The sequence below is a fragment of the Amblyraja radiata genome, chromosome 3 (genome assembly GCF_010909765.2).
Source record: "Amblyraja radiata isolate CabotCenter1 chromosome 3, sAmbRad1.1.pri, whole genome shotgun sequence".
Classification (NCBI taxonomy): domain Eukaryota; kingdom Metazoa; phylum Chordata; class Chondrichthyes; order Rajiformes; family Rajidae; genus Amblyraja; species Amblyraja radiata.
Genome location: NC_045958.1, coordinates 22725455 through 22797543, shown reverse-complemented (window position 1 = coordinate 22797543; position 72089 = coordinate 22725455). Strand labels below are relative to the sequence as shown.

The following is a 72089-nucleotide window of genomic DNA, read 5'->3' as shown; positions in this document are numbered from 1 at the left end:
CCTTATGATGAATGCCAGCATGTTATTTGCTTTCCAGCTACAGTAAATCCTCGTTACAATAGAACATAGGGGGGAATAGGGGAAATTATTGCCGATTGTCCGCTATTACCGAGTAAGGTACTATCATTGTATAATGAGTAGAAACAAACAATTGCAGTTGCTGGTTAATACACAAAAGGACACAAAATGCTGGAGCAGGTCAGCAGGTTTGGCAGCATTTCTATAGAACATGGATAGGTGATGTATAGTCAAGACACTTCTTCAGACTCTAGGGGCAGCCAGCGCTCACTGTAAGTAGCCGGGCAGGCTGTGCAAACCTGGGTCGGTGTGGGGGCAGCCTGAGCTTGCTCAGAGCAAGCGGCTGGAGGGGGAGGGGTGGGGGCAGCCTTCTTCTCTCAGTGCAAGCGGCTGGGGGGGGGGGTCGCATATTTGGTAAGCCTGCATGTAACATTTTGAATTTCTTGCAAAGGAGTATCTAGATCCTCCTGTACTTTGTTTGCCATCTCTCCTTTTTATTTTGCTCACTGAGTACATGGCCTCACTCTTTCCTGCATTAAACTCCTTTTCTCAAATTTTCAGCTGCTCACACTTACACCTATTTTCATGTCATCAGTAAATTGTATAAATTGCACACTGCCCAAGTTTTTACTATAAATAGTATTCTTGTTCAAACCAAAACCAAAGATCTTTGGATCTTTCCAATGTTTACAGCCTCCTATTCTTTAGTTCATTCTACTCACGCATCTCCCAACACCATTAATTATTTTAGGCTGCTGGCCCTTCATAATATTTGCTTCATGTGAATAACATTACCTCTGTTATAACATCAATTCTAAATGTGTGGTTCTTCAGTAAAACATTTTGTAGCTATAAATAAAGCCTTACCTTTCCTCAATATCTTGTGGTATTTCTTTGAAATGTCCCATTCTGAATTTAAATTTTAAGATTGGATCCAGGAATTCTTTACTATTGCTCCATGTAGAGTAACTGTTTGGCTGCTTTATTGTCTGCTATATTGTACAAATATCTTACCACACTAATGCATACAACAGTAAACTAGGCGTGATTTGACAAAGTGCGAAGTTTCCGAAAATACTCTTTTTTTGCCCAAAATTAGCATTGCGGGACAGACAATTGATTCAAATCTATTCTATAGAAACATAGAAAATAGGTGCAGGAGGAGGCTATTCATTTCTTTGTCTTAAATGGCCTCCCCTTTATTCTAAGACTGTGGCCCCTGGTTCTGGACTCGCCCAACATTGGGAATATTTTTCCTGCATCTAGCTTGTCCAGTCCTTTTATAATTGTATATATTTCTATAAGATACCCCCTCATCCTTCTAAACTCTAGTGAATACACGCCTAGTCTTTTCAATCTTTCCTCATATGACAGTCCCGCCATCCCAGGGATCAATCTCGTGAATCTATGCTGCACTGCCTCAATCACAAGGATGTCCTTCCTCAAATTAGGAGACAGAAACTGTACACAATACTCCATATGTGGTCTTACCAGAGCCCTATACAACTGCAGAAGAACCTCTTTAGTCCTATACTGAAATCCTCTTGTTATGAAGGCCAACATTCCATTAGCTTTCTTCACTGCCTGCTGTGCCTGCACGCCAACTTTCAGTGACTGGTGTACAAGGACAACCAGGTCTCGCTGCACCTCCCCCTTGCCTAACCTAACCCCATTGAGATAATAATCTGCCCCCTTGTTTTTGCCGCCAAAGTGGATAACCTCACATTTATCTATATCATACTGCATCTTCCATGCATCGGCCCACTCACTCAACCTGTCCAGGTCACCCTGCAACCTCCTAACATCCTCTTCACAGTTCACACTGCCACCCAGCTTTGTGTCATCCGCAAACCTGCTAGTGTTGCTCCTAATTCCCTCTTCCAAATCATTAATATATATGGTAAACAGTTGCGGTCACAACACCGACCTTGCGGCGCTCCAATCGCCACTGCCTGCCAGTCTGAAAAGGACCCGTTCACTCCTACTCTTTGCTTTCTGTCTGCCAACCAATTTTCTATCCATGTCAACACCCTACCCCAAATACCATGTGCTCTAATTTTAGTCACCAGTCTCCCATGCGGGACCTTATCAAAGGCTTTCTGAAAGTCTAGATACACTACTAGATACACTGGCACCCCTTCATCCATTTTACTTGTCACATCCTCAAAAAATTCCAGAAGATTAGTCAAGCATGATTTCCCTTTCATAAATCCATGTTGACTTGGGCTAATCCTTTTACTGCTATCCAAATGCCCCATTATTACCTCTTTCATAATTGACTCCAGCATCCTTCCCACCACCGAAGTCAGGCTACTATCTAAATGGTGTCAAGTTGGGAAAAGGGGAAGTACAACAGGATCTGGAGGTCCTTGTACATCAATCTATGAAAGTAAGCATGCAGGTACAGCAGGCAGTGAAGAAAGTGAATGGCATGATGGCCTTTATAACAAGAGGAATCGAATATAGGAGCAAAGAGGTCCTTCTGCAGTTGTCTAGAGCCCTAGTGAGACCACACCTGGAGTAGTGTATGCAGTTTTGGTCCACTAATTTGAGGAAGGACATTCTTGCTATTGAGGGAGTGCAGCGTAGGTTTACAAGGTTAATTCTCGGGATGGCGGGATTGTCATATGCTGAGAGAATGGAGCAGCTGGGCTTGTACACTCTGGAGTTTAGAAGGATGGGAGGGGATCTCATTGAAACATAAAACATTGTTAAGGGCTTGGACACGCTAGAGGCAGGAAACATGTTCCCGATGTTGGGGGAGTCCAGAACCAGGGGCCACAGTTTAAGAATAAGGAGTAAGCCATTTAGAACGGAGACGAGGAAACACTTTTTCTCACAGAGAGTGGTGAGTCTGTGGAATTCTCTGCCTCAGAGGGCGGTGGAGGCAGGTTCTTTGGATGCTTTCAAGAGAGAGCTAGATAGGGCTCTTATAAATAGCGGAGTCAGGGGATATGGGGAGAAGGCAGGAACGGGGTACTGATTGGGGATGATCAGCCATGATCACATTGAAAGGCTGAGCTGGCTCGAAGGACCAAATGGCCTACTCCTGCACCTATTGTCTATTGTCTATTGGTCTGTAATTCCCTGTTTTCTCCCTCGCTCCTTTCTTGAAAAGTGGTATAACATTAGCTATCCTCCAATCCACAGGAACTGATCCTGAATCGATTGAACATGAGAAAATTATCACCAATGCGTCCACTATTTCTAGAGCCACCTCCTTGAGGACCCTGAGATGCAGACCATCCGGCCCAGGGGGTTTATCATCCTTCTGTCCCATTAGCCTACCCAATACTATTTCTTGCCAAATGAAAATTTATTTCAGTTACTCTACCCCCTTAGATCCTCTGTCCTCCAGTACATCTGGAAGATTGTTTGTGTCTTCCTTAGTGAAGACAGATCCGAAATACCTGTTCAACTCTTCTGCCATTTCCTTGTTGCCCATAATAATTTCAACCGTGTCTGCCTTCAAGGGACCCACATTTGACTTTGCTACTCTTCTTCCCTTAACATATCTAAAGAAGCTTTTACTGTCCTTCTTTATCTTCCTGGCTAGCTTCTCCTCGTACTTTATCTTTTCAGCCCGTATTGCCCATTTTGTTTCCTTCTGTTGTCCTCTGAAAGTTTCCCAATCCTCTGACTTCCGGCTACTCTTTGCTGTGTTATACATCTTTTCTTTTAATTTTATTCTATCCCTAACTTCTCTTGTCAGCCATGATTGCCTCCTACTCCCCTTATAATCTTTCTGCCTTTTTGGAATGAAATGATCCTGCGTCTTCCGGATTATGCCCAGAAATTCCTGCTATTGCTGGTCCACCGTCATTCCTGCTAGGATCCCTTTCCAGTCTACCTTGACCAGCTCCTGTCTCATGCCTTCATAGTCCGCTTTGTTCAACTGCATAACTGACACTTCCGATTTAGCCTTCTCCTTCTCAAATTGCAGATTAAAATTAATCATATAATCACTACCTCCAAGCAGTTACTTTACCTCGAGTTCTCTTATCAAATCTGGTTCATCAGACACTAAATCCAGAATTGCCTTTTCTCTGGTCGGTTCCATTAGAAGCTGCTCTAAGAATCCATCTAGAAGGCACTCTACAAACTCTCTTTCTTGGGGTCCTGAACCAACCTGATTTTCTCAGTCTACCTGCATGTTGAAATTCCCCATCACCATAGTGGCATTACCTTTGTTACATGCCAGTTTTAACTCCTGCTGCAACTATCTGATGCAAGTGATCAGTTGGACAATATTAACAAACTTTAGAGCTTTTGGATGTAGAGGATAATGAATAACTAGTTTGGACACTTCAATCAACATGGAAGAGGCCCAGGAGCCATTGGTGAGGGAGGAGCGACGTCCGAGCGGTGAGTGTAAAAACCCATCGCGGGGCTTGTTTCAGCAGAGGGGCAGGAGCCGTTGGTGAGGGAGGAGCGACGTCCGAGCGGTGAGTGTAAAAACCCATCGCGGGGCTTGTTTCAACAGAGGCCCAGGAGCCGTTGGTGAGGGACGAGCGACGTCCGAGCGATGAGTGTAAAAACCCATCGCGAGGCTTGTTTCAACAGAGGCCCAGGAGCCGTTGGTGAGGGAGGAGCCAAAAGCTGCAACGTTCCATTCGCAGATCACACTTCAAATTAAGTGGGCTTGAGGAAGCCGCTGATTGGTTGAACGGACTAGAGAAAGCAGCTGATTGGCTTGTATCCCGGGTAAGGCTTTGTATTGTATCCAGGATAGGGGGGGGGGAGAATGAGGGCCAGGGCAGTTTACTGTTCTGGATGTCAGATGTGGGAGGTCATAGAGTCTGAGTGCCCTACAGACGTCCACATCTGCGCCAGGTGCGTCGAGATGGGGCTCCTAAGGGACCGTGTTAGGAACCTGGAGCAGCAGCTCGATGACCTCTGTCTGGTCAGGGAGAGCGAGGAAGTCATTGAGAGGAGTTACAGAGAGGTAGTCACTCCAAGACCACGGGAGGCAGACAACTGGGTCACAGTTAGGAAGGGCAATGGGCAGTGGTAGGGACTAGTGAGTACCCCGGTGGCTGTACACCTTGAAAATAAGTACTCATGTTTGAGTACGGTTGGGGAGACAGCCTACCTGGGGGTAGCGACAGCGGCTGGGCCTCCGGCACAAAGACCGGTCCTGTTGCTCAGAAGGGTAAGGAAAAGAAGAGGAGAAGTTTTTAGCTGCTCTTGACAGGGCAACCCTTTCGACCCAGGAATTAATTCAAATAATCTATTCGGGTCTGCTGCTGATGTTAGTATTTCCTTTTTTTAAGTAAGGGAAACACATAGAAATTGTCTAATTATGACAGCCAGCATGGCTTTGTATGGGGCAGCTTGTGTCTTCCAAACTTGACTGAGTAATTTGAGGAGGTGACAACGTTAATTTATGATTGTAGGACAGTGGATATTGTCCAGATGGACTTTAGTGAGGAATTTAACAAGGTCCCACATAGTAGACTGATCTAGAAGTTTAAGTTGCATGGGATGGACAGTGTCTCGGCAGTTTGGATTCAAGGTTACCTTAACCATTGCAGACGAGGGTGGTGGTGGAAGGGTGATAATCTGGCTGGAAGTCTGTAACCACTGCTTTTGCGCAGGCAAGTGAGCTGGGATCTTTGTTCTTTGTGATATATATAAATGATTTCTAGATGGGTTGGCTAGTAAGTTTGTAGATGGTATCAACATTTATAGAGCTGTGAACAGTGAAGCCTGTCAAAGGGTGCAGCAAGATATAGATCAGCTACAGATATGGATGAAGAAATGGCAGATGGAGTTCAATCTGGGCAAGTGTGAGATGTTGCACTTTGGGAGGTCAAATGTAGGATCAAAGTACACAGTTAAGGAGAGGTTGCTTGAGAGCATTGATGTACAGAGGGATCTTGGAGTCCTAGTCAAACAAAAGTAGAGTGGTAAAGAAGGCATATGGCATATCTTCATCGGTTAGCTGCTCTTGTATGTGTTAGAAAGTCATGTTGCAGCTTTTTAAAACATTGAGTTAAGTCACATTTAGAGCATTGGAAACAGTTCTGGTCACCCCATTACAGGATGTGGAAGCTTTAAAGAGTGTGCATAAGAGGTTTACCAGGATACTGCCTTGATTAAGGGGTATTAGCCATATGGAGAGGTTGAACAAACTTGGATTGTTTTCTTTGAAGCATCAGTGGCTGAGGGAAGATCTGAGAGATGTTGAAAAAAATTATGAGAGGCATAGATAGGATAGACAGAATATTTTTCCCAGAATGCTGGAGCAGGTCAGCAGGTTCGGCAGCATTTCTATAGAACATGGATAGGTGATGTATAGTCAAGACACTTCTTCAGACTCTAGGGGCAGCCAGCGCTCACTGTAAGTAGCCGGGCAGGCTGTGCAAACCAGGGGTGGTGTGGGGGCAGCCTGAGCTTGCTCAGAGCAAGCGGCTGGGGGGGAGGGGTGGGGGCAGCCTTCTTCTCTCAGTGCAAGCGGCTGGGGGGGGGGGGGGGGGGGGGGGGCGCATATTTGGTAAGCCTGCATGTAACATTTTGAATTTCTTGCAAATGAATATCTAGATCCTCCTGTACTTTGTTTGCCATCTCTCCTTTTTATTTTGCTCACTGAGTACATGGCCTCACTCTTTCCTGCATTAAACTCCTTTTCTCAAATTTTCAGCTGCTCACACTTACACCTATTTTCATGTCATCAGTAAATTGTATAAATTGCACACTGCCCAAGTTTTTACTATAAATAGTATTCTTGTTCAAACCAAAACCAAAGATCTTTGGATCTTTCCAATGTTTACAGCCTCCTATTCTTTAGTTCATTCTACTCACGCATCTCCCAACACCATTAATTATTTTAGGCTGCTGGCCCTTCATAATATTTGCTTCATGTGAATAACATTACCTCTGTTATAACATCAATTCTAAATGTGTGGTTCTTCAGTAAAACATTTTGTAGCTATAAATAAAGCCTTACCTTTCCTCAATATCTTGTGGTATTTCTTTGAAATGTCCCATTCTGAATTTAAATTTTAAGATTGGATCCAGGAATTCTTTACTATTGCTCCATGTAGAGTAACTGTTTGGCTGCTTTATTGTCTGCTATATTGTACAAATATCTTACCACACTAATGCATACAACAGTAAACTAGGCGTGATTTGACAAAGTGCGAAGCTTCCGAAAATACTCTTTTTTTGCCCAAAATTAGCATTGCGGGACAGACAATTGATTCAAATCTATTCTATAGAAACATAGAAAATAGGTGCAGGAGGAGGCTATTCATTTCTTTGTCTTAAATGGCCTCCCCTTTATTCTAAGACTGTGGCCCCTGGTTCTGGACTCGCCCAACATTGGGAATATTTTTCCTGCATCTAGCTTGTCCAGTCCTTTTATAATTGTATATGTTTCTATAAGATTCCCCCTCATCCTTCTAAACTCTAGTGAATACACGCCTAGTCTTTTCAATCTTTCCTCATATGACAGTCCCGCCATCCCAGGGATCAATCTCGTGAATCTATGCTGCACTGCCTCAATCACAAGGATGTCCTTCCTCAAATTAGGAGACAGAAACTGTACACAATACTCCATATGTGGTCTTACCAGAGCCCTATACAACTGCAGAAGAACCTCTTTAGTCCTATACTGAAATCCTCTTGTTATGAAGGCCAACATTCCATTAGCTTTCTTCACTGCCTGCTGTGCCTGCACGCCAACTTTCAGTGACTGGTGTACAAGGACAACCAGGTCTCGCTGCACCTCCCCCTTGCCTAACCTAACCCCATTGAGATAATAATCTGCCCCCTTGTTTTTGCCGCCAAAGTGGATAACCTCACATTTATCTATATCATACTGCATCTTCCATGCATCGGCCCACTCACTCAACCTGTCCAGGTCACCCTGCAACCTCCTAACATCCTCTTCACAGTTCACACTGCCACCCAGCTTTGTGTCATCCGCAAACCTGCTAGTGTTGCTCCTAATTCCCTCTTCCAAATCATTAATATATATGGTAAACAGTTGCGGTCACAACACCGAGCCTTGCGGCGCTCCAATCGCCACTGCCTGCCAGTCTGAAAAGGACCCGTTCACTCCTACTCTTTGCTTTCTGTCTGCCAACCAATTTTCTATCCATGTCAACACCCTACCCCCAATACCATGTGCTCTAATTTTAGTCACCAGTCTCCCATGCGGGACCTTATCAAAGGCTTTCTGAAAGTCTAGATACACTACTAGATACACTGGCACCCCTTCATCCATTTTACTTGTCACATCCTCAAAAAATTCCAGAAGATTAGTCAAGCATGATTTCCCTTTCATAAATCCATGTTGACTTGGGCTAATCCTTTTACTGCTATCCAAATGCCCCATTATTACCTCTTTCATAATTGACTCCAGCATCCTTCCCACCACCGAAGTCAGGCTACTATCTAAATGGTGTCAAGTTGGGGAAAAGGGGAAGTACAACAGGATCTGGAGGTCCTTGTACATCAATCTATGAAAGTAAGCATGCAGGTACAGCATGCAGTGAAGAAAGTGAATGGCATGATGGCCTTTATAACAAGAGGAATCGAATATAGGAGCAAAGAGGTCCTTCTGCAGTTGTCTAGAGCCCTAGTGAGACCACACCTGGAGTAGTGTATGCAGTTTTGGTCCACTAATTTGAGGAAGGACATTCTTGCTATTGAGGGAGTGCAGCGTAGGTTTACAAGGTTAATTCCCGGGATGGCGGGATTGTCATATGCTGAGAGAACGGAGCAGCTGGGCTTGTACACTCTGGAGTTTAGAAGGATGGGAGGGCATCTCATTGAAACATAAATCATTGTTAAGGGCTTGGACACGCTAGAGGCAGGAAACATGTTCCTGATGTTGGGGGAGTCCAGAACCAGGGGCCACAGTTTAAGAATAAGGAGTAAGCCATTTAGAACGGAGACGAGGAAACACTTTTTCTCACAGAGAGTGGTGAGTCTGTGGAATTCTCTGCCTCAGAGGGCGGTGGAGGCAGGTTCTTTGGATGCTTTCAAGAGAGAGCTAGATAGGGCTCTTATAAATAGCGGAGTCAGGGGATATGGGGAGAAGGCAGGAACGGGGTACTGATTGGGGATGATCAGCCATGATCTCATTGAAAGGCTGAGCTGGCTCGAAGGACCAAATGGCCTACTCCTGCACCTATTGTCTATTGTCTATTGGTCTGTAATTCCCTGTTTTCTCCCTCGCTCCTTTATTGAAAAGTGGGATAACATTAGCTATCCTCCAATCCACAGGAACTGATCCTGAATCGATTGAACATGAGAAAATTATCACCAATGCGTCCACTATTTCTAGAGCCACCTCCTTGAGGACCCTGAGATGCAGACCATCCGGCCCAGGGGGTTTATCATCCTTCTGTCCCATTAGCCTACCCAATACTATTTCTTGCCAAATGAAAATTTATTTCAGTTACTCTACCCCCTTAGATCCTCTGTCCTCCAGTACATCTGGAAGATTGTTTGTGTCTTCCTTAGTGAAGACAGATCCGAAATACCTGTTCAACTCTTCTGCCATTTCCTTGTTGCCCATAATAATTTCAACCGTGTCTGCCTTCAAGGGACCCACATTTGACTTTGCTACTCTTCTTCCCTTAACATATCTAAAGAAGCTTTTACTGTCCTTCTTTATATTCCTGGCTAGCTTCTCCTCGTACTTTATCTTTTCAGCCCGTATTGCCCATTTTGTTTCCTTCTGTTGTCCTCTGAAAGTTTCCCAATCCTCTGACTTCCGGCTACTCTTTGCTGTGTTATACATCTTTTCTTTTAATTTTATTCTATCCCTAACTTCTCTTGTCAGCCATGATTGCCTCCTACTCCCCTTATAATCTTTCTGCCTTTTTGGAATGAAATGATCCTGCGTCTTCCGGATTATGCCCAGAAATTCCTGCTATTGCTGGTCCACCGTCATTCCTGCTAGGATCCCTTTCCAGTCTACCTTGACCAGCTCCTGTCTCATGCCTTCATAGTCCGCTTTGTTCAACTGCATCACTGACACTTCCGATTTAGCCTTCTCCTTCTCAAATTGCAGATTAAAATTAATCATATAATCACTACCTCCAAGCAGTTACTTTACCTCGAGTTCTCTTATCAAATCTGGTTCATCAGACACTAAATCCAGAATTGCCTTTTCTCTGGTCGGTTCCATTAGAAGCTGCTCTAAGAATCCATCTAGAAGGCACTCTACAAACTCTCTTTCTTGGGGTCCTGAACCAACCTGATTTTCTCAGTCTACCTGCATGTTGAAATTCCCCATCACCATAGTGGCATTACCTTTGTTACATGCCAGTTTTAACTCCTGCTGCAACTATCTGATGCAAGTGATCAGTTGGACAATATTAACAAACTTTAGAGCTTTTGGATGTAGAGGATAATGAATAACTAGTTTGGACACTTCAATCAACATGGAAGAGGCCCAGGAGCCGTTGGTGAGGGAGGAGCGACGTCCGAGCGGTGAGTGTAAAAACCCATCGCGGGGCTTGTTTCAGCAGAGGCCCAGGAGCCGTTGGTGAGGGAGGAGCGACGTCCGAGCGATGAGTGTAAAAACCCATCGCGGGGCTTGTTTCAGCAGAGGCCCAGGAGCCGTTGGTGAGGGAGGAGCGACGTCCGAGCGATGAGTGTAAAAACCCATCGCGGGGCTTGTTTCAGCAGAGGCCCAGGAGCCGTTGGTGAGGGAGGAGCGACGTCCGAGCGATGAGTGTAAAAACCCATCGCGGGGCTTGTTTCAACAGAGGGGCAGGAGCCGTTGGTGAGGGAGGAGCGACGTCCGAGTGATGAGTGTAAAAACCCAACGCGGGGCTTGTTTCAACAGAGGGGCAGGAGCCGTTGGTGAGGGAGGAGCGACGTCCGAGCGATGAGTGTAAAAACCCATCGCGGGGCTTGTTTCAACAGAGGGGCAGGAGCCGTTGGTGAGGGAGGAGCCAAAATCTGCAACGTTCCATTCGCAGATCACACTTCAAATTAAGTGGGCTTGAGGAAGCCGCTGATTGGTCGAACGGACTAGAGAAAGCAGCTGATTGGCTTGTATCCTGGGTAAGGCTTTGTATTGTATCCAGGATAAGGGGGGGGGAGAATGAGGGCCAGGGCAGTTTACTGTTCTGGATGTCAGATGTGGGAGGTCATGGAGTCTGAGTGCCCTCCAGACGTCCACATCTGCGCCAGGTGCGTCGAGATGGTGGCTCCTAAGGGACCGTGTTAGGAACCTGGAGCAGCAGCTCGATGACCTCTGTCTGGTCAGGGAGAGCGAGGAAGTCATTGAGAGGAGTTACAGAGAGGTGGTCACTCCAAGACCACGGGAGGCAGACAACTGGGTCACAGTTAGGAAGGGCAATGGGCAGTGGCAGGGACTAGTGAGTACCCCGGTGGCTGTACACCTTGAAAATAAGTACTCATGTTTGAGTACGGTTGGGGAGACAGCCTACCTGGGAGTAGCGACAGCGGCTGGGCCTCCGGCACAAAGACCGGTCCTGTTGCTCAGAAGGGTAAGGAAAAGAAGAGGAGGACAATAGTAATAGGGGACTCTATAGTCAGGGGGTCGGATAGGCGATTCTGTGGACGCAGTCAGGAGAACCGGATGGTAGTTTGCCTCCTTGGTGCCAGGGTCAGGGATGTGTCTGAACGTGTTCAAGATATCCTGAAATGGGAGGGAGAGGAGCCTGAGGTCGTGGTACATATAGGTACCAACGACATAGGTAGAAAAAGAGAAGAGGTCCTGAAAGGAGAATTTAGGGAGTTAGGAAGAGAGTTAAGGAGAAGGACCGCAAAGGTAACAATCTCAGGATTACTGCCTGTGCCACGCGACAGTGAGAGTAGGAATGGAGTGAGGTGGAGGATAAATGCGTGGCTGAGGGACTGGTGCAGTGGGCATGGATTCAAGTTTCTGGATCATTGGGACCTCATTTGGGGAAGGTGTGACCTGTACAGAAAGGACGGGTTGCACTTCAACCCGAGGGGGACCAATATCCTGGCGGGGAGATTTGCAAAGGCTACTGGGGAGACTTTAAACTAGAACGGTTGGGGGGAGGGACTCAAAAAGGGAAAGCTAGTAGTCGGCGTGTGAGGCAGGAGGCAGAGAAGGGAAGCACTCGGACCCAAAATCTAGGGAGAAAGAAGAAAAAGATAATAAACAGAGAATAAGAGGTTGTGGGTTTCTTAAATGTGTATATTTTAATGCTTAGGAGCATTGTAAGAAAGGTGGATGAGCTTAGAGCCTGGATTGACACCTGGAAGTATGATGTTGTGGCGATCAGTGAAACATGGTTGCAGGAGGGCTGTGATTGGAAACTAAATATTCCAGCATTTTGTTGCTTCAGGTGTGATAGAATTGGAGGGGCAAGAGGTGGAGGTGTTGCATTGCTTGTCAGGGAAGATATTACAGCAGTGCTTTGGCAGGATAGATTAGAGGGCTCGTCTAGGGAGGCTATTTGGGTGGAACTGAGAAGTGGGAAAGGTGTAGCAACACTTATAGGGGTGTATTATAGACCGCCAAATGGGGAGTGAGAATTGGAAGAGCAAATATGTAAGGAAATCGCAGATATTAGTAGTAAGCACAAGGTTGTGATTGTGGGAGATTTCAATTTTCCACACATAGACTGGGAAACACATTCTGTAAATGGGCTGGATGGTTTGGAGTTTGTAAATTGTGTGCAGGATAGTTTTTTGCAGCAATACATAGAGGTACCTATTAGAGAAGGGGTGGTGCTGGAAATGAGACTGTCAGGTGGCAGAGGTATGTGTTGGGGAACAGTTCAGGTCCAGTGATCACAATGCCATTAGTTTCAATATAATTATGGAGAGGGTCAGAACTGGACCTAGGGTTGAGATTTTGGATTGGAGAAAGGTTAACTTTGAGGAGATGCGAAAGGATTTAAAAGGAGTGAATTGGGACATTTTGTTTTATGGGAAAGATATGGAAGAGAAATGAAGGACATTTAAAGGTGAAATTTTAAGAGTACAGAATCTTTATGTCCCTGTTCGGTTGAAAGGAAATAGTAAAAATTGGAAAGAGCCATGGTTTTCAAGGGAAATTGGACACTTGGTTCGGAAAAAGAGAGAGATCTACAATAATTATAGGCAGCATGGAGTAAATTAGGTGCTTGAGGAGTATAAAGAATGTAAAAAGAATCTTAAGAAATAAATTAGAAAAGCTAAAAGCAGATATGAGGTTGCTTTGGCAAGTAAGGTGAAAGTAAATCCAAAGGGTTTCGACAGCTATATTAATAGCAAAAGGATAACGAGGGATAAAATTGGTCCATTAGAGAGTGGACAGCTATCTGCAGAGCCAAAAGAGATGGGGGAGATATTGAACAATTTCTTTTCTTCGGTATTCACCAAGGAGAAGGATATTGAATTATGTGAGGTAAGGGAAACAAGTAGAGTAGCTATGGAAACTATGAGATTCAAAGAAGAGGAAGTACTGACACTTTTGAAAAATATAAAAGTGGATAAGTCTCCAGGTCCGGACAGGATATTCCCTAGGACATTGAGGGAAGTTAGTGTAGAAATAGCAGGGGCTATGACAGAAATATTTCAAATGTCATTAGAAATGGGAATAGTGCCGGAGGATTGGCGTACTGCGCATGTTGTTCTATTGTTTAAAAAGGGTTCTAAGAGTAAACCTAGCAATTATAGACCTGTTAGTTTGACGTCAGTGGTGGGCAAATTAATGGAAAGGATACTTAGAGATAATATATTTAAGCATCTGGATAAACAGGGTCTGATTAGGAACAGTCAACATGGATTTGTGCCTGGAAAGTCATGTTTGACTAATCTTCTTGAATTTTTTGAAGAGGTTACTCGGGAAGTTGATGAGGGTAAAGCAGTGGATGTTGTATATATGGACTTCAGTAAGGCCTGTGACAAGGTTTCTCATGGAAGGTTGGTTAAGAAGGTTCGATTGTTGGGTATTAATGGTGGTAGCAAGATGGATTCAACAGTGGCTGAATGGGAGATGCCAGAGAGTAATGGTGGATGGCTGTTTGTCAGGTTGGAGACCAGTGACTAGTGGGGTGCCACAGGGATCTGTGTTGGGTCCACTGTTGTTTGTCATGTACATCAATGATCTGGATGATGGTGTGGTAAATTGGATTAGTAAGTATGCAGATGATACTAAGATAGGTGGTGTTGTGGATAATGAAGTAGATTTTCAAAGTCTACAGAGAGATTTAGGCCATTTGGAAGAGTGGGCTGAAAGATGGCAGATGGAGTTTAATGCTGATAAGTGTGAGGTACTACATCTTGGCAGGACAAATCAAAATAGGACGTTCATGGTAAATGGTAGGGAATTGAGGAATGCGGTTGAACAGAGGGATCTCGGAATAACTGTGCACAGTTCCCTGAAGGTGGAATCTCAAGTCGATAGGGTGGTAAAGAAAGCTTTTGGTGCACTGGCCTTTATAAATCAGAGCATTGAGTATAGAAGTTGGGATGTAATGTTAAAATTGTACAAGGCATTGGTGAGGCCAATTCTGGAGTATGGTGTACAATTTTGGTCGCCTAATTATAGGAAGGATGTCAACAAAATAGAGTGAGTACAGAGGAGTTTTACTAGAATGTTGCCTGGGTTTCAGCAACTATGTTACAGAGAAAGGTTGAACAAGTTAGGTCTGTATTCTTTGGAGCGCAGAAGGTTAAGGGGGGACTTGATAGAGGTCTTTAAAATGATGAGAGGGATAGACAGAGTTGACGTGGATAAGCTTTTCCCACTGAGAGTAGGGAAGATTCAAACAAGAGGACATGACTTGAGAATTAAGGGACAGAACTTTAGGGGTAACATGAGGGGGAACTTCTTTACTCAGAGAGTGGTAGCTGTGTGGAATGAGCTTCCAGTGAAGGTGGTGGAGGCAGGTTCGATTTTATCATTTAAAAATAAATTGGATAGTTATATGGACGGGAAAGGAATGGAGGGTTATGGTCTGAGTGCAGGTAGATGGGACTAGGGGAGAATAAGTGTTCTGCACGGACTAGAAGGGCCGAGATGGCCTGTTTCCGTGCTGTAATTGTTATATGGTTATATGATTATATGGAATGCTAAATTTATTCAAGTCATGTCAAGAGAATTTATTGTCATGTGTCCCAGATAGGACAATGAAATTCTTGCTTGATGCAGCACAACAGAGTATTGTAAGCATAAATACAGAACAGTTCAGTGTGTCTATATAGCATAGACCATATATACACAATAAATAAATAGATAAAGTGCAATAGACTGTTATAGTTCAAAGTTTGTTTGATGGCAAGTTTAATAGCCTGATGGCTGTGGGGAAGAAGCTGTTCCTGAACCTGGATGTACCAGATTTCAGGCTCCTGTACCTTCTACCTGATGGCAGCGGAGAGATGAGTTTGTGGCCAGGATGGTGTGGGTCCTTGATGATGTTGGCAGCCTTTTTGAGGCAGCGACTGCGATAGATCCCTTCGATGGTGGGGAGGTCAGAACCGATGATGGACTGCGTAGTGGTCACAACTTTCTGCATTCTTTTCTGCTCCTGGACATACAAGTTGCCGAACCAAGCCACGATGCAATCAGTCAGCATGCTCTCTTCTGTGCACCTGTAGAAGTTCGAGAGAGTCCTCTTTGACATACCGACTCTCCGTAATCTTTTCAGGAAGTAGAGACGCTGATGAGCTTTCTTTATAATTGGATCAGTGTGCTGGGACCAGGAAAGATCTTCGGAAATATGCACGCCCAGGAATTTGAAGTTTTTGACCCTTTCCACCTTCGTCCCATTGATATAAAGGGGATTGTTTCCTTTGGCACCTCAACTCCGCTCAATTCAATTGGCACCTCAACTCCATTTAAAAAATGTACGTAACATATACATGCAGCATATTTTTCCTCCAGTACCTCCTCAACAAATACAATGCAGCAAACTTGTGTGGTATATTGACTTTGTTATTCAGCTATTAACAAATCAAACTTACCAAGCAAAAATAAACAAAACACTTTGTCTCTCTGCATTGGCCCATCATTTTTTCTGGCGGTGATCAAACATTTGGAAGCAATAATCAGGGAAGATGTTAATAGAATAAGTTTTAGTTCAGAAAGGAGAGCCTGCACAGATTAGTTAAACAGAAATGATATTCGACTAAACGTACTTTTTTGGATGAGGTAGCTGAGAATGATGATTAAGGGAAAGCAGTAGAGGCTGCCAATATCAATTTTAGAGGCCATTTGACACAGCTCCACACAAGAGGCTGGATAACAAAACTAAACATCATGAAACAAAGACGTCTCTGTGTCAGAATGGATAAAAATTAGTTCAAGGACAGAAAATAGAAAATTATGTTTTTTTAGACTGGAGGCCACTTTAGATGATAAGCTTCTTAAGGTTTAATGCTTGAACCACATTTTCTTTCCATCTATCTATGACTTTGATAGGACCATGCAGGATAACATTTCAACATTTGCAGATAGCATCAAATCTGGAGGTGCTGTAAACAGTAATGTGGTGAAAACTTAAATGAACTGTCAGATTGTGCAGGTAAATGGCAAACTAAATTTAATACAGAAACATGCAAAACGATACATTGTCAAAGAGGAGAAATAATATTGGCTATATAGCACAGCACTGAAGGCCGTGTAGGTACACAGGAACTGGGGTGTTTGTATGTTTAATCATTAAAAGAGTTAGGATGTGTTGATGGTGCAATTAGTAATGCACACGGGGTCATGGGCTTAATTCATGGAGACACTGAGTTCAAGTTCTTAAGATCATAAATTATAGGAGCAGAAGTAGGCCATTCGTCCCATCAAGTCTACTCCGCCATTCAATCATGGCTGATCTATCCCTCCCAACCCAATTCTGCTTTCTCCCCATAACCTCTGACACCCGTACTAATCAAGAATCTATCTCTGCCTTAAAAATATCCACTAACATGTCCCCCACAGCCTTCTGTGGCAAAGACTAGAGTCTATGACCTCCAGTGCTAGACTCTCCCACTAGTGGAAACATCCTCTACACATCCACTCTATCCACTCTATTGTTATTCAAGTTGAATCTTTATAACACATTGGTCAGGACCTGAAGTGTTTCATTCAATTTGACAATGCACTTTATGAAGACGTAAAGGATCAAAGGAGAATATTTCAGGAAGAAGGGAGCAAAAATCCAACTGCTGGGGTTTTCGGTGGAAACCTTTTTCTGAACTTCTTTGAAAATTGTCTATTTCCCTCCACAGATGCTGCCTGGCCCACTGATTCTGTCCAGCAGTTTAAAATAAAACCTGATTCTAGCATTTGTAGTCTCTTGAGTCTCTTGGAGGAAGGGAGCTTGTCTGCACAGTTACATTGGAGTAACTGGAGCCACATAACAATGTGAGGACAAAGGAATTACGCTATTTTATTACTCATGTTTTATGTCTTTTAATTTATTGTTGTATTTCATATGTAATTTTTGCGCCTTATGTGAGCTGTTATGTTATGTTCTGTTATGTTGTCTGTTTATGATGTCTTGTTTATTCTTCTGTGCAGCACTTTGGTCAACATTGGTTGTTTTAAAGTGCTTAACAAATAAAGTTGGATTGGATTGGATATTTGCTCTCTCATACCTCCTCTGCCATTCAACAAGACATAGTAGATCTTTTACTTCATATCTCTTCTACTATTTTTCTTCCCTATCCCCATTTCCCTTGATTCCTGTAATATCCAAAAATATCTTCCTCTTTTTTGTGTTCTTTTCTTGATCTTTATTTTGAGGAGAATCATTGACTGGCTGTCCACAGCCCTCAGAAGGGGAGAATTTAAAATATTCTCCGCTTCTGAATGAAGATATTTTTCATTTTGACTTAAATTACCCTTATTTTGAGAATGTGACATCGAGTACGAGACTTATAAGCCTGGGATTAGATGCCTCCAAATCTACTCTGTTAAATCTTGTTTTATTCAGTAAGGTTAGCACATTCTATAAACTCTGAAGGACAGAGAATTAACCCATGTAATAAACCTCCCTTTATATGATACATCCATTAATCCAAATTTGGTGGAGTTGCAGACAGTGACAGAGGCTATAAAAAAAATACAGTGAATATAGGTCAGTTACAGAAATAGGTGGAGAAATGGCAGATGGAGTTTAACCACAGCAAGTATGAGGTGTTGCACTTTGAGAAATTGAATATAAAGGGAAAATATACAATTCATGTCAAAACCCTCAACAGTATTGATGTACAGTGGAATCTTGTGGTTCAAGTCCATAACTCCCTCAAAGCGGCAACATGAGTAGATAGAATGGTAAAGAATGTGAATTGTACACTTGCCTTTATTGGTCAGGGAATTGAGTATAAGAGTCAGGAAGTCATGTTACAGCTTTATAGGACTTTGGTTAGGCTGTATTTGGAATATTATGTGCAGTTCCAATTGCCCGATTACAGGAAGGATCTTTGGAGAGAGTGCAGAAGATGTTTACCAAAATGCTATGTGGTTAGAAGGAGAAAGTGAACCTTTTTGGATTGTTTTGTCTGGAACATTAGAGACTGAGGGAAGATCTGCAGGGAATGGAGGGATATGGGTCATGTGCAGGCAGAGAGGATTAATTTACCTTGACATTATGTTCCGCACAGACATTGTGGGTCAAATGACCTGTTCTTGCATTATATTGTTCAATGTTAATTGTTTACAGCATTTTTATTTTTATTTCCATTTCATTCTGACTGTTCCAAATAAAATATTTTCACACAGGTCAGGAAATTGTAGTGAGCACATGGTGTCCTCGTCTGCTGCACTGAATTAAAAGTGTATATTTTTTTATTTAAGTCTTGGTTCCTGGACTCTACTAATTAAAACTTACATCGGCAGAGTCCACTAAAACCCCTGTCTCACGGTGCGAGTTGACCCACGAGGTACCCCGAGTTTAAAACAAATTGAACTCGTGGTAACTACATACAATTAACGTAACGGGAACGTCGGAACTCGTGGATGCAACTTAGCGACTCGTGGCGCTAACGGCAAGTACCCGTGAAACTTGTTAACTCTTGGAAAAATGTTTAAAGTTTTCCACGAGTAAAATGTACTGCTGAAGTAAAAAATTGAAACATTTAAACTCGTTTTAAGAACGTAGTGGCCCGTGCGTTTACCTTAGTGTCTCGTGAGTCTACCGTGGGAACTCTTTAACTCAGCGGGCAGGCAGCATCTCTGGAGAGAAGGAATGGGTGACGGGATGACATTTCCAAATTTCTGTTGCGTCTTTATGTAACTACAGCACTGTGTGTACACTTTTTGTCAACCAGCATCTGCCCTTTCTTGTGTATTATATTATTTGTATCCGTGGCAGTTGATTGTCGCTCCCTTCAGTTTCCCAGGGGGTCGGGACGGGACTGGAGTTGGAGGGAAAGTTTGGGGGGGGGGGGGGGGAGGGAGGGGGGTGGAGGAGAGAGGGTGGAGAGTGGAGGGAGAGGAGGGGGAGACAGATGGGGGTGGCTTCATTCACTGGCAGCGGGTGCCTGTCACTGAAACAGGCAGGTGAGATTTCACATCCACCTTGTGTGTGTGTCTCTCTCTCTCCCTCCCTCTCACACAGGCTGAGAGACTTTTCCTCTGTGAGCGTACGTCTCTTTCGCCCCCTCTCCCACACACAGTAAGACCAAGGTATTGTGCTCAGTCCATCTGTGCCTCTCACATACACAGTAAAACTGCTTTGTCTCCCCCCTCTCTCTTTCTCCCCCCACCTCTCTCTTTCTCCCCCCCTCTCTCTTTCTCCCCCCCACCTCTCTCTTTCTCCCCCCCTCTCTCTTTCTCCCCCCCCACCTCTCTCTTTCCCCCCCCTCTCTCTTTCTCCCCCCCACCTCTCTCTTTCTCCCCCCCACCTCTCTCTTTCTCCCCCCCCACCTCTCTCTTTCTCCCCCCACACACAATAAGACCGATGTATTCTGCTTAGTCTCTCTTCCCTCCCACACACACAGTGATAGACCGAGGTCCTGTGCGCTCTTTCTCTCCCCCACAGTCACGCCGAAGTACACCACACTGCCTCTGTGCCTCTCTCTCTCTCTGTCTCTCCCCCTCTCTCCTTCCTACACAGTCAGAGATCCACACTGTCTCTGTGTCTCTCTCTCCCCTACACACACACACAGACTGAGGTACACACTGCCCGTTGTGTGTGTGTGTCTGCCTCTGCCTCTCGCTCCCACACACAGAGTTAAAGGTGCTCCACGCTGCCTGTGTGTGAGTGTGTGTCTCTCTCTCTCTGTCCCCCCCCCCCCACACCCACACACAGACAATCAGTCAGTCAGAGGAACTCCACACTGTGTGTGTGTGTGTGTGTGCGCGCCTCTGCCTAACCAGTGGGATTGAAATGTTTTGTATTTTTCCATTCTAAAGATGCAGTGTATTTTGGTGACTATTGCACACTGCAGACCAGAAGCGCCTTCAATACCCCGAGAGAAGGGATGGGCGGGTTAGGTGAGTAGAAGAGTGGGGTTGTTTGCAGTTGCAGAGGGTGGGGGCAAGGGCAGTACAGTTCCCAGTCTCAGCTCCTGTTCTACCGAGCGTGTGGACGTGGACGGATGGCTTGGTTGGCGGCGGCCCATGGTGTGGCAGAGCCGGCGTGCCTGCTGACTCCCATCCCCCCCCTGCCCCCCCCCCCGGTCCGGGGCCACTCTGGGAGAGAGCCCCCGAGCATCTGCCCCGGGGCGACTGGCACTGACCTGCTGGCATCACCAACGTGAGGACAGTGCAAAGCCCCCGTGCCCGGTGCAATGGGCGGGGAGCTGGAGAGGGGAGGGAAGGGGTCACACACATGGCCGGGAAGCAGAGGGGTGTAGGTGGGGGTGGTGACAGACAGGGCCAACAATGAGTGGAGAAAGACAGAAACACCGGCGTGCAAAGGAGACCTACAATAGTACATGATCTCTCTCGCGTTATGGCAGGTGATTGTCGCCTGCCCGCTGTTTCTGACGCTAAAGCATTGGGATCGTTGCCCTTCGTGTTGGCGTGGAGGGGGAAGGGGAGGGGGGTATTGTGCTGTTTGATCGCCCACTGCTATCCCAGGGACAGGGAGACACAGCAGCTTTTGAGACTTGTGGGCAATCACTACCAAAGTGTCTGCCCACACAGTCAGTACACCTTTCCTACACTTGTCTCCCACACTAAGATCATCCCGCAGAGAATGATCCCAGCCTAACCCAAGAGCCATGTCACCCCAGACAGATTAATGACACCCGCGCATCCCCCCCCCACCTCAACTCACGCCTGGGCACCAAAGCAGCACAGGAGGCGAACCCTGAGCTCCGTCTCCCAACAATCTGATGTGCACATCTGTCCACATTCAAAGATTTCATCTCCCGTCTCCCCGCAGTGTGTAGACATGGCAGTAAATTCAATTAAAGTATATCAAACCTGTGTGTTTCAAACAAATCATAAGTATAACTGCTCTGACACTGGACGGCGCGCATTTTCCCTTTATAGGTCACATCAATAGATGCGGCCGCCCTGAATTCTATCTTTAAATCAAAGCCGCAGGATGGAGATGTCTTCTTTAACACTGTTGCTTATTAAAACAGACTTTCATTCAAGGTTGGCTCAAGAGTAACTCAGGAGACGAACTTGGAACATCGCAGAAATGACAATTAAACGGCAAACTTGTCATACCCGTGGGAACTCGGTTAAACTCTTGATCATACACTTGGAATCTCGTACACAACCACGAGTCTTTCACTCGGGGTACCTCGTGGGTCAGCTCGCACCGTGAGACAGGGCTATTAGCAGCCCATAAAAGGAAACAATGTATTTGTAAATAATAATATTTATTACTTCTGTAAACTCTGTTGCTATGGGAATGTGATAATGCATTTGTTCCTACTTATCTAGAATCTTCTAGATACCCCTATCATCTAGAAATAAAATGATATCCTTATTCGGAGTGTTAAATAGGAGTTGTGATTTGCAGTAACCTCTAATTGAGGCTGTGCAGGAAAGTATTGCAGATGGTGGTTTAAACCGAAGATAGACTTCAAAAAGTTGGAGTAAAACCCCTGTCTCACGGTGCGAGCCGACCCACGAGGTACCCCGAGTTTAAAACAAATTTAACTTGTGGTAATCACGTACAATTAACGCAGCGGGAACGTCGGATCTCGTGGACGCAACTTAGCGACTCATGGCGCTAATGGCAGGTACCCGTGAAACTTGTTAACTCTTGAAAAAATTCAAACATGTTTAAAGTTTTCCACGAGTAAAATGTACTCTTGAAGTTAAAAATTGAAACATTTAAACACGTTGTAAGAACGTAGTGGCCCGTGCATTTACCTTAGTGACTCGTGAGTCGACAACTATCATGATTTCATTTGGACTCTTCTCTGCCTTCAGGATTTTTCCAAACATTTGTCACTCTTTGGGTAAAGCAATTATTTTTCTGGGTTTATGTTCTAAATATACTTTCCATTTGTTTCCACTTACAGCCCCAGGTTAATAAATTATCTGACAATATTTAAGATTGTTTAACTAATCTGCCTGTTGTAACTAAACACTGAAATTAGGTCGACCTGCAATGGTAATGTGTGGCGGTGTGAATTTCCTCAAATAATTGGTCAATGGTAGGATGGAATAGATAAGTGCCTGGTGTAATCCCTGTCAGGGCACAGGTTGGTTTACATCACTCAAACAGAAGACTGTCGTTCACTAACCTACTGTATGTCGACATTATCATAAACTCTCTACATGTTTCTCGTCTGTTTTTACTACCATATTAAAATGGTGACAGTGAACATTTGTGTCAAATCCATTTTATGTTGATGTTTGAATTAAATATACAGACATATACTACTGAAGTGTATGTAGCAAACATTATTAACTCTTTGCAGTCCCCTTAAGGCACGTTTTCTTTAAAAATCAACTGTGGAGTGATTTTCTTTTGGATTGGGGGTGAGATGAATTGGAAATTAAGCGGTAAACCTGATATGGGTCTTTAAACCGTGTATACAGAAGAACTAATTCCATGTGCGTAAGACCGGGGGGGGGGGGGGTTGGGGGGGGGGCGGTTAATTCATAATTATTGTGACCAGCAGAACGGAGGAACAAACCTCCAAAGACGTACAGGTTTGTGGGTTCATTGACTTCTGTAAATTGCCACTAGTGTGTGGGATGCGAAAGTGGGATAAACGAGAAATTGGTTACGGGTGATCGATGGTTGGCGTGGACTCGGTGGGCGAAAGGTCCTGTTCCCATGCTGTAAATTCTAAACAATTACATAATGTGGGAGCAAATCCCTGCGGTAGAGAGCGATCAAGTGGAGTGTTTCAGTTAAAGGGAGACCTCGTAAATAGAGGAAGAATGTAGGGGAAAAAAATACTCTGAGAGGCGAGGGGGTGGCCAATGTCCCTGTGAATCCGATACCCCGCCAACTTTGTGTCCTGCCTGTAGACCAGGGATTCTGTCACAATCTCCGTGCGCGGCAAGAATGGCACCCGCTCTGAGAGATTTACATGGTTTGGTTATGGGGGGGTCATAGAGTGTTACAGCATGGAAAAAGCCCCCTCGGTCCAACTTGTTCATGCCAAGCTAAGTCCTTCCTGGAGGGCTTGGGTTGCAAGAAGAAGGTGGATAGGTTTGAGTTTATTTTACTTTGCAGTGCAGGAGGCTGAGGGATGACCTCGTCTCACATTTGGCCTCTATCCCTCTAAACCTCTCATACCCACCAGGTTTCTGCAGAGTCTACAGTACAGCAAGGGTTGTGTTCCATTCAATATTTCCGCCACCATCTCCCACTACCCTGGTGCTGTTGTCTTGAAACACAAAAGTGCTGAACTAACATCTGTGAAGAACATGTTTCGGATCGCCACCCTGCATTTGGCTGCTGAGTTAATTTTGATTTTAGACTGCAAAGGATCACTTGTTGTTTTCCAAATGACGTGCAATCTGTATTTATTGCGTCTTTGGAATATCCAAAGTCTCCACTTTTCCATTTCAGAACATTTATTCATCAGGCATTAAGCAAGGGTCTCGACCCGAAGCGTCACATGTTCCTTTTCTCCAGAGATGCTGTCTGATCTGCCGAGTTACTCCAGTTTCTTGTATCTATCTTCGGTTTAAACCAGTATCTGCAGTTCCTTCCGACACATAAAAAATAACACGGCGGCGGGAGAAGAACCCAGTATTTCGGAAATCCCAGGAAAGTGTACAGTAATCTTTGCACCGCAGCTGAACTGGTTGAAGGAAGATTGCCAAAAACATATTACTCAGATAAACACGGGAGGCTGACAACATATTAACATGTAGCTCCAGTTAAACCCGTTTTTCTTACCGGGCAGCCATTGAAAAAATGAGGCAGCAGCTTAAAATGAACTGTCGTTCAAAAGTAAATCGAGATAAGATCATGATTGATTCAGCTTCACTCAATAAAACGCCTCCCGCACTTTTTATGCATTAGCTCTGTTTTGGAGTATTTTATGTGTTAGTACATGGACATTTTTTGTAACTTAATCTAATGACCTTGGTGGTTACACTGACTGTATGTAGCCTGTCAACATTGTTCTCCCAGCTCTTCAACAAAACCACATCATAACGCGTTGCCCTCAGGACCAGTCACCATGTACGAATCCGTGCAGCCTTTTACAACAGCCTCCGGACAGGGAGTGAAAAAAAAATCTCTTCTTACGAAATAAAAACCTCAATCACTAGCAATGTCACAAAATTTTGAGATTTTTAAAATCAAGTCTGCAATTTATCCCATCAGATAAAGCATAAAAATAAGTTTAATTTGACACCTAATTCACTTTCATATCTCAAGTATTTAAAAAGTTATGGCCATTTTCATACTCGGAAATGAGCATCTTGTTCCCTATTGATTTTCTATGGACATAACAAAAAAGCTGTGATCGTGAACAGTCAAAAGCCCATAACTTTCTTAAAAATTAAGAGAACTGAATGGAATTTTCAGTTATCATAGATTGAAGCATTCTGAAACAAATATAAAATAATCTTACTTGGATGACCTGAAATTAAAGCATATAATTAGTTAGTTACCTAATTGTAGCTAATTTCAGACTTCAATTACTAGATCTAAACATCTATCCATTTCTTAATAAATGATTAACATTTTTAAATAGCCTAAATGTCCAAATAATATTCACAAATAATTCACAATAAAACATGATTTTTAAATCTCATTTACATTAATTCATAGGCCAAATGGAAGGAATTTAGTGTTTAATTGCTGTAAATTAAAGTCCATTTAAATCAGCTTTCTAGTGGGATCCTGTGAACGCGCTGGTTTAGAACGTTCACATTGCGGTAGATTTGTGCCCTCAAATGCCCAGAAAAATACTGCGGGATATAATGGGCCCAAAATTAGCTACTCGCAACATTAAACTTTGTATAAAGGGATCTTAAGAAGCCCTTTTTAACATAAAAATAAACAGCCTACCTTATGTTTACCCCAGTATGAGATCTGGCCCGTTGTCGGCGGTCGGGGGTTTAGAGGTTAATTTTTAACCTACTATAACAATTAAATAATGCCCTTAAAACTAATAATAGCCCAAGCGAGGGAACCTTCCAGCGATTTTTCGTTAATAATTAACTAGGCTGAAAAACCTCGATTTGAACAGCCTAGGGAAAATCGCGTTTTAAATCCGCCCCCCTCTAAACGGCGCCAAAATCGCACACACGGGCTGGGACAGATTTTCAGCGACGCTTCAGGTACGTTTTGCAACATACCTACAATCACTTTGAAATGTGTTGGAAGGAACAGCAGATGCTGGTTTAAACCGAAGACGGACACATAAAACTGGAGCAGTTAACAATGAATGGCCTGTTCCCTTTATCATCGTTACTTTTGTGCATACCTTTCATTCTACATCTCTCGTTTTCCTTTCCCCAACTCAAAGCCGCAGGATGGAGATGTCTTCTTTAACACTGTTGCTTATTAAAACAGACCTTCATTCAACCTTCATGAGCGGTTGGCGCAAGAGTAACTCGGGAGAGGAACTTAGTAACTCGGGAGACAAACTTGGACGTTCGCAGAAATGACAAGTAAACGGCAAACTTAGTCAAACCCGTGGGAACTCGGTTAAACTCTTGATCATATACTAGGAATCTCGTACACAACCACGAGTCTTTCGCTCGGGGTACCTCGTGGGTCAGCTCGCACAGTATGACAGGGCTATAAGTCAGCGTGTCAGACAGCATCTCTGGAGAAAATGAGAGGTGACGTTTTACTTTTACTTTCAGTTCCCTCATCCAAATCAGTGATAGGTATTGTGCACAGCTGTGGCCCAAACACGAATCCCTGTGGTACCACAAGATGTAATGCCTGCTTCTGCAAAAGAGGACCAATTTTTGTCCCACAGCCTTACTGTTAATAACATAATACACAGGAAAAATAAGCATAATTTGATTCTAATTGCTACTTATTGCTACTTGTCACAACAAGTCAGCATGCAGGTACAGCAGGCAGTGAAGAAAGCTAATGGCATGTTGGCCTTCGTAACAAGAGGAGTTGAGGATAGGAGCAAATAGGTCCTTCTGCAGTTGTACAGGGCCCTAGTGAGACCATACCTGAAGTATTGTGTGCAGTTTTGGTGTCCAAATTGGAGGAAGGACATTCTTGCTATAGAAGGAGTGCAGCGTAGGATCACGAGGATAATTCCCAGGATGGCGGGACTGTCATATGTTGAAAGAATAGAGCGACTAGGCTTGTATACACTGGAATTTAGAACGATGAGAGGGGATCTTATTGAAACATAAGATTATTAAGGGATTGGATATGCTAGAGGCAGGAAATATGTTAAATATGTTCGGGGAGTCCAGAACCAGGGGCTTAAGAATAAGGGGTAAGCCATTTAGTAGCAATGTTACAAAATTTTGAGATTTAAAAAATCAAGTCTGCAATTTATCTCATCAGATAAAGCATAAAAAGAAGTTTAATTTGACACCTAATTCACTTTCATATCTTCAGGATTAAAAAAGTTATGGCCATTTTCATACTCGGAAATTAGCATCTTGTTCCCTATTGCTTTTCCATTGACTTAACACAAAAGCTGTGATCGAGGACAGTCAAAAGCCCATAACTTTCTTAAAAATTAAGAGAACTGAATGAAATTTTCAGTTATTATAGATTGAAGCATTCTGAAACAAATATAAAACATCTTCCTTGGATGACCTGAAATTAAAGCATATAATTAGTTAATTACCTAATTGTAACTAATTACAAAATTGACCGTTGTGACGGAAATAGTAATCAACACCCAGACTGCCTTGAAAATTCATAAATGTGATATTCTCAAGATCACAACTTTAATATTATTGTATAATATGCTGTAAGTCCATAACAGATAGGTAAATAAATTACAATTTCTAGCAATAGACCAAGCCTTTATGGAGAAGATCAGTTGCTAGCTGGTACATTGGCATATCATAATCAGTAGCATCATCATACTCCTCAGATTGTAACCAATAAGCAACTCTGTACACCTTGTTTTTCCTCAACTTTTCAATTTTGACATTGTAAACTACAAGTTTTTGCTCTTCAAACCACACATGACATGCCTTTCTGCCCACTACTTTCCCATTAACAATGTCCTGTAGATTCCATTTCTTAAGAAAAGGATGCTTTTTAAAAATAGCCTAAGTATCCAAATAACAAACTAATCCCATTCACACAAGAATTAACTGTCATGGATTCACTGTCATGAATTTATATCCCAGATGGAAGGAATTTCATGTTTTTTTAAATTTTTATTTATTAGAAGCAGTGTACAAAAATATAAACAGCGGCATATGACATAATACAGTTATTGTACAGATTCAATCTTAATTTTTAGCTTTATGGGAATTTAATGTTTAATTCCCATAAATTAATCTAGAAACATCCACCCAAAATATAATCAAATTGGCTTCAGGCGTGGCCCAGTGGGGGTGGTGGGAGCATCCTGCAGCTGGGGACAGGACAGCTTCAGGCGGGGGCTGGTGAGGGGGGAGCGTTCTGCAGAGAGGAGGGGGATGGCTTCAGGAGGGGGCTGCCGGGGGGGGAGGGGGGGAGCATCCTACAGCGGTAGGCTAGGGCAACGCTCATCCCCCTCCCCACCGGTCCCCGACAGGCCCCGCCAGAAGCCTTCCCTCCCCCGATTGTATGACGCTCCCCCTCCTCCAGTGGCCCCCGCCTGAAGCTGGCCCCATCCCCCCAGCTATAGAATGCTCCCGCCGGCCACCGCCTGAAGCTGTCCCCCTTACCCTGCTGCAGAACGCATCTCCCCCCACCAGCCCCCACCTGATGATATCCCGTCCCGAGCTGCAGGACGCTCCCCCAACCCCCACCAGCCCCCGCCTGAAGCTGTTCCCATCCCCAGCTGCAGGATGCTCTCCACCAGTCCCCGCCTGAAGCCAGCAGCGGTAGGCAGCGATAGGCCACGGAAGCGACAAGCCATGGCAGTGGTATGCCATGATAGCGATAGGCAGCAGCAGCAGTAGGCTACGATATCGATAGGCCCCTGCCTGAAGCCTTCCCAATGCCACGGCTGCAGGACACTCTCCCCCCCCCCACATGCCCCCGACAGCCCCCTCCTGAAGCCGTCCCCCTCCCCCGCTGCATGACGCTCCACCCTCACTGGCCCCCGCCTGAAGCCGCACCGTCCCCAGCCGCAGGATGCTCCCCACCAGTCCCCACCTGAAGCCGGTAGGCCACAGCAGCGGCAGGGGTAGGCAGCGGCAGGGGTAGGCAGCGGCAGGGGTAGGCAGGAGTAGGCTACGGCAGTGGTAGACCAGGGCAGCGCTCCCCCCTCCACACTGGCACCCGACAGCCCCCGCTTGAAGCCGTTCCCCTCTCGGCTGCAGGACGCTCCCCCCACCGGCCCCTGGACAGCCCCCGCCTGAAGCCGTCCCCTGGCTGCAGAACGCAACAAGAGACGCAACAAGAAAGAATGGACTGAATAAATCAATCAATCAATCAATCAACCTTTATTGTCAACTTGCAAAGCAACAATTGTACAGTGCAAAATGAGAAGACGTTTCCCAGGGAATACCAGAGCATCGCACATAAAACTTAAACTTAAAACATTTCACACAAAATAACAGTAAAAACAATCCAGTCCCTGATGAAACAGTGTAGATAATTAAAAGCAGGTAAAACAGCAACATTAAAATACAGTAAAAACAGCCATTAAAATGTCCAGGGCAGCTGATTTGAGTGGCCAGTGCCAGAGTTATTAAATTGTCAGTGCAAAGCAGCAGAATCAGGTGGAGTGATTGTTTAGCAACCTCACAGTCTGTGGCAGGAAGCTGTCTAGCAGTCTGGTTGTCCGGGCTTTGATGCTACGGTATCTCTTGCCTGATGGCAGGAGATCCACATGTGTGTGGAGGGGGTGCAGTTTGTCCTTAGCTTTTCTCAGAGCTTTTTTCAGACAGCGGCTCTGGAACAGTTCTTGTACCGAGGGTAGGGAGATGCCAATGATCCTTTCTGCTCCCCTCACTACCCTCTGCTGAGCCTTCCTGTCTGAGCAGTTACAGTTGGAGTACCAGGTGTTTATGCAGTACGTGAGTTCAGACTCCACCGTGCCCCTGTAGAAAGTCCTGAGGATGTTGGTGGGGAGTGAGGCCTGTTTGAGTTTCCTCTGATAGTTCAGTCGCTGTTTGACAATCCCAGTGATGTTCCTGGACCAGGTGAGACGGTCTGTAATTTGCACACCGAGGAACTTTATGCTCTCCACTCTCTCCACCGTGGTGCCACTGATGTTGAGGGGTGTGTGTTTTGGCTGCGACCTCCTGAAGTCGACAATCATCTCCTTTGTTTTGTCGACGTTTAATGCTAAATTGTTGTTGCCGCACCAGTCCACTAGTTGTTTCACTTCCTCCCTGTACATTGATTCATCCTCTCCGCTGATTAGTCCCACCACTGTTGTGTCATCTGCGAATTTTATGATCTTATTGTCCCTGAATCTGGCAGCACAGTCATGTGTGAGCAGTGTGAACAACAGCGGGCTGAGCACACAGCTTTGAGGGGAGCCGGTGCTCAGTGTGATCGAGCCCGAGGTGTTCTTGCCAACATGGACTGACTGCGGTCTCTCTGTCAGAAAGTCCAAGATCCAGTGACAAAGGGTGGTGTTGAGGCCCAGCAGGGTTAGTTTCTCCACAAGTCTCTGTGGGATGATGGTGTTAAAAGCTGAGCTGGTCAATGTACAGGATTCTGGCGTAGATGTTTTTGTTTTCTGGATGAATGAGTATTGTGTGCAGCGTATTAGAGATGGCATCTTCTGTAGAACGGTTGGGGAGATAGGTGAACTGGAGGGGGTCTAACGATGAGGGGAGCTGGCAGTAATGTGGGGTTTCACCAGGCGTTCAAAGCACTTCATTACTATGGGGGTCAGGGCGACAGGGCGGTAATCATTTAGGCAGGCCACAACTGATTTCTTTGCTATTGAGATTATTGTGGAAGTTTTGAGGCATGTGGGGACAATGGCTTGACTAAGGGAGATGTTGAAGATGTCTGTTAGCACTTCTGCTAACTCATCAGCACATTCCTTGAGCACACGTCCTGGGATGTTGTCGGGTCCAACTGCTTTCCACGGGTTGACCTTGGACAGGGTTCTCCGTGTGTACATTGAGTCTATGATCAGGACTGGCTGGTCAGTTTGTAAGCAGGGGCTGGCTCTCCCCTTGGGTGTGGTGTTAGCTGCATCAAAACGTGCAAAGAAATTGTTCAGTTTATCTGCAAGAGAAGTGTCGGTGTCAGTTACCTGCTGCCTTGCCTTGTACCCCGTCAGTGTTTGGATTCCCTTCCACATCCTCCTGGTGTCTCCTGTGTCACACGTTTCGCTGCCTTGATTCCTTTTTCCAGTGCAGTCCTGGTAGATCGAAGAGCAGCTATGTTACTGGCTCTGTCGGCTGCATCACGGGCCCTCAGCAGCGAGCGCACCTCCGCTGTCATCCATGGCTTTTCATTTCAATAATAATAATAATAATAATAATATCTTTTATTGTCATTGCACGTAAGTGCAACGAGATTTAGTATGCAGCTCCAACCGATGAAAAATAAAAGTAAAATAAATAAATAAGCTGTGTGTCGTGGCCATCCGAGGGAGACAGTCCAGGGGGGGTGGGGGGCACTCAGCAGGGCCGGTTCAGAGCCGCTATAACTCTTGGAATAAAGCTGTTTCTGAGTCTGGAGGTTCGGGCGTAGAAGGCCTTGTAACGTCTGCCGGAGGGAAGTAGTTCGAACAGACCGTTACAGGGGTGTGATGAGTCTTTATGGATGCTGACGGCCTTCCTGAGGCACCGCGTGTGGTAGATGCCCTCCAAGGCTGGTAGCTCTGTCCCAATAATCCTCTGCGCTCTGTGGACGACGCGCTGAAGAGCTCTCCTCTCCGCCGTGCAGTGAAGGTTCCACGTGCAGTGAAGGTTCTAATGACAGTGACATCCTCGGTGACTTAGCAATGTAGCTGGTTACAGTCTCTGCGTACTCCTTGATGTGAATGAGGTCTTCATAGGATGCTGCTGTCCTGAACACATCCCAGTCAGTGTGCAGGAAGCAATCCTGCAGTGCTGAGGCTGCCCCCTCTGGCCAGACCCTGGTGTGTTTTCTCTCCGCTCTGACTTGGTTTTGCAGTGGTCTGTAGGCTGGTGTTAAAAACACTGAAATGTGGTCAGAGTGGCCCAGGTGAGGGTGTGGGGCTGCCTTGTATGCCTCTGGGGTGTTGGTGTAATCCAAGTCCAAGACGTTCTCTCCCCTGGTCTCAAAATCTACATATTGCTTGAATTTTGGGAGCACAGTCTTAAGGCTGGTGTGATTAAAATCTCCGGCCACCACAATAAAGCTGTCAGGATATTTGGTCTGGAACTCACTGATGATGTCATGCAGGGCTCCCAGTGCTTCGTTGGCCTTAGAATTTGCGTTAGCACTTGGAGCAACATATACAGCCACAACAAAAACAACGGAGAATTCCCTCGGCAGATAGAAAGGCCGACATTTCACGATGAGGAATTCTATCAGCGGAGAGCAGTGTTTCCCAGCTATCGTAGCGTTCACACACCAGTCCTTGGTTATGTACAAGCACAGGCCTCCACCTCGGCTCTTACCAGAGCTAGCTGCCTCTCTGTCCGCACGGAACGATGTCATTCCCTCCAGCTGTATCGCCGAGTCCGGGATGTTACCGTGGAGCCATGATTCCGTGAAAACAAACACACAGCAGTCTCTTATATCCCTGTATGTTGTTTTGAGAAGACGCAGTTCGTCAAGTTTGTTGTCCAGGGAGCGGACATTAGAGAGGAGAAGCGAGGGCACTGCTGGTGGGGTGGGGTTAGCTGTTAGTCTAGCGTGAATGCCTGCTCTTTTCCCCCATCTCCGCCTCATGTAAGAGCCTGCTCTTTTACCCCATCTCTGCCTCCTCTCACACCGATTGCGTCTCCTCCTCCTCCTCTCTCTCCTCTCTCTCCTCTCTCCGATCGTATTCGGCTCTGTGGCCGATATGTTTGGCTTTGCAGCCGGTAGTAGTAGTCCATAGCGGCGTATTTGGTCCATATCGCACCAAAACGCGCCCGTACTACCAACGTAGTTTGCCCTGATGTTTAAGGTCCCTGCTTGCTTCAAAGTCTCCATTATTGTCCCTGTACCCAAAAAGGCAAGGATTAATTGTCTTAATGACTACATGCCTGTCGCACTGACCTCTGTAGTCATGAAGACAGTTGAAAGGCTTGTGCTGGCCACGCTGACAAAATATCACAAACTCCCTGCTGGACCCTCTGCAGTTTGTATATCGGGCCAATAGATCTGTGGATGATGCAGTCAACCTGGGCCTGCACTTCCTCCTACCGCACCTAGACCGCCAGGGGGCCTATGCGAGGATCCTGTTTGTTGATATTAGCTCTGCATTCAACACTATTGTGCCAGAGCTACTACACTCCAAACTTTCCAAGTTGACTGTGCCTGAACCCCTCTGTCAGTGGATCACCAACTTCCTGACAGACAGGAAGCAGCATGTGAGGCTGGGAAAGCACATCTTGGACCCGCAAACGCTCAGCATAGGAGCACCGCAAGGCTGCATACTCTCTCCTCTCCTCTACTCTCTCTACACCAACGAATGCACCTCCACAGACACCTCTGTCAAGCTTCTCAAGTTTACGGATGACACAACCCTGATTGCACTGATCCAGGATGGGGAGGAATCTGCCTACAGACAGGATGTTTCACAGCTGGCGTCCTGGTGCCATCGCAACAACCTAGAGCTCAATGCTCTTAAGACAGTGGAACTGATTGTAGACTTTAGGAGAGCCCCCTGCTCCCCTCTCCCCACTCACCATCAACAACACCACAGTCACATCTGTGGAATCTTTTAAGTTCCTGGGAACCATCATCTCCAAGGACCTTAAGTGAGGGGCTACCATCGACTCCACAGTCAAAAAGGCACAACAGAGGATGTACTTCCTGCAGCAGCTGAGGAAGCATAATCTGCCACAGGCAATGATGGTCCAATTCTACACGGCCATCGTAGAGTCTGTTCTCACCTCCATCATGGTCTGGTTTGGCTCAGCCACCAAGCACGACACCTGGAGGCTGCAGCGAATCGTCCGATCAGCAGAGAAGGTTATTGGCTGCAACCTTCCTTCCATTGATGAACTGTACACTGCAAGGGCCAGGAAGCGAGCGGGCAAGATCATCTCTGACCCCTCGCACCCTGGCCACAAACTCTTTGAATCACTTCCCTCTGGAAGGCAACTCCGGACTGTCAAAGCTGCCACAGCCAGACATAAAAGCTGTTTTTATCCATGAGTAGTTGCTCTACTCAACAGCCAAAAATCTGTAGCCTCCCTTTGATCTGGTATTTTGTTGGTTCACATGCTTGATCAATGGTGTTTTATCATTAAAGGTACACAAAAATGCTGGAGAAACTCAGCGGGTGCAGCAGCATCTATGGAGTGAAGGAAATAGGCAACGTTTCGGGCTGAAACCCTTCTTCAGACTGATAGGGGGGTGGCGGGGAGAAGGAAGGAAAAAGGAGGAGGAGGAGCCCGAGGGCTGAGAGGAGACAGCCCGAGGGCTGAGGAAGGGGAGGAGACAGCAAGGGCTAACAAAATTGGGAGAATTCAATGTTCATGCCTGCAGGATGCAGACTCCCCAAGGTGCTGTTCCTCCAATTTCCGGTGTTGTTCACTCTGGCCATGGAGGAGACCCAGGACAGAGAGGTTGGACAGGGAATGGGAGGGGGAGTTGAAGTGCTGAGCCACCAGGAGGTCAGGTAGGTTCTTGCCGACCGAGCGGAGGTGTTCGGCGAAACGGTCGCCCAACCTTCGCTTGGTCTCACCGATGTAGATCAGCTGACATCTAGAGCAGCGGATGCAGTAGATGAGGTTGGAGGAGATACAGGTGAACCTCTGTCGCACCTGGAATGACTGATTGGGTCCTTGAATGGAGTCGAGGGGGGAGGTAAAGGGACAGGTGTTGCATTTCTTGCGGTTGCAGCGTAAAGTGCCCGGGGAGCGGGTGGTACGGGAGGGAAGGGAAGAATTGACAAGGGAGTTGCGGAGGGAGTGGTCTTTGCGGAAGGCAGACATGGGGGGAGATAGGAAGATGTGGCGAGTGGTGGGGTCACGTTGGAGGTGGCGAAACTGACATAGGATTACTTGTTGTATGTGACGGCTGGTGGGGTGAAAGGTGAGGACTAGGGGGACTCTGCCCTTGTTGCGAGTGCGGGGATGGGGAGAGAGAGCAGTGTTGTGGGGTATGGAAGAGACCCTGGTGCGAGCCTCATCTATGGTGGAGGAGGGGAACCCCCGTTCCCTGAAGAATGAGGACATTTCAGATGCCCTGGTGTGGAACGCCTCATCCTGGGAGCAGATGCGGCATAGACGGAGGAATTGGGAGTAGGGGATGGAGTCCTTACAGGAAGCAGGGTGGGAAGAAGTGTAAATCCTTTTGTGTTTTATCATTAATGTTTTAGTATTATTATTATTAATATTTAGTGTTTTCTGAGTCATTCGTAATTGTCACTGTATGTCATGTTGTTACTTGTGGGCGGAGCACCAAGGCAAATTCCTTGTATGTGAATACTTGGCCAATAAACTAACTAACTGACTGACTGACTGACTGACTGACTGACTGACTGACTTACTTACTGACTTACTTACTGACTTACTGACTGACTGACTGACTGACTTACTTACTTACTGACTTACTTACTGACTTACTTACTGACTGACTTACTGACTGAAGTCAATGTTCATACACGGGGGTGTAAGCTACCAAAGCGAAATATCAATGGTTCGTTCCATTTCCTTTTGTATTTTAGTGCAAGACTGAAACATGCAACTATTGACTTTTCCATATTCATTTCATAAATATTAGCCATCATCATTACAGTATCGTTTTTTTAATTAGGTCGCCAGCAAAGCCAACTCACTCCCCCAATCCTTCACTTTCCATTTTAAGGCGGAATTCTTTCATGGTGTGGTGATGTCTGTAGACCTTGTGAAAAGTGAGACAAGGATCTCCAGATGCTGGAATCATATCAAAAACAAAATGCGGGTGGGAATCAGCGGACGGGCAGGTTAAGACCTTTCTCCTAACGCAAAACAACCAAAGATCTTAACTACCTCCTTCGTGTATCAAACACCCGAAGGATTTTATTGCATCTCAAGCACGTTAAAAAATATCTTTCATCGCAAATTAAAGGGGGCGATTATGTTCAAGTTGTTGATTAATTCAGCCAAATAAGATAACTATTCACTAAATATGCCAGTGCGCACATACATTGTTTATCTGCTTGCAACACACCTATGCGTTCAATGTAAAAGCCGGAAAATATAAACTGCTCAGGGAACGTAATTTAAGATCCCCCTTCCGTGGCTGTTGGTCCTTCCCCGGCGCATTACTCGACTCTATAAATAGCTGGCATTAGGCAGCCGGCGGCTGGGGGAAGGAAGGTGTTTGGTTTGTGTCGCAGTATTGGAGAGCACTGATTATGGAGCGGACAGAAACACACAAATCTCACAGCTTGACGGATGTAATTCAAGGTTTGCACCAGATTTTCGCCGGTGACAAAGTCGATGTGGACGAAGTGCAAGCTTTGATGGAATCCTACCAAAGCGACCCCCACGAGTGGCTGAAATATGCCAAATTTGACCAATACAGGTGAGAGTTTTGTCGGGTGAGATGTGGATTCCACCGTGGGTAAATACATGACTGCGCTCACTGATGGCTGGGTAAAAGGATGGCCTGTGTTCTGCACACGCAGGGACTGAACAACCCAGTGGACAGCGGGGAAAGAGTCAGCCGTATCGCCCTAGCCTAGTGGGGAGTGAAGCGGCTAGAACAGCTTGTGGTTGTGTATGAACATTGTCCGGGCCACTGGGGCCCCTTGCAGGATTCTTTCCTGCAGTTGTAGAAACATAATCAACTGCTGACCGAATATAAGAACTTAAAATTCTGTCGCTAAAATAGTCGCGTACACAATACATAACCGGTTCTACTTAATTAACACAATATTTATCCCCTTTAAATCGCTTTTTTTTTTTTAATCCTTATATGTTATGTTTCATTAATTTCTAACAAGGATTTAATATCAATAGAGTTTGTTAAAATTCAATCCAGTTAAAGTTGGTAGAGACGAGTTGGTGTTTAAAAAAAAAAATCGTGTGCTGAGGTATTTGTGGAACGTATCTAAATTGCTAATACGTTGCTGCCTGGCTCTTGGTAACTGATCGCTTGCAGCTCGCCGGGGACTGGAAGGCTGCTGCAAAATAGAATTTCACAATGTTAGAGTCTTGTATTCAACTTGCCAGCATGCTATGGAAACGATTCAATACACTTGGGAAATGTTTAACAAGGTGATAAGCAATGCCAACCCAACTTAAATCAAAACCCGTTTTAAGGTTTTGATCTATTTTGCTTTTTGTAGCTTTTGATCCCATCCCAGCTTTAGCAGCCATTTCCCGGAATTTACTGTAAGAAGGGTAAACTGTATTCACTACAATTTTGGTGGGGATGATAATTCTGACCTGTTACTGTTTTATTAGTTCTGCCACTTTAAATGTTCAACTTGTAGTGAGTTTGATGTATTTTTTTTCCACTGCTAGCCAGTGGAAGGCAAAAGAACGGTTAACGTAAATAATTACGGCAAAAATGGACTACATTTAATTGCAATAGACTAACTTTTTAACAACATTTCTCCATGTGAATTTCACTAGATTGAATACTTTAAGGCAAATGTAGGTATTTGATTATATACCAAAAAAGCTTTAAGGCATGATGATGTACCCTAAAAAGTCTAATGTTTCACTTGTAAATACTAACAGAATTGAAGTTACTTTAAAAAACATTGATAGATACCTGATGAACATTTTCAATTAAAAACTATACACTGTGAAAGCTGAAATAAAAAGACTAAAAAAAACAGAAAATGGTGGAATTACTTGATTGATGACTTGGGGATGGTGGTGGAACCAGATACAATTGTGGCATTAAGAGACTTTTAGATAGGCACAATGATATGCAGGGAATGGAGGGATATAAGTAAGTAAGTTTATTGGCCAAGTACTCACATACAAGGAATTTGCCTTGGTGCTCCGCCCACAAGTAACAACATGACATACAGAGACGGTTACGAATTACTCCGAAAACACTAAACATTAATAATAATAAAGCATTAATGATAAAACACCATTGATCAAGCATGTGAACCAACAAAATACCAGATCAAAGGGAGGCTACAGATTTTTGGCTGTTGAGTAGAGCAACTACTCGTGGATAAAAACTGTTTTTATGTCTGGCTGTGGCAGCTTTGACAGTCCGGAGTCGCCTTCCAGAGGGTAGTGATTCAAAGAGTTTGTAGCCAGGGTGAGAGGGGTCAGAGATGATCTTGCCCGCTCGCTTCCTGGCCCTTGCAGTGTACAGTTCATCAATGGGGGGAAGGTTGCAGCCAATAACCTTCTCTGCTGATCGGACGATTCGCTGCAGCCTCCAGGTGTCGTGCTTGGTGGCTGAGCCAAACCAGACCATGATGGAGAAGGTGAGAACAGACTCTACGATGGCCATGTAGAATTGGACCATCATTGCCTGTGGCAGATTGTGCTTCCTCAGCTGCCATAGGAAGTACATCCAACGTTATGTCTTTTTGACTGTGGAGTCGATGGTAGCCCCCCACTTAAGGCCCTTGGAGATGATGGTTCCCAGGAACTTAAAAGACTCCACAGATGTGACTGTGGTGGTGTTGTTGATGGTGAATGGGGTGAGGGGAGGGGGAGCTCTCTCCGAAAGTCTACAATCAATTCCACTGTCTTAAGAGCATTGAGCTCTAGGTTGTTGCGACGGCACCTGGACGCCAGCTGTGACACTTCCTGTCTGTAGGCAGATTCCTCCCCATCCTGGATCAGTCCAATCAGGGTTGTGCCGTCCGCAAACTTCAGAAGCTTGACAGAGGAGTCAGTGGAGGTGCAGTCGTTGATGGAGAGGAGAGGAGAGAGTACGCAGCCTTGCGGTGCTCCTATGCTGAGCGTTTGCGGGTCCGAGATGTGCTTTCCCACACTATGTACAGGCAGATAAAGGTTGATCTTGGCATATGTTCTGCACAGACCCACTGGGTTGAAGAGCCTGTTCCCTTCCTGTAGTTTTGTATGTTCCATTTTTTTCAACAAACGCTATGGCAAAGTTTCAAAGTGAAACAAATTGTAGTTGTGACATATTAACAGTTGCAATACAGGAAACACAACTACTTTGAGCACTACAAGCTCCCAGACAGAACAGTGACATTTGCACCGTGATGCTCTGGACACTGGAAGTAAATTCCTACCCATAGTGGAGCCCAGCTACCTAATACCAGCTGATGAACTTTGCATCCAACTTCAACCCAACACCTTGTATGCATTGCCAGAGAATTTGGGGTTTGATCAAGTAAGGTGATCTTTCTTTCCTGCTTTTATACAAAGGACAATAGATTACATATGTAGGAAGGAACTGCAGATAGAAACATAGAAAATAGGTGCAGGAGTAGGCCATTCGGCCCTTCTGGTTTACACCGAAGATAGACACAAAATGCTGGAGTAACTCAGCGGGCCGGGCAGCATCTCTGGAGAGAAGGAATGGGTAATGTTTTGGGTCGACCCTTCTTCAGACTTTAGATCACGCTGGATCTGTGGAGAAGTTTGTGTGCAGAGAGGCACAGAGACAGACTACTTGAGTCATGTTCAGGTTGGATTTTAACTTTGTACCTTTTCGTCTCGTCTACCAATGAGGCTAGCCAGAGCATGGGTTAATGTCTGAAAGATGGCAACGGAACATTACAACAGTGTGGCACTTACAATCTATATTTTTGCATTCACATCTTTAGGACAGAATATGCTGACTGAGGAGAGGATGCTGCACATTGATCCACTGATGAAATTGTGTATTAATAACTCTAGAATCTTGTAGTGGGATGGTTTTGGGTCAAATAAATCATAGAAACATAGAAAATAGGTGCAGGAGTAGGCCATTCGGCCCTTCGAGCCTGCACCGTCATTCAATATCATCATGGCTGATCATCCAACTCAGTATCCTGTACCTGCTTTCTCTCCATACCCACTGATCCCTTTAGCCCAAGGGCCACATCTAACTCCCTCTTAAATATAGCCAATGAACTGGCCTCAACTACATTCTGTGGCAGAGAATTCCAGAGATTCACCTGTGTAAAAAATGTTTTTCTCATCTCAGTCCTAAAAGATTTCCCCTTTATCCTTAAACTGTGACCCCTTGTTCTGGACTTCGCCAACATCGGGAACAATCTTCTTGCATCTAGCCTGTCCAACCACTTAAGAATTTTGTAAGTTTCTATAAGATCCCCTCTTCTAAATTCTAGCGAGTACAAGCCGAGTCTATCAAGTCTTTCTTCATATGAATGTCCTGACATCCCAGGAATCAGTCTGGTGAACCTTCTCTGTACTCCCTCTATGGCAAGAATGTCCTTCCTCAGATTAGGAGGATGGAATGGAATGAAAAGATTTTTAGAAGTGGAATGCATAAAAATGATTTAAAGGGACAATTAAATACTGAATAAGAACAAGAACAGCCATGAAGGTATACAAGAACAAATTCAGTTCTAGCAAAAATGTTCTCTGTATCTTTCATTGCACCAGTTGTAACTGTATTCTTTGTTTCTAAACAAGTTGTGTATTTCCTAATTATTCAAAAATCTATTTTGGAGTTTTGATCTCACCCCGTTAAGTTTTCTCAACTTCATTTAGAGTGCATTCACAAAAGTTGCACAGCATTTACAACTAAATAATATCAAATCTTGAACAATTATAGTATTACGAGAAGCTAAACATATTTTGAACAAAGGCAACATATATTCACATCCCAATTTAAATGTTAACAGGAAGCATTGGATTGAGATGTTGTGGCAATGTAAATTGAGTTGTATCAAGAATCTTCTTTGAAAATGTACTGTTTCCTCGTTCCTTCCTTCCCGATTCCTGCACCTCAATCCCCATCCCTAACGGCTTGGCCCAGCAGAAAAAAAAACTGCCTTAGACTTATTAGATTTGGCACATTAAGAATGAAACCCAGTATTTTCTGACCTAACCTCCCGTATTCAGAAATAAATCTGTCCACCATGGCCCTGAAAATACCCAGTATTTCCCTACCCTACTTGCTGGCTAGGCTAGGCTAGGCATAAGGCAGAAGGATTGGAACTGAAATATGTTCAGGCAGTCTGAAAAAGGGTTCTGACCCGAAATGTCACCCATTCCTTTCTCCAGAGATGCTGCCTGGCCCGCTGAGTTAACCCAGCACTTTGAGTCTATGTTCAGACTCTAGGTTCTTGAACTTGTATATTTTTAGGATTTGGATTGGTATATTTTAGGTTGTCTTATGGGATCTTGCAGCCTGAAATTGGGGGGAAAAAATATGAGGTTAGAGCAGGGAAACAGTTTACAGTTTTGTTCATTGTCAAGTGTACAGATGTACTGTGAACAGCTTTTGTTGTGTGCTTTCCAGTCAGCAGGAAGACAATACATGGTTACAATCAGACCATTTACACTATGTAGATACATGACAAGCAATGTGTAGGAAGGAACTGCAGATGCAGGTTTACACTGAAGATAGACACAAAATGCTGGACTAACTTATTCGGTCTGACTACACTACATTTTTTGTCTAGTTAAATGTAGTGTTGGTGTTTTTTAATACTGGTTTTAAATGTGTATATGTGGGGGGCGGGGGGGGGGGGGGGGGGCAGGGGGAAACTGTTTAAAATCTCTTCCCTGTCCGGGAGACCCGACCTTTTCCCGGTCGGGTCTCCGTTGTCGTTGGGGCCTAGCACCGTGGAGCGACCTCCAACCTGAACGACCCGGGGGCTCGGGAGACTGCGGAGCTGCGGACTACTCACCATCGTGGGGCTGGCTGGCCTCGGAGCGTGGGGAGCGGTGGTGACTCGCTGCTGCGACTCGACTCCTGGGGCTCGGAGGCTCCAGCAACGCAGCCGCAGGTCCGGTGGACTGGGACATCGGGAGCTCGCGGGTCCGGGGGGAGAGAGAGACCGCTTCCCGGAGCTCCCGCAACGCGACTTCTCCAGCCCGTGTCGCGGGGTTGGAACGACCTGGAGCGGGGTCATACATCACCCGGCACGGCTTCATGGCCGTGGGACATTCCAGCGCCCGCCGGGGGCTCCAACTTCGAGACTCCTAGACCGGGAGCGGGGCCGTAAATCGCCCGGCACGGCCTAAAATGGCCGTGGGACTTATCATCGCCCGCCTGGGGCTTCGACATCGGGAGGGTCATGGAGAACAGGGGAGAGAAAAGACTTTGCCTTCCATCACAGTGGGTCCACTGTGATGGATGTTTTTGTGAACTAAATTGTGTGTATGTCTAGGAATTGTCTTTGTTTGTATGGCTGTGGAAACAGAATTTCGTTTGAGCCTCACTGAGGCGCAAATGACAATAAATTGTATTGTATTGTATTGTATGTAAGAAAGATCTCAACCCAAAACGTCACCCATTCCTTCTATCCAGTGATGCTGCCTGTTCCGTTGAGTTACTTCAGCATTTTGTGTCTGTCTAAATGAAAAGGGAATAATGTTTAGTGCAAGGTAAAGCCAGTAAAGTCCGATCAAGGATAGTTCAAGGGTCACCAAAGAGGTAGATAGTAGTTCAGCACTGCTCTCCGGTTGTGGTAGGATGATTCAGTTGCCTGATAACAGCTGGGAAGAAACTGTCCCTGAATCTGCAGGTACGCGTTTTCACACTTCTATACCTTTTGCCTGATGGGAGAGGGGGAAAAGAGGGAATGGCCATTGTCCTTGATTATGTTGCTGGCCTTGTTGAGTCACCATGAGGGATAAATGGAGTCAATAGAAGGGGAGGTTGGTTTGTGTGATGGTCTTGGCGTCGTCCACAATTAGCTGCAATTTCTTGTGGTATTGGATGGAGCTGTTCCCAAACCAAGTTGTGATGCATCCTGATAAAATCCTGAAGACTGTGGAGGCCAAGTCAGTGGATATTTTATAGGCAGAGATAGATAGATTCTTGATTAGTACAGGTGCCAGAGGTTATGGGGAGAAGGCAGGAGAATGGGGTTAGGAGGGAGAGATAGATCAGCCATGATTGAATGGCCGTGTAGACTTAGCCTAATTCTACCGAATGGCCTAATTCTCCTATCACTTATGACACTTAACATTGCCTTTTGCAAGAGGATTAATGGAACATCTGATTAAGTTGTAATTAATGTTTAGGGTATCTGATCATCTGTTTTTCAATCTTTGAGATCTGAACAAGTAAACATACCAGGACATCTGCCAATCTTTATACCCTTGTCTGAGAACTGTTTTTGCAAATGTTATGGAAGCAAGAAGTGTTATAGCAACCGTTTCTCGAATGTTACCATTCAAGGATTATGCGAACATTTAACTTTTTTTGATAGCTGGGACGATTATAACATCTCCTGTGGTTCAATGTATAGAATGTTTTATGGACGATTTGTAATCAATTGTCTTAACATTCGCAATGCATTAATTTGTGCAGTTTCTCTTCATTCTTTTACTTTAGCCCTATTAAGGAGGTGGAGAGAGGGGCGGAGAGGGGTAGCGGGGGAGGGGGAGGGAGAGAACACAAACGCACTTCAGGGCAGCTTTAAGGTGAAGGGGAAGATTTGGTAGGAACCTGAGGGGTTACTTTTTTACACAAAGGGTGGTGGGTGAATCGAATGAGCTGCTGGAGGAGGTAGTTGAGGGAGGTACTATTGCAACATTTAAGAAACATTTTACACAGGTACATGGATAGGTGTAGAGTGATATGGGCCAAACGCAGGCAGGTTGGACTGATGTAGATGGGACATGTTGGTCGGTATGGACAAGTTAGGCCGAAGGGCCTGTTTCCATGCTCTGAGTCTATACAGTAAATGTAGTAGAATTTTGATGAGGTGGTGGAAAAATACAAGTTTGACTAATTCTTGCACAATAGGGTTAGTACAAAGGGAGGGACATGCTGTAATCAATTGTGGCAGCACTGGTTGTGGTGCAGGAATTTTAGCTTTAACAGTCAATGTATCACTGAGTCATTTACTGAGTAAGCACGGCTCTGCCTCGTTGGGGTGATGATCCTGGGGTTGGGGTGATGATCCTGGGGTTGGGGTGATGATCCTGGGGTTGGGGTGATGATCCTGGGCAACCCCACTTATCTCATGTACAAAGTTCCAGTCTCACCAAATTGGCAAAACACAAGCAAAGCATCACAGACACTTCAGCTCAAATCACCACCAGATGCTGGAATTGAAACAATGGTATGTTGATCAGCATTTGTAAAGAAGTCTCGTCTGTAAGTGGATACCATAAATGGATAGATAAAGGATGAGTACTCGATGTCAAAAATTAAACAGGAGGAATACAAAAATAAAAAAATGCTGGAAATCTGAAGTAAAAACAGAGGGCTAAAAATACTCGGAGGAGGGGAGGAGAACTTCTTCAAAGTAGGCATACCTTGAGGAGGTGCTGCACCCGCTGAGTTTCCCCAGCAATTTTGTGTACCTTGGGCTAAAAATACTCAGCAGGTCCATAAGAAAGATTATTAACCTGAAATATTAACCCTCTTGCTACAGATGATGCCAGACCCATGTCTTTCACAGCATTTTCTGTTTTCATTTCTGATTCAGTATCTTCAGTTTATTTGCTTTACAATTAAATGAAAGTCTTTAATGTGATTCATTGTTTAAGGCAGTTTGAAAATCCATGAATATTTTCCATTGCCCTGTACAATCTTTCTAGTACTTTATAAAATAGTTTATTAAAGTTAAATATACCTTACATTTCATAGTATTGCGTAGGTTTAGTTGCTTGTATTTTCAAAGTCTATTGATTTATACAAATCACAATGAAAGAATAAACATTGAAATATAACTGTGAGGCGGTTGTCTTCAATATGTTGGCAGGTCAGTCTCTTCAGCCAAATGCCTTCAAAATATTTTGGATTGAACACTTGACATTCTTTTATGTGGCATTCTTTTATGTGGCAATTTTGGAGGATGAGCAGATGAGGATTGTGCCACATACTTGGAAGTGGTTACCATTGTGTGGTAATTTTAATTATATGGCCTAGGATGACAATTGTAGTTTATTACCTTGAGACATGTTATGCAATATTTGGGTATTCTACAAATGTAAAGAAAGGCAAATTTACTCTGGAGAGAAGGAATGAGTAACATTTTGGGTCAAGACACTTCAGACCAGTCTGAAGAAGGTCTTGACATGAAACATCTCCCATTCGTTCTCTCCAGAGATGCTGCCTGCCTATCTTCGGCTTAAACCAGCATTGCAGTTCCTTCCTGTAAACAAGAGCCAGAGTCAGTGTGTGATTTAAACACATCTTTAATAAGCACTTAGCAGCGATGAGGACAACAGGTTATGCTGGGAACGGGTGTTAGTATAAGTGTTATAGAGGGGTGGAGTTAGTGATGCTGGCTTGTGTGTGATTGACTCACATGCATCATCAATCTACACTTCCTACACAAATACCAATTACTGATGCTTTGCATTGAGAAAAGTTGGAACCACCATTATAATCGGATACGCCACCTGGTGCCTTATGCTGGCGTGTTTTATGTAAGGTGCTGCCTAAGCTTAAAGGCTGGCCCTGGCTCAAAGACACCACCAGAGCCCTAAGAGTACAGAAAATCAGAACGGAAATATACATCTGATGCTTCAAATTTCCTTTGAACTTCTGAGAAACAATCTTCTCAAATACCAGGAAGCAGTAAAGTCTGTGAGAACACAATACTTTTCCACCCTTATTTCCAAAAACACCCATAACTCCAAGGTCCTTTTTAGTATCATTACCTCTATTATATGCCCTGCCCCCGATACCAGCTTAGCTGGGTCCCCTGCTAAGTGCAAAGAATTTACTACATTTTTCACGAGCCAAGTTAAAAACATCAGAACAAATATTTCCCCTCCCATCTGTGACCTGGCTGTCTCATTGGTCTGTTCTTCAAAATTAGACTGTTTCCAACCCGTTACTCTACCCTCCCTTGTAAAGCTGATCACCGCCATGAAACCTACCACCTGCCCCCTCGACGTTGTCCTCTCTGTTCTTCTGAAGGATGTCATTGCAATAGCCGGTCCCAGCATCCTCGCCATCTTCAACAGTTCTCTGGCCACTGGCACTGTTCCTACCTGCTTCAAGCACACAGTGGTCCAGGCACTCCTGAAAAAACCTAACCTAGACGCCACCTTGCCTAGCAACTACAGACCTATTTCTAAACTGCCTTTCCTTTCAAAAGTCCTTGAAAAGGTAATTTTAAGTCAACTTATGCCTTACCTTCACCAAAATACCATCCTGGAAACTTTCCAATCAGGTTTCAGGGTTCCACAAGGCTTCATCCTTGGCCCCATTCTCTTCTCCCGTGTATATGCTCCCCTTAGGCCAAGTCATTCCAAGGCACGGCATTTCCTTCCACTGCTATGCACAACTCTATCTCCACCTGAAACCTAACAACCGATCAAATCTACTTAACCTTATCCACTGCCTCGAGGATATAAAGTGCTGGATGGCCAATAACTTCCTCCAACTAAACAAGAGTAAGTCTGAGGTCATCCTACTCGGCCCCTGGGACTCCATCAAAACGATAGCAGGCAGCCTTGGAAGCCTTACCCTATTACTCAAACCTCACGTCAAAAACCTTGGAGTGATATTTGACTCTGCGTTGAAATTTGACAAACAAGTCAATGTTGTGGTAAAAGCCAGCTTCCAGCTTCGGACGATAGCTAAAATAAACCTTTCCTCCAATTTGACGACCTCGAAAAGATCATCCACTCATTTATCTCCTGCCGTTTTGATTACTGCAACTCCCTTTACACTGGCATCAGCCAATCATCCCTGTCCCGCCTGCAACTGGTTCAAAACGCAGCAGTGAGACTCCTGATGGGCACCCGAAAAAGGGACCACATCACCCCGATTCTGGCCTCTCTCCACTGGCTCCCTGTGCGGTTCCGGATCAACTTCAAGCTCCTTCTTTATGTTTACAAAGCCTTAACGGGCTTGCCCCCACTTACATCAAAAGTCTGCTAACCCACCATACCACCTCCAGGTCCCTCTGATCAGCCGACTTGGGGTTACTGACCATCCTGCAGTCTAGGCATGAGCTCAGAGCTTCTCCACCTGATTAATTTTACTGACGAGGTAAAATATATAAAATGAACTGCAATGCAGGCAGGTAGGCTTGGTAATTCTACTCTGTATGTTGATTTTCACATCTATCAGCATCTTTTTATTTTGCTACTTGTGTTTCCATTATCTGGTTTATTTTTAGTGCACTTATTGTCTATTGTAAAGGTGCATGGTCTACATCTTTAAGGGCCAGTCCCATTTGCGCGACATAATTTACGCGTCGTGACGCGCATGTGTTGCGCGCATGATGCGCATTACGCGTGCGTGGTGCGTAGGCAGTGACGCGCAGTCGCACGCGCCGCCCCAAGATTTTGGGATGTACAAAATCTTTGTGCGCCATCTGCGTGACGCGCAAATGAGGCCCAAGTGGGACAGGCCCTTTGCTACTCCCTTATTTTCTAAGAAATTTATTTTTAGATTGGGGCAGGCTCCCCAATATATTTAGCTTTTCCAAATGAGTTAATTTCCTAATATTGTCATACATGCAAATTTTATTTGACTTTCTATAGTGTTTGTTTTCTTTTATATTGACTGTTGAACCGTAGACCGTTTGAACAAACCCAACTTTTTAATTCCATTCTTTTAGGTTAAACTTAATAGTTGTTTATGAAATTTAGCTTCATTGGCCTGTGATGGTATGTTTAGTAACTTAGAATGTAGAAACAAATAACTGTGGATGCTGGTTTATACCAAAGATAGATGCAATTGTTGGAGTAATTCAGTGGGTCAGGCAGCATCTCTGGAGAAAATGGATGGGTTATGTTTTGGGTCAGGACCCTTGTTAGACTCAAATCGTGACTTTATGAAGAACTGTTCCAACCCAAAACACCACCCATCATTTTTTGCCTGGGCTGCTGAGTTACTCCAGTACTTTGTGTCCGTCTTTCTATGTGTAGTAACCTGTTAATCCATTTTCCTTCTTCCTCATTTAGATTCATTTATTCATTCTTCTTCTTCTACTTCTTTTTCTTCTTCTTCTTCCTCTTCTTCTTCAGATAATACCCAGGATGCTCTTGTACATATTGACAATGTTTTAATTTGGTGTCCTGTGAGAGGATTGGGACACTTTCCCTGGTATAGGACCTCCAAGCACTATTATGAGAAATGTTATTGGCATCTGATTTAACAGCATTTGAAGCCAAGACTCTTTCTAATCTATTTTTTTAATCACCTCCAACAAAATGATGGTAGTTGGGTTCAATGTCTGTTGGTGATCTTTTTTTGCCTTATCATGCTTCTCTGTAAATACCTTTTATTGTTCTGGCTTGGATATTTGGTTCAAGCAGAATAATTGGACCACCTGTGCTCTCTCTTTGCAGATACACTAGAAATCTTGTTGATGAAGGAAATGGAAAGTTTAATTTGATGATACTGTGCTGGGGTGAAGGCCATGGCAGGTGAGGCATTCATCCAAGGATTTCCTTGTATCAATATTTCAACAGATATGTTTACTCTGTGCTTATAGTTTGCAATTTTAGGTTGACAAAATAAAAACTCTGCTTCCAAAAAACTTATCACTAATCTTGACATCACAAATGAAGATAGATTTTAATAGATTAGTTGAAGTTATAAATATATCATCTGAATGCTAGATTTAAAATATAATTACAATGCTCAGCAAAATTGTACATTGCTCCGTTAAATGCCATTTCTCTCCTAATATTTGAAATGTGATTCAGTCACAATAAAACCGTGACTTTGGAAAAGTGGCTTGAGTGGTTTGGTTAGCTGGTGGTCTGCCTTCGTCCCTCAAAAAGATGTACAAATATGGGTCTTGCATTGTTATTTCTTTCCTATCTTTTCAAATCATGTGAACATATGAGCGAGGAGCAGGAGTTGGACATTAGTGTTTGGGTATGCTCCACCATTTAATATGATGTGATAATAGCCTTCAGTTTGCATTTCTGCCAGTTGTATTAAAGATGCACCCACATTTTGGATATTAATATATTCAACATCCATTGAGGACCAGATTCCAAAAAAGTCAAACTCCTCTTAGGGGGAAAAAAGCCCTTATCTGTCTAAAATTGGTGACGTTTTTTAAACACTGATGCCCTGTTCTCGATTTCCCAAGTAGGAAGCATCCTGGCAACATACTTCATAATGTTTTGATAGTGATGTGCATGGATTTGAAGAATTGTAGGCATTTTACTGTTGGTATTAATATGCTAAATTATATATTACCACATGATCAATCATTGTTACGTGATTAAGATGCAACCTTAAGGACCGTCCCTTCCCATATTCCCTAATTAGCAGATAATTCGCTTACTCTAGTTTAGTTTCATTTTAATGTTATTATTATTATTGCGTGTACTGAGGGCTTCAAACTTCTGTACATGTTGCCTGGTGAAAGAGGGGAGAAGAGGGAGTGACTGGGGTGAGACTGGTTATTGATTATACTGGATGCCTTGCAGTGGCAGCATGAACTGTACATGGAGTCAATGGACGGGAGGTGGTTAGTGTGAAGGACTGGACTGCGTCCACAACTCTACAATTTCTTGTGGTTTGGAGCTATTCCCAAACCATGCTGTAATGCATCTCAATAAAATGCTTTCGACACCATCAATGTATGCCAAGGTATTTGTGTCGCTTCACTTCCTGAAGTCGATCACAATCTCCTTTGCCTTGCTGATGTTGTGGGAAATGTTGTTGTCTTGGCACCAAGTTTCGAAGTTCTCAACTCCTTTCTATACTCTGTCTCATCATTATTTGATATCTGGACCATAATGGTGGTGTTGTCTGTGAATTTGATGCCTGAAGAAGGGTCTTGACCCGAAACCCCACCCTTCCTTCTCTCCAGAGATACTGCCTGTCCCGCTGAGTTACAGCAGCATTTTGTGTCTACCAGCATCTGCAGTTCCTTCCTACACAATTTGAAAATGTAGTTGGATTTGTATTTAGCTGCACAGTTGTGGGAGCATAGGGAGTATAGAAAGGGGCTGACAATGCATCACTGTGGGGCACCAGTGTTGAGAACTATCGTAGAAGATGATTTATCGCCCATCTTCATTGATTGGGGTCTGTTGATATTATTCCTTTAATGATATCGAACGTCAATCAAATCCCCTAATTACTTTCTGAATTCTGGTCTAGTTTCCATCATCTCTTTGTGTGATTTAACTGTGGTGTCTAGGTATCCTTCTGCTAAATGACCAATTTTTCAGGTTGCGTTGAATAAAAAATACTGGAGTGACTCAACAGGTCAGACACCAACTCTGGAGGACCTGGGTAGGTGATGTTTCTGGTCGGGATCCTTCTTCGGATGTTACGACCTGTAGCCGCCTATCCATATCCTACAGTGACATGCTGAGTTACTCCAGCACTTTGGAGTCTACACAAGATGCCAGTATCTGCAGTTCTTTGTGTTTACAGGTTCCTGGAACTGTTTGCAATTCCTCAGGTTTTGTCCAAATAGGAGCTTTTCCCGTTTACCAAGGATAGATTGCTGCATTAGAGTTTGTATTCCTAGAATATTGTCCATATTGCGATTTTTAAATTTATTTATTTAAAAAAAAATTATAACATGAATTATTGATTAAATTTATTTCTGTTGCATTTTGTTTATTTAGCTTTTTCCTCAAACTGAAAGATTTTTTAAATTTCATATCTCAAATTTTTTGGTAGTGATTTGTGCATTCTGTACAACCAAACGGCTGTAACATGGGGGTTAACGTTTACCTCTATTCATTACGGCACTGTTTCTAGCATCTTGTCTACTGTAACCAGCATTCTATTAGGCCTTTGGATGATTTTCTGTAGCTAGCCCTAACATTGCAATGATCTATGTTCTTTTAGGACGTTCTTATAGGACGGAGATGAGGAAAAATGTATTTAGTCAGTGGGTGGTGAATCTGTGGAATTCTTTGCCATAGAAGACTGTAGAGGCCAAGTCAATGGATATTTTTTTTATGGCAGAGATAGACAGATAGTTTCTTGATTAGCACAGGTGTCAGAGGTTATGTGGAATAGGCAGGAGAATGGGGTTAGGAGGGAGAGATAGATCAGCCATGTTTGAATGGCGGAGTCGTCTTGATGACCGAATGGCCCAATTCTACTATCACTTATGACCTTGTATACATGGACTCCAGTTTCTTTAGACAAATATTTTCTGCCTTTGTTCTAACTTTGATTTCAAGTGGATGACCACATACACCTACTTTTAATGTTAATGGTTTTGTCCAAAGTATTTTTAATCGTGCTGTAAAACACAACATGTTTTCGAGACTTGACTTTTTTCTTGTCTTTCCACATTATAGCAGTATTCATGATCATGCTGATTCCCATTGCTTCTTAAAAATGCTTCAGGGACAGTTAAAGGAAACTATCTTCAATTGGCCTGGTGATGGAAAAAAAGAACTTACCAAGAACAATGAGACCATCCTTCAAGAAAACCAGTGTACTTACATCTGTGGTAAGTTTTCCATGTTCAAATAAACCAAAGAAGGAAATAGTGATTGAAGATTGCATTTTTAGTTGTTGCTCTATGTCCACCTACTTTCTGTGGTAATCTCTATTCTATCTTTATTTCTTATTTTCCATTCACATATTAAGTGAAATTCCATGTTTTCAAAGAACATTTTGATGCCCTTGAATGTGAGAGATTCCAAATTGTTTTGGAGTTATTGCAATAATTTGTAAAATAAGAAATGTGCATGGCAAGCTCTCAAATATGTTGTTGATTAAGGGATAACTATTGAACAGGATGCTCCCTTTTCCTGTGAAATATACTGTAACAAAAGGGATACTTTCTATGCGCTTGGAGGCAAAGTGGGAGCCTCTGTTTAACAACGCATATCTGACTATCAGCCTAGATTTTGTGCTCAAGATTTGGAGTGCAACTTGAAACGACTCAAAACCATCTGACCTTGGCACGATTTCTGCCCAACTGAACCACAGCTGATAACTTTCCCTCACTAATACCATTTGGAAAGAACAATCTCAATTCACTCCACTGCTTTCATCTTCATTTGAATGGTGGACATCAAATTAACTTGGTACAATGTGTGTGTGTGTGTGACTAGCTCCAATTTGTGGCTCTTAATGGTGCATTTTGTTCAGCCACTTGCCACAGATTAATGAACTGTAGAAAGCTGCTTGCATTTTACGTCTTTAATTTTCTACCTGTATGTAACCTTTGAAATAATTGATTACATAATCTTTAATTTCTTTTTGGTACTGAATGACATTGCCTGTGTCTTGATCCATCCTTGACAATTCAGTCATTTCTTACGTATCTCTTGCAATGGTTTTTTCATCCCTCCTGTAAGAATCTATTATTGGGCTCTTACTCTATTCAACATTGATACCATCAATGCCTTGGTTTGATAGGCTATTTGACTAATGTACTGACACTTCCAGTTAACTAAAGATCAAAGAATGGAGATAGATTGTACCACCTTTTTTTTTAAAGCATGGTACAATGGTGCAGCAGTAGTTGGTGTATTTTAGAATCAGGGATCCACGTTCGATTCTGACTACAGGTGCTGTCAGTAGGGAGTTTGTATGTTCTCCCCGTGACTATGTGGGTTTTCTCCAGCTGCTCGGCTTTCCTCCCACATTCGAAAGATGAGCACGTTTGTAGGTTAATTGGCTTCTGTAAATTGTCTCTAAGAGTGTAGGATAGAACCAGTGTACAGGTGATCGTTGGTTGTCGTGTTCTCGGTGGGCCAAAGGGCCTTTGCACACGGTATCTCTCAACTAAACTATACTATTGTCTTTAAGGTTGCATTTTATTTACCAGCTCCCTTACTTCCATGTCTGAATTATCACCTGCCTTGCTTCGTGCCCTGGGTTCATCAGCTGCTGAAACCCCTGCATTGGGGAATCTACAGACAATGTTATTTCAATACTTTTATCAGGCACTCTAAATTTGAATGTATTCAAATCTCTGCTGCTAATATTCCTCAGTCTTCCAATCACGTTCAACTATTGGCCTTTGTTTTCTTACCTATATGGAAATTACACATGACAATTTTGAGTTTCTCTTTTGTACTTTTATACTTGATTTTCCCTACCCTTAAATGAATGGCTTTAATTTGAATGGTTTTGTCGAAATATTCCATTGGTAACTGAATATTCACTTCATTTTGAAACTTGTTCTCCATAGGAATGGATTATGTAATGTGAATACTAATTGAATGGCATATTCTCTTTAAAGCTCAGACATCAAATATTAAATGTTAGCGCCATAGGTGGCTGCTATTTGTATACATTGTGTTTCCAAGCAAAGAATCTCACTGTGACAAAAACAGGAAAGTAGACTATTACCTGAATGGTGGCCGATTAGGAAAAGGGGAGATGCAACGAGACCTGGGTGTCATGGTACACCAGTCATTGAAAGTAGGCATGCAGGTGCAGCAGGCAGTGAAGAAAGCAAATGGTATGTTAGCATTCATAGCAAAAGGATTTGAGTATAGGAGCAGGGAGGTTCTGCTGCAGTTGTACAGGGTCTTGGTAAGACCACACCTGAAGTATTGCATACAGTTTTGGTCTCCTAATCTGAGGAAAGACATTCTTGCCATAGAGGGAGTACAGAGAAGGTTCACTAGACTGATTCCTGGGATGTCAGGACTTTCATATGAAGAAAGACTGGATAGACTCTGCTTGTACTCACTAGAATTTAGAAGATTGAGCGGGGATCTTGTAGAAACGTACAAAATTCTTAAGGGGTTGAACAGGCTAGATGCAGGAAGATTGTTCTCGATGTTGGGGAAGTCCAGAACAAGGGGTCACAGTTTAAGGATAAGGGGGAAATCTTTTAGGACCGAGATGAGAAAAACATTTTTCACAGAGTGGTGAATCTCTGGAATTCTCTGCCACATAAGGTAGTTGAGGCCAGTTCAGTGGCTATATTTAAGAGTGAGTTAGATGTGGCCCTTGTGGCTAAAGGGATCAGGGGGTATGGAGAGAAGGATACAGGATAGGCAGTACAGGATACTGTGTTGGATGATCAGCCATGATCATATTGAATGGCGGTGCAGGCTCGAAGGGTCAAATGGCCTACTCCTGCAGCTATTTTCTATGTTTCTATGTGCCTAGTCACATGTGACAATAAAGTATTCCTGTTACTAACAACGGTTTTTGTTTTTATGTAGGACAGGTGATTGCAAGGCTTCGTAGAAGCCTGATGTTAAGGCAGATGTTACAAGTGCTTGCCATAACCTTCAGTCTGGGAAAGGAAAAATATTGTCTATTTAATTTATGGTCTTCTCAACTTTGCTTTGGAATTTGTCTTCTGGAATAGTTTTGTATTACTTTTGCCAGTAGTTCAGCATCCATTTTTAAAGTGTATGTTGGCTGCAGTCCCTGATATTATAGATAAGAGTTCAGCTGGAATTATGCTCCCACGAGAGGAGGTAGTATTGTAGTTTGTTTACCCAACCCCCAACCTTTGGAATGCTAACTCTTGTTAATTCACCTTCTGCAGTTTAATACAGGTAGCAATAAAAACTGTTCATGAGTAAGCTTTAAAATTGCAACTATAGATGGGATTGTTCATTTGTTTTATAACTTGGCTTGCGTAGAATGATTGATTTTTTTCATGTATGCTGTTGTGACAGAATTAATACCTGGACAGGTTCCCAAAACTGCTTTGCTTCCTGAAAGGGATGAGGTTTTAACATTGTTTGGAACATTGGTATCAAAATAGACAATAGGTGCAGGAGTAGGCCATTCGGCCCTTCGAGCCAGCCGGGTCCCATTCAATGTGATCATGGCTGATCATCCCCAATCAGTACCCCGTTCCTGCCTTCTCCCCATATCCCCTGACTCTGCTATTTTAAGAGCCCTATCTAGCTCTCTCTTGAAAGCATCCAGCGAACCTGCCTCCACCTGAGGCAGAGAATTCCACAGACTCGCCACTCTCTGTGAGAAAAAATGTTTCCTCGTCTCCATTCTCAAGCGGCCTTTTCACGGGGCGAGTTGACGCAAGATGTCACAAGAGTGAAGAGGTCGTGGTCCAGCACGAGTCTCGCACGATATAACGGGGATAGATAAAGAGTTCCCACGGTACTCGGCATTTATGTTATTTGTGCGAGTGACTTGGCCGTTTCCCGAGCTTTCGCGTTAAATCTTGAATGAACATCGTGACACAAATGATGTAACTTTTTTTTTCACACACTATATATATCCTCCCTTGGTTGAATCGGCTCATTTGGAGACATGCCTATACTAAATAATTTCGAGTACAGGATGTTGGTTTTTTTCATTGACTCGCTGCATGCAGCTGCCCACTATGTGCATCGAAAACGCTTGCTTGAAGGCAGAAGGGAGAGATTAATTAAAAAGAGAATTAAGAGGAAGTCTCACTGGGTGAAGCCCATCTTTCAACGGAGAGCTCAATTTGGACAATATGAGCAACTGCTTAATGTGCTGTGCGAAGAGGATACAAGTGCATTCAAAAACTTTGTCAGAATTTCACCCGAGCTCTTTAATGAGTTAAAGAATAATTTGGGACCTCTGCTGAAGAAGACTGACACTGTAATGAGAAAAGCACTGGAACCAGGGTTGCGCATAGCAATCACCCTCCGCTACTTGGCCTCAGGCGATTCTTATACAAGTCTATACAACTCCAGCTTTTTGTGTCTGTCTTCGGTTTAAACCAGCATGTGCAGGTCACTCCTTACACGGGTCTCTGTACAACATTGATTGGTAGCGTTCCGGACCCCTGGACCCGAGGACTCCGACCTCTATCTCTCAAAGAAGGACATGTGAAAAATTTCTCACGGACCATAAAAATGCATAACCTTTCAGTAAAGTCCCTTTTAAAGTCCCTTTTAAAGATTATAGTTATTTTCTTGAATCTCATTAACATAACTCATGAATAAGTTGATGTCCATATGCGGATGTAAATCTTTATTTTTATTTATTTTTTAAATTCAATCCCACAGAAGATAATTTTTAATCACGTTCTGTCCCCTCTGTCCAGCTTCCGGGTTCACCGTTCGCAGGAGTTCCCACGGTACCCGCAAGAGTTATTACGGATATCGCACTGGCCACTACGTTCATATAATGTTGCAATACTCAACCACAAGTGTACAAGTCAATCTTGGAGAAATTCAAACTTTCTTGAATTTTCTCCCGAGTGACCAAGTTACACGATGACCTGCCGTTAGCGCTACGGTGGTCCACGGTGGTCCACGAATGCCGTACTGTTATCGCACGAGGTTCCCACGATGTTAAACTCTGGTTAACTCTTGCGTCAAGTCGCCCTGTGAAAAGGCCGCTTAAATGGCTTACTCCTTATTCTTAAACTGTGGCCCCTGGTTCTGGACTCCCCCAACATCGGGAACATGTTTCCTGCCTCTAGCGTGTCCAAACCCTTAACAATCTTATATGTTTCAATGAGATCCCCTCCCATCCTTCTAAACTCCAGAGTGTACAAGCCCAGCTGCTCCATTCTCTCAGCATATGACAGTCCCGCCATCCCGGAAATTAACCTTGTAAACCTACGCTGCACTCCTTCAAGAGCAAGAATGTCCTTCCTCAAAGTAGGGGACCAAAACTGCACACTAGACTCCAGGTGTGGTCTCACTAGGGCTCTGTACAACTGCAGAAGGACCTCTTTGCTCCTATATTGGATTCCTCTTGTTATAAAGGCCAACATGCCATTCGCTTTCTTCAATGCCTGCTGTACCTGTATGCTTACTTTCATAGACTGATTTACAAGGACCCCCAGATCCCGTTGTACTTCCCCTTTTCCCAACTTGACGCCATTTAGATAGTAATCTGCCCTCCTGTTTTTGCTACCAAAATGGATAACCTCACATTTATCCGCATTAAACTTCATCTGCCATGCATCTGCCAACTCCCCCAACCTGTCCAAGTCATCCTGCATTCTCATAGCATCCTCCTCACAGTTCACACTGCCACCCAGCTTTGTGTCATCTGCAAATTTGCTAATGTTACTTTGAATCCCTTCATCCAAATCTTTGATGTATATTGTAAATAGCTGCGGTCCCAGCACCGAGCCTTGCGGTACCCCACTAGTCACTGCCTGCCATTCTGGAAGGGACCCGTTAATCCCTACACTTTGTAGACTGGTGGAGATGGACTATAACCAACACCAGCACTTTATCACTTCCTAGCTTCCCTGACAATAAGCGAGTTCGGTATTACAACTGCGCATGACCAGGTCATTGGTCATTCGGGATAAACATTCTCGCCAACTGAGCTACTGTGTGTGTACGGACTTGCGCATTCATTTCAATGAGATTTATAAATAAATGTATCCATCAAATATGTCAGCAGTCGGCCACAGCTGCACAAATCCACAATTGTATCTATTTAAATTATTGACTCAATACAGCACCAGCCTTAAATGCAAGAATGCCTGCAACGAACCTGTCAATTATCAAATCCTTGGCATTGGCTTAAGTCACAGCCATTCAAATTCAATATTGATTTACATGAATTACAAGTTGTGTGGTCAACCAATTTGAGACAGTCCTTGCTGTCATGACGATGAGTCATGATGATGATATGCAAATATCATGACCTTTGTATCAGCTGATTTGGAGGTCAGATCGCATGTGCACTGTGTAAGCCGAGGCAGGAGGCCATGGCTGGGTGAGATAATAAACATGGAGATCAAGGAATGTAACCTCTGAATATTGTGTCAGTATCATTATTATTCCACATCTGAGGCCAAGATGTGACATTGGCGATGAGGATATTTTGGTGATTTTGGATTCTGAATCCGTGGCTTAGAGATGGAATTTTTTTTTTTAATGGCAGTCGCTGGAGCTGATTTCTTAGCACTTCGGAGTTCCACAATTTGGTCCGACGGGTGATGCGAGTACCGTCAGCATGAAGTGGAATGCTTGGTTGGAGGAATTTGAGGCTTACACCGACAGTTGAGGGCTCTTTCTTGAGCAGAGTACGCTGGGGCATAAAGCGCAGTGGAGAGCGTTACTTTTTTTCTCCGTAGGGCCAGCAGTTCGAGAAATGTTTAAAACACTCCCTGATACTGGAATGAAGGAAGACTATAAGAAAGCCGTTGATGCTTTGAACAGTCATTATGTGGTGGTGCCGAATGCTACATTTCAACGCCATTTATTCCAAGTCAAGTCAAGTTTATTTGTCACATACACATACGAGATTTGCAGTGAAATAAAAAGTGGCAATGCTCACGGATTGTGCAAAAAACAAAACAAACAAACAAACAGGATGGAACAGAATCACATATTACATATTTGTGGGAGGAAAGAAAAAGGAAAAAAATAGCAATTAAAAAAAAAAAAAACAGTAAAATGGTACAGTAAAGTTAGTCCCTGGTGAGATAGGAGTTTACAGTCCTAATGGCCTCTGGGAAGAAACCCCTTCTCATCCTCTCTGTTCTCACAGCATGGGAACAGAGGCGTTTGCTTGACCGTAGCAGCTGGAACAGTCCGTTGCAGGGGTGGAAGGGGTCTCCCATGATCTTGTTGGCTCTTCTGATGTAAGGAGTTGCACCTTCTGATGTAAAGTTCCTGCAGAGGGGCGAGTGAAGTTCCCATAGTGCGTTCGGCCGAACGCACTACTCTCTGCAGAGCCGCCTTGTCCTGGGCGGAGCTGTTCCCAAACCGTAAAACAATGCAGGAAGAGGGCGAGAATCTTGCTCAATTTGTGATGAGACTCAGACAGGTGTCTGTAAGATGCAAATATGTGGCTGCTGATGTGGAGAACCAGATATTGGATCAGGTTGTCCAGCATTGCAGATCAGACCAGCTCAAGAGAAGGCTGCTAGAAAAAGGGGGTAAACATTAATGATGCTTTGTCGATTGTAGCAGCACTGGAAGCTGTCGAGGGACAATTTCACGGCATGAAATTGAAAGATTCCAAGACTGGGCAAGTTAACCAGCTGTCCTACAAGAAGCATGCCTGAATATGAGATCGAGTGTTACAGGTGTGGCAACAAGGGTCACATAGGGAAAGATGCATGTTGTCCAGCAAAAGGTAGAACATAGAAAATGTGGAGATACTAAACTCGCTTATTGAGGCATGAGTACTTAAAACGCAGGAGATGCTGATGCCCAGTTGATTCATTCTCACGAACCTCGAGTTAAAGTGTGGGGGCTTTTGGAAATTAACCAACAGGACTAGCAAATTGGACTGCAAATTAACTTTAATTGGATCACTATGTGTCTACAAGTCATGCAATTTTTTTTTGAGTCTTTGCACTTGAACTCCTTAACTCTATTTGCTGTTCAACAAGAATGCTTCTGTAAAATATTTAAGCAGGGTTGACATTTTGAGTCCTTTATCAGAACGCTGCAGCCTCTTGTGTCTCCAGCTGCTTGCTGCTTGAAACTTCCAATCCAGCCATGAAACAAAGGGGATAGGAACATTGTATTTGAGAGAGGTTAATGTATACTTGGTTCAAAAGAAACAGACCAGTACCACACAGGAGCAGGTCCTTCGGCCCACAATGTCCGTGCTGAACGTGGCTCCAAGTTAAACTAATCTCCTCTGCTGGTACATGGTCCATATAGCTCAATTCCCTGCATATCCATGTGCTGATTATAAGCCTCACAAATGACACTACTGTATCCAGTTCCACCATCACCTCTGGCAGTTTGTTTCAGGCATCCACCACTCTTCTGTGTGAAAATAAAACTGCCCCACGCATCTCCCTTAACTTTTTTCCTCTCACCTTAACGCCATGTCCTCTCGTCTGACATTTCCACCCTGGGAAAAGGTTCTACCTGTCTACCCTACCTTTGTCTCTATACTTTTATATACTTCAATCATGTTTCCATCAACTCCTGACACTCGAGAGAAAACAGTCCAATCCACAAAAAATTAGGTATATTTTGCTATTGTTTCAGTTAGTGAGCCTATTTGATTATTTATTATCTTAATTTTTTTCAAGTAATACTCATAAACAAATGTACTATGCAGATATTTGTTTTTTTGCTCAGCTTGGGATTCTTTAGAAAATCATATCTTGAGTTTTACTATAAAGTATAAAGGCTCTACGATATCATTCTAGGGCCTGAAAATAAATTCAATGTATGTTTGTTTCTGGATCTGGAGTAAATTGTGTGATTTTCATCAGTAATGCATGTGATCAAATACTTTATTTTACAAATAGATTCAATCGGGGTACACAGAGTTGAAAATGTGAGTCACACAGAGGTGGCCGTCAGCCTTCACTTGTATATTCCTCCCTTTGATTCTTGCCACTGCATTGATGAAAGAAGTGGACATAAAAAGAAAGTGATAGTTACTTTCACAAGCAAATATGGAGAGAAAGTTCCTCTTGTGAGTACAACTATTGTGTTTTCTCGTTTAATTTTGCAAAAGGTGCGTAGTGTACAATGGAAACTTGAGTAGTATTTCCTGTCCGTTTGTACAAGTAATACTGATATAAAGCAAAATCTGACTTTAAAACCAAAAGTTTGGATGTAATTTTACCCCGTGGAATTCCATCACAAGAGCATGTTTGTAATGGTTCTACTCCTAAAATAAGGATTGTACATTAAAATTCCTTCATTAATACAAACTAAAAAATGTGTAAAATTTAAGAGCAGTATTTTAGATTTGGGATGAGAGTTCATTTTGTGTTAAATCTCTCACACATACTTCTAAGTACTGTATACTTTGAAAAATGTGCAACTTCAATTGTGTTTTCATTGTTAATCTAACCCTTTTTTTTTTTTAAAGCAATCGTTTTAATTGGCTTTAGATTTTGTTTGTATTGAAGGTTTTATATGGGACATGCTTGATAATTGTGGTTAGAAATGATGTTGGATTTGGTGTGCAGGGAAAGAAACATCAAAACTTCATTCACTGGGAATTTAGCAAGTTGATTTTCTTCATTTGTTTTTGTGAATAATGCTGTAAAAAATCCCCAAACATTCCCCAAACACAACTATGTTACCCAGTAGTAGTCTGGAGCAGGAAATAAAAAATGGAGCAATCTTCTTGCAATTGTATTTTCCTCCATAAATTTAGATCCTTTTCAATGCCAGATCCAGCTACTTTCAGTTAAAAAAATGAATGATGTAATTTAATTGTTAGGAAATACACTGTTGCATAATCTTGGCACATCTGATTTCTGTGGGAGAGCATATTTCACTCTGCTTGAATTGATTTGTGGAGCTGTAGGGCCAGAAGAGGAAAGTGACTCTTGTTTTTGTAGATACAGGTGCACAACCTTTTATCCGAAAGCCTTGGGACCAGACACTTTTCGTAATTCGGAATTTGTCGGCCTTCGGAATGGAAATTTGTTAGCGTAGATTTTAATGGCTGGCTCAGTGGTAGAGTGCTCGGCTCATATCCGCAAGGTCGCGAGTTTGCGCCTTGATCCCGGCAGTTCCTCGGTCGCGAGTTTGAGTCTTCAATGTAGTTTTTTCTTGCAGAATAAATGTCTGTATGAAATGCAGTGTGTTGAATGAATTCCTGAATTTGTAAATGTGACCGCAGCATTGAATCACCTCTCGCACTCATGTCACCCTAGCGGGGCTACATGCCCTTAGGCGGCCTAAGGCGACATTTTCACACTCTTATATCCGTGTGCAGCAGAGGCGACGTGCGTTTGGCGCCAAACGTGAGCTTTGGCGTGCCATGTTTAGCGCCAAACGTGAGCTTTGGTGTGCAGACGACATCCTGGAAAAAAATGTCTGGTTTCTTCCAGGTAGGCGATTTACCCTCCCGGGCAATATACCCTCCACTTCTCTTTTATGAAGGGGATTTAGTTCCCCTTTCTTCCAGGACCGACCGGAGGTTCCGCTGTCACCTCTGCGGGCCACCTCGGTGAACGCTCACTCAACTTTGTCTTGGGATTCCTACTCTCCCGCGCAATGTACCCTCACCTTCTCTTTTATGAATGGGGATTTAGTTCCCCTTTCTTCGAGGACCGACCGGAGGTTCCGCTGTCACCTCTGCGGGCCGCCCTCGGTGAACGTCCTGTCTCCCTGTCCCTGGGATAGTAGGGGGCGATCAAACAACACAATACCCCCCTCCCCCTCCAACTCCAGAGGAATCCGCTCCCCGATGGGCCGCTACGGCGACAAGTGGCAGTTCGCCCACAGCCCGAGCTGCGCGACCCCAAGAACAAGACGTACCTTGCACACCATCAGCTTCTGCCCCTACGGGGAGCGTGTTCCTCTGGAGCTGGAGCGGGGCTGGGCTGGAGTTGCTGATCTGGGATCTCCGTGCTTGCAGTGGGCCTGGGGGTCGGTGTCCCGATGAGAGGGCGCAGCTCGGGTTGTGGGCCAACTGCCACTTGTCGCCGTAGCGGCCCATCAGGGAGCGGCTTCTGGTGGTCCTGACGTCTTCGGCCAGTTTGCAATTTTCCTCTGGAGTTGGAACGGGGCTGGGCTGCTGCTGGCTGTGGGTCTCTGGGATCTCCGTGCTTGCAGTGGGCCTGGGGGTCGGTGTCCCGTTGGTCCTGACGTCTCCGGTGACTGGCACTGACCTGCTGGCATTGCTGACGTGAAGACAGTGCAAAGCCCCCGCGCCGGTGCAATGGGCGGGGAGCTGGAGAGGGGAGGGAAGGGGTCACACACATGGCCGGGAAGCAGAGGGGTGTAGGTGGGGTGAAACTGAAGGGAGCGACAATCTGCTGCTGCCTGCCCGCTGAGTTAAAAAGTTCCCACGCAAGACTCACGATACACTGTGTATCGTGAGTCTACCGTGGTAACTTTTTAACTCAGCGGGCAGGCAGCAGCATATTGTCAATTATTAACCCTCCCGCGCAATATACCCTCACCTTCTCTTTTATGAATGGGGATTTAGTTCCCCTTTCTTCGAGGACCGACCGGAGGTTCCGCTGTCACCTCTGCGGGCCGCCCTCGGTGAACGTTTTCAAGGACCTTTCTTCAAGGACCGAAAAAATGTCCGCTATTCGGAGGTTTTCGTTATTTGGATCTTCGGATAAAAGGTTGTGCACCTGTAGTACTAAAATTGTTGCCAATTCTCTATTTTAAAACAAATTGATTTATACCAGAAGTTCCAGTTTTCTTTTTAAAGGTTGAGGAAGGAGGAAAAATACAACTATACCCTACCATAGAAACATAGAAAATAGGTGCAGGAGTAGGCCATTCGGCCCTTTGAGCCTGCACCGCCATTCAATATGATCATGGCTGATCATCCAACTCAGTATCCTGTAACTGCTTTCTCTCCATGCCCCCTGATCCCTTTAGCCACAAGGGCCACATCTAACTCGCTTTATATGAATTTGAAATTTTAATGTTTTATTCCAGCATCTGCAGTTCCCGGTGTTAATCTAGTTGTTTTTCCCTGTTATTTATCAACCTGGACAAGAATGCTGTGTTGCTACTTGAAATATGCCAAACACTGAGATCCCTGGGACAACATACAGCAAGCAGTTCATATCTTGAATGAGCTGCCAGATAAACGGATACAGTTATAATATTTAAAGGACATTGGACGGATATAGAAACATAGAAAAATAGGTGCAAGAGTAGGCCATTCGTCCCTTCGAGATAACACTACCATTCAATATGATCATCTAAAATCAATACCCCGTTTATTAATGGGCAGTGCATATTAAGATTATAATTTATTGGTAGGACATCTCTTCCCAACAAACAGAATGGATAACAATGGAGAAAGAGGATTGTTCTCCTTGTAATATAGGAGCGATCCTCTTCTCCCCTATAAAACTGAACAACACAATATATAAGAATAACCCAATTATCCATAATACAATAAGAATTTGGAAACAAATAAAATTAACTTTAAAATTAAGAAACTATCAGTGTTAATGCCAATAGTGAATAATCCTTCATTTAAACCATCTCATATCGATAAAACATATAACCAATGGGAAATAATGGGAATTAAAAGGATCGGCGATATGTCTGAAATGGGAAATCTGTTATCATTCCAACAATTACAATTAACATTTAAGTTGAAAAATAACCAATATTTTAAGTATCTTCAGATTTGCGATTTCATGAAGAAATATATACAAAGACATCAAACTATAATTTTAGACCCACTGGAAGAAGCAATGAATATTGCTCTCACAGAAATTAATATCATATTTATATAATAGTATTTTAAATGTAGAGCTACCATCGACAGAGGCACTTAGAGAAGATTGGGAACGATAATTAATGATAAAAATCACGAAAGAAACACGGGAAAAGTATTTGATACATATACACAAATGTTCGATTAATGTAAGATAACTTAATTCAATTAAAAATTTTACATAGATTATATTATTCAAAAACTAGACTGAATAAATTTTGGAGCGATATCTTTGAAATATCTACAAAATTATTCAAGATAAAAATGGAGCCTAACACTGAAATGATGGTACTTGGAGTAACGGGAGACGGGAACAAACTGAACACATTTCAAAATTCATTTTTTAATTATGGGTTAATAATGGCAAAAAAACATACTTAAATTTTGGAAAAATACACCCATACCAACGCTTAAAATGTGGATTATAAACATGTTGGACACAGCACATCTTGAAGAAATGCGATTCCTCCTAACAGATAAACCAGACCAATTCTTAACGAGTTGGTCTCCATTTATCGACTTCTTGGAAGCATATGTTGCAACAAAATCGTTTCAAAACCAATTGTTTCAGGACTGGGTGAAGGACGGTCAAGAATATAAATACCTATCTCCTACTTTCTACTCTCCTTTTTAAAAACTTTTTTTTTTCTTTTCTCTTTTTTTTTCTTCTCATTCACTCTTTCTTCCCTTTAGTTTTTCACACACCATACATCACACGTTTTTCTATTTTCTATTATCTATTCTCTTTCTCTCTTATTTTATTTTTTTTAAATGAAGCTGTACGTAAAATGTAACATGTCAATATATATTTGGCACCTTGGTGCCACATTACCGTACTTCTAATAAATTAAAACATAAAAATAAATTTAAAAAAATAAAATAAAATCAAACGTTCCTGTTTTTACCTCATATCCCTTGATTCCATTAGCCCAATGAGCTTAATATAACTCTTAAAAACATTCAGTGAATTGGCCTCCACAGCCTTCTGTGGCAGAGAATTCCACAGCAACTCTCTGGATGAAAAGGTTTATCCGCATCTCAGTCCTAAATGGCCTACCCCTTATTCTTAAACTGGTTCTGGACCCCCCAACATCGGGAACATTTTTCCTGCATCTAGCCTGTCTAATCCCTAAAGAATTTTATGTTTCTATAAGATCCCTTCTCATCCTTCTAAATTCTAGCGAATACAAGCCCAGTCGACCCATTCTTTCATCATATGTCATTCCTGCCATCCCAGGAATTAACCTGGTGAACCTACGCTGCACTCCCTCAATAGCAATAATGTCCTTCCTCAAATTAGGAGACCAAAATTGCACACAATACTCCAGGTGCGGTCTCAACAGGACCCTGTACAACTGCAGTAGGCCCTCCTTGCTCCTAAACTCAAATCCTCTCGCAATGAAGGTCAACATGCCATTAGCTTTCTTCACTGTCTGCTGTACCTGCATGCTTACTTTCAGCAGCTGATGTACAAGCACACCCAGGTCTTGTTGCACCTCTCCTTTTCCTAATCTGACACCATTCAGATGATAATCTGCCTTCCTGTTCTTTCCATCAAAGTGGATAATCTCACATTTATCCACATTCTACTGCATCTGCCATGTATCTGGCCACTCATCCAACCTATCCAAGTCACCCTGCAGCGTCATAGCACCCTCATCGCAGCTAACACTGCCACCCAGCTTTGTGTCATCTACAAACTTGGAGATGTTACATTTAATTCCCTTGTCTACTCTAAATCGTTAAAATATATATTGTAAATAACTGGGGTCCCAGCACCAAGCTTTGTGCCATCCCACTAGTCACTGCCTGCCATTCTGAAAAAGGCCCATTAATTCCTGCTGTTTGCTTCCTGTCTGCCAACCAATTCTCTATCCATGTCAATACCCTACCCCCACTGCCATGTGCTTTAACTTTGCGCAATATATATTTATGTGTGTGCGTGCATGCGTGTGGTATTTTTACGTGCACAAAAGGCAAATATCTGAGCCTCCCAGTGAATTGTTCACTAATTGTTTGCTCGTGTCAATTTGAGTTGTCCTTGCAGTCAGCAGACCTGAATTCTTTCCTACTAAATCTATAGTATACTCTTTCTTCCACAGTGTCTATGAATAATCGGAAAATGCGCCAGGTGGGGGAGGGGGATGTAAAGTATATTTTTTCTGTGAAGAGTTTACAGTACTTCACTTATAAACCAGAGTTTTTTAATATCTATTCACATATCTATTAGTATCTGGTTTGCTATCAGTGCTGTACTCTTCATACGATTCTATTGATTCTCTCTCTCTAAATAATTCTTCATTGAATGATTCCCAATAATGTTTTTTTCCACAAGTGATGCTCCTGAAAGATTTGGGACTGAGCACACATTCCTGGTGAATTTATTTTAAAGGCTCTACATTTGCCACTTTAAATCACTGTGAATTTTCATTTATTGTGGTTCGTATGGTGTGTTAGTGTCTAGCCAAGCCTCTAAAATTTGGATTATTTAATAAATCTGACCTGTGTGACCATTGCATTCCACCCCTCACCCACAACTTTCTTCCTCAAAGGACCTTGACACTGGATTTTAATGATTTGGTAGGAGACTGACTGGAAATTGGTTTGCATTACATGTCATGCTGGATTTGGAGCATGACTCAGCACTGACTCGCACTTGCCCCGCTGGATGTGAGAGCCAAATTAACTGGTCGTATTCACATATCCCAGCTGTAAAGGCCTTACATTTTTAAACATTATTGTTGAAGACTTGAAAAAACTCAATGGGATTCATTTAAAAGTAGGTTTCAAAATATAAAATAAGCTCCAAAACCTAAATATAAAATATTAAAATAACTAAAGCACTAGTATTTCCTGGAGGGCCAATACCCCATTTAGATGAATATGGTTGTTATTTTGTGTGGTCTTATACCTGGAGATGAAATGGCTCCCATTTCTGAGGCTCGCTGCACTCTTGACTGGGCACAGAGCACATAGACATGGTGGTATATGATATTGGGGACAACTGAGGCAATTCATTTGTTTGTGTATGTGCAGAAGTTCAATGTATTGGAATCATGGCACTCGGTCAACACAGTTCAAAGTAGTGTAAATTAAAACAATTTGCATTTGTTAATACTTTCGCTGCTTAATTTCCTTTTTGACGTAGGCAAATGCTGTTTCTGAAGAGAACAACTGATTCCTTGAATTGCAACATCACCTTGCTCGAATTTGAGATGCCAATTTAACGTTGATATGAAGCCAGAGATGCTTTCGTGCTTTGAGTGGAAGGATGGAAAACACCATTTTGATGGAACTATTATGGATGGAGCAAAATTAAATAATTGCCAGACGAAAGATTTTTAGATGGTCTGATTAGGCAAATATGAATAATCTTAATAAAGGCAGTGTTGTGATTTCCCTTTGGAGTTTTAATTTCCTATCGATCGGCATGAATGATTCAATGCCCTCAACTGTAACAAATTATGTAATTTATCTGAAGATTATGTTCTTAATGCTAAGTAAATATCAGTATTGACTTGTTGTAATCTTAAATTTAAAAAAAATGCCATAATCATTGCTTAATATTTGGATACTTATTATAGGTACTGACAAGTTGTAATATGAATTATGGTTAACAAAATATATTTTCCTTCAACAAGACAAGGTGTAAATGTACTGATTTTATTACAGGTCTCTTGATGCTTCATTTAACAATTTCTAATGTGATTTAAAAAAAAATGTCTGTACTTGTATATATGGAAAAACTAGATTTTCTTTTAGATATTACAATAATAAACTGAATTTGTGAAATGCTTGTGTGCAAAGTATGTTCATTTTTACACAGTGGATAACTAGTCTGTTCATGCAGTGTAATTTATGGGAAGAGTACCAGTTAAGAGTACCAGTGTTACTGGTTGTAACATTTCATCATAAGAAGTTAATGCTTCCACTCCAGTCTGGCGGATTCTGATATGGCTAATTTAGGAGCTGCAGTCATTGTAACAAGTAGGTGTTTGACTGAATGGGTAATTTAGTTTAGAGATACAGCGCGGAAACAGGCTCTTCCGCCCACCGAGTCTGCACCGACCAGTGATCCCTGCACATTAAAACTATCCTACACACACTAGGAACAATTTACACTTCTACCAAGCCAATTAACCTACAAACCTATACGTCTTTGGAGTGTGAGAGGAAACCAAAGATCTCGGAGAAAACCCACGTGGTCACTGGGAGAAGAATAAGTGGTGGGTTTCTTAAATGTGTGAGCAGAGAGACAGAGGGGTGTAAAATGAGGCGAGAAGCAATAGGTAGCAAGGTGAAAAGTAAAAGTGGCAGGCAGACAAATCCATGGCAAAAATCAAAAAGGGCTTTTCAACATAATTGTATAAGGGGTAAGAGTGTTGTAAAAACAAGCCTGAAGGCTTTATGTCTCAATGCAAGGAGCATTCGTAATAAGGTGGATGAGTTGAATGTGCAGATAGTTATTAATGAATATGATATAATTGGGATCACGGAGACATGGCTCCAGGGTGACCAAGGCTGGGAACTGAACATCCAGGGATATTCAATATTCAGGAGGGATAGACAGAAAGGAAAAGGAGGTGGGGTAGCGTTGCTGGTTAGAACTGAGATTAACGCAATAGAAAGGAAGGACATTAGCTTGGAGGATGTGGAATCGATATGGGTAGAGCTGCGAAACACTAAGGGGCAGAAAACGCTAGTGGGAGTCGTGTACAGGCCACTTAACAGGTAGTGGAGTTGGGGATGGCATCAAACAGGAAATTAGAAATGCGTGCAACAAAGGTAAAACAGTGATAATGGGTGACTTCAATCTACATATAGATTGGGTGAATCAAATTTGCAGGGGTGCTGAGGAAGAGGATTTCTTGGCATGTATGCGGGATAGTTTTCTAAACTAACATGTAGAGGAACCAACGAGAGAGCAGGCTATTCTAGACTGGGTATTGAGTAATGAGGAAGGGTTAGTTAACAGTCTTGTTGTGCGTGGCCCCTTGGGCAAGTGTGACCATAATATGGTTGAGTTCTTCATTAGGATGGAGAGTGACATAATTAATTCAGAAACAAGGGTTCTGAACTTAAAGAAAGGTAACTTTGAGGGTATGAGATGTGAATTGGTCAAGATAGACTGGCAATTGATTCTCAAAGGGTTGACGGTGGATAGGCAATGGAAGGCATTTAGAGACTGCATGGATGAACTACAAAAATTGTTCATCCCAGTTTGGCAAAAGAATAAATCAGGGAAGGTTGTGCATCCGTGGATAACAAGGGAAATCGGGGATAGCATCAAAACAAAAGATGAAGCATACAAATTTGCCAGAAAAAGCAGCCTACCAGAGGACTGGGAGAAATTCAGTCCAGCAGAGGAGGAAAGGGGATTAATTAGGAAAGGGAATATAGATTATGAAAGAAAACTGGCAGGTAATATAAAAACTGACTGCAAAGGTTTTTATAGATATGTGAAGGGAGAAAGATTAGTTAAAAACAAACGTAGGTCCCTTGCAGTCAGAAACGGATGAATTGATCATAGGGAACAAGACCAATTGAATAACTACTTTGGTTCTGTCTTCACTAAGGAAGACATAAATAATCTGCCGGAAATAGCAGGGGACCGGGGGTCAAATGAGATGGAACTGAGTGAAATCCAGGTTAGCCGGGAAGTGGTGTTAGGTAAATTGAATGGATTAAAGGCCGACACCACAGTGGTGGGACTCATCAGTGGAGATGATGAAACAATGTACAGGGAGGAAGTGAAACAACTAGTGGACTGGTACGGCAACAACAATTTAGCATTAAACGTCGACAAAACAAAGGAGATAATTGTCGACTTCAGGAGGTCGCAGCCAAAACACTCCCCTCAACATCAGTGGCACCACGGTGGAGAGAGTGGAGAGCATAAAGTTCCTCGGAGTGCAAATTATAGACAGTCTCACCTGGTCCAGGAACTACACTGGGATTGTCAAACTGGCCCATCAGCGACTGCACTACCTGAGGCAACTCAAACAGGCCTCACTCCCCAACAAAATCCTCAGGACTTTTTACAGGGGCACGGTGGAGTCTGTACCCACGTACTGTATGAACACGTGGTACTCCAACAGTAACTGCTCAGACAGGAAGTCTCTGCAGAGGGTAGTGGGGGGGAGCAGAGAGGATCATTGGCGTCTCCCTACCCTCGGTACAAGAACTGTTCCAGAGCCGCTGCCTGTAAAAAGCACTGAGAGTAGCTAAGGACAAACTGCACCCTCTCCACACACATCTGGATCTCCTGCCATTAGGCAAGAGATACCGTAGCATTAAAGCCCGGACAACCAGACTGCTAGACAGCTTCCTGCCACAGGCTGTGAGGTTGCTAAACAGTCACTCCACCTGATTCTACTGCTTTGCACTGACAATTTAATAACTCTGGCACTGGCCACTCAAATCAGCTGCCCTGGACATTTTATGACTGTTTTTACTGTATTTTAATATTGCTGTTTTTACCGGCACTTTTTAACTATTCGTAATGTTTTATCAGGGACTAGAATGTTTTTATTGTTTTTATTATGTGTGAAATGTTTAAGTTTTATGTGCGATGCTCCGGTATTCCCTGGGAAACGTCTTCTCATTTTGCACTGTACAATTGTTGCTTGCAAGATGACAATAAAGGTTGAATGAATAAAGGATAAATCCCCAGGGCCAGATAGGCTGCATCCCAGAGTACTTAAGGAAGTAGCCCCCGAGATAGTGGATGTATTAGTGATAATTTTTCAAAACTCTTTAGATTCTGGAGTAGTTCCTGAGGATTGGAGGGTAGCTAATGTAACCCCACTTTTTAAAAAGGGAGGGAGAGAGAAAACGGGGAATTACAGACCAGTTAGTCTAACATCGGTAGCGGGGAAAGTGCTAGAGTCGGTTATTAAAGATGGAATAGCAGCACATTTGGAAAGTGGTGAAATCATTGGACAAAGTCAGCATGGATTTATGAAAGGTAAATCATGTCTGACGAATCTTATAGAATTTTTCGAGGATGTAACTAGTAGAGTGGATAAGGGAGAACCAGTGGATGTGTTATATCTGGACTTTCAGAAGGCTTTCGACAAGGTCCCACATAAGAGATTAGTATGCAAACTTAAAGCACACGGTATTGTGGGTTCAGTATTGATGTGGATAGAGAACTGGCTGGCAGACAGGAAGCAAAGAGTAGGAGTAAAAGGGTCCTTTTCAAAATGGCAGGCAGTGACTAGTGGGGTACCGCAAGGCTCGGTGCTGGGACCCCAGCTATTTACAATATATATTAATGATTTGGACGAGGGAATTGAATGCAACATCTCCAAGTTTGCGGATGACACGAAGCTGGGGGGCAGTGTTAGCTGTGAGGAGGATGCTAGGAGGCTGCAAGGTGACTTGGATAGGTTGGGTGAGTGGGCAAATGCATGGCAGATGCAGTATAATGTGGATAAATGTGGGGTTATCCACTTTGGTGGCAAAAACAGGAAATTATCTGAATAGTGGCCGATTAGGAAAAGGGGAGATGCAACGAGACCTGGGTGTCATGGTACACCAGTCATTGAAAGTAGGCATGCAGCGGGCAGTGAAGAAAGCGAATGGTATGTTAACATTCATAGCAAAAGGATTTGAGTATACGAGCAGGTAGGTTCTTGGTGAGACCACACCTGGAGTATTGCGTACAGTTTTGGTCTCCTATTCTGAGGAAAGACATTCTTGCCATAGAGGGAGTGCAATGAAGTTTCACCAGACTGATTCCTAGGATGTCAGGACTTTCATATGAAGAAATGATAGGATATGGATAGACTCGGCTTGTACTCGCTAGAATTTAGACGATTGAGGGGGGATCTGATAGAAACTTACAAAATTCTTAAGAGGTTGAACAGGCTAGATGCAGGAAGATTGTTCCCGATGCTGGGGAAATCCAGGACAAGGGGTCACAGTTTAAGGATAAAGCGGAAATCTTTTAGGACCGAGATGAGAAAAACATTTTTCACACAGGTGAATCTCTGGAATTCTCTGCCACAGAAGGTAGTTGAGGTCAGTTTATTGGCTATATTTAAGAAGGAGTTAGATGTGGCCCTTATGGCTAAAGGGACCAGGGGGTATGGAGCGAAGGCAGGTACGGGATACTGAGTTGGATGATCTGCCATGATCATATTGAATAGCGGTGCAGGCCCGAAGGGCCGAATGACCTACTCCTGCTCCTATTTTCTATGTAAGCGACTAGGAAAGGTTTCCCCCTTACCCCTCCCCCACATAGAAAAACTAAAGAATCCCCAAAACAAAACTGTTAGACAAACTAAAATTAAAAAAAGATAGGAAAAAACGGACAGGCTGTATGTAGGCAGAGGCGCCTTCAATGCAGCGCCCCTAGTGGACCTAGAGGCAGACAAAGGAATATATAACCAAAAGATACTAAAGCAATGGTGTTGTCTTAGTGGGTGACTTTCACCATCCAATATTGACTGGAACTTGCTCAGTGCCAAAGAATCAAGTGTGGCGGATGTTGAGGAGTATTGAGAGGGTTTCTTAAAACAGTATGTGGACAAGCAAACCCGAGATGGGAACATG

The 72089-nt window shown here is 43.6% G+C and overlaps 1 protein-coding gene across 1 annotated transcript; it reads left to right on the top strand.

Annotated features, from left to right (window-relative positions):
* Window positions 1–35671: 35671 nt before the first annotated feature.
* cdo1 (cysteine dioxygenase type 1) lies at window positions 35672–67322 on the top strand. The gene is made up of 5 exons (XM_033017456.1): window positions 35672–36047; window positions 47864–47941; window positions 50804–50958; window positions 59620–59789; window positions 66679–67322. The coding sequence occupies exons 1-5, from the start codon at window positions 35878–35880 to the stop codon at window positions 66706–66708; spliced, it is 603 nt and encodes a 200-aa protein (XP_032873347.1). The 5' UTR covers window positions 35672–35877; the 3' UTR covers window positions 66709–67322.
* The last annotated feature ends 4767 nt before the right edge of the window (window positions 67323–72089 follow it).

Bases quoted from the DNA above. Each gene is read 5' to 3' on its own strand.
- cdo1 (XM_033017456.1), top strand. From the start codon at position 35,878: ATGGAGCGGACAGAAACACACAAATCTCACAGCTTGACGGATGTAATT. The intron at 50,959-59,619 runs GTAAGTTTTCCA...TTTTACAAATAG, and splicing joins CCAGTGTACTTACATCTGTG to ATTCAATCGGGGTACACAGA. The intron at 59,790-66,678 runs GTGAGTACAACT...TTTTTGACGTAG, and splicing joins ATGGAGAGAAAGTTCCTCTT to GCAAATGCTGTTTCTGAAGA.